At 41.2% G+C, this 72,089-nt stretch overlaps 2 protein-coding genes across 2 annotated transcripts; one reads left to right on the forward strand and one right to left on the reverse strand.

Moving 5' to 3' along the window:
- Positions 1-1,739: 1,739 nt before the first annotated feature.
- On the forward strand, positions 1,740-28,042 carry LOC130081770 (L-rhamnose-binding lectin CSL2-like). The gene is made up of 12 exons (XM_056246476.1): positions 1,740-1,810; positions 1,984-2,019; positions 2,237-2,281; positions 2,393-2,522; positions 2,680-2,789; positions 2,994-3,038; positions 3,134-3,269; positions 13,225-13,340; positions 27,154-27,198; positions 27,345-27,483; positions 27,674-27,789; positions 27,936-28,042. Exons 1-12 carry the CDS (start codon positions 1,759-1,761, stop codon positions 28,040-28,042), a joined length of 1,077 nt encoding a protein of 358 aa, XP_056102451.1. The 5' UTR covers positions 1,740-1,758.
- An 18,129-nt stretch (positions 28,043-46,171) lies between these two features.
- Positions 46,172-52,868, reverse strand: ywhabb (tyrosine 3-monooxygenase/tryptophan 5-monooxygenase activation protein, beta polypeptide b). The gene is made up of 6 exons (XM_056246736.1): positions 52,740-52,868; positions 50,204-50,503; positions 48,862-48,985; positions 47,298-47,461; positions 46,919-47,014; positions 46,172-46,832 (listed from the first exon to the last, which is right to left on the reverse strand). The coding sequence occupies exons 2-6, from the start codon at positions 50,495-50,497 to the stop codon at positions 46,782-46,784; spliced, it is 729 nt and encodes a 242-aa protein (XP_056102711.1). The 5' UTR covers positions 50,498-50,503; positions 52,740-52,868; the 3' UTR covers positions 46,172-46,781.
- Positions 52,869-72,089: the final 19,221 nt, after the last annotated feature.

Here is a 72,089-nt window from a genome sequence, read left to right on the forward strand (position 1 = left end):
CCAGAGCCTTCTCCGCTGGTCCCGTCCAGTCCTCCCGAGCCTTCTCCGCTGGTCCCGTCCAGTCCTCCCGAGCCTTCTCTGCTGGTCCCGTCCAGTCCTCCCGAGCCTTCTCCGCTGGTCCCGTCCAGTCCTCCCGTGCCTTCTCCGCTGGTCCCGTCCAGTTCCCCCAAGCCTGTCTCTGAACCCGTCACTCCCCCCAAGAAAATTTTGGGGGGGGGATATAAGCCACCCTGGCCACCTGAAGTGGCCTCTCCACCCTGGCCACCTGATGTGGCCTCTCCACCCTGGCCACCTGAAGTGGCCTCTCCACCCCGGCCACCTGAAGTGGCCTCTCCACCCTGGCCACCTGAAGTGGCCTCTCCACCCTGGCCACCTGAAGTGGCCTCTCCACCCTGGCCACCTGAAGTGGCCTCTCCACCCTGGCCACCCGAGGGAAAGTCTCCACCCTGGCCACCCGAGGGAAAGTCTCCACCCTGGCCTCCTGCACGTCCTGCTCCGCCCTGGCCTCCTGCACGTCCTGCTCCGCCCTGGCCTCCTGCACGTCCTGCTCCGCCCTGGCCTCCTGCACGTCCTGCTCCGCCCTGGCCTCCTGCACGTCCTGCTCCGCCCTGGCCTCCTGCATGTCCTGCTCCGCCCTGGAGGCTTCCTGCTCCGGGTAGGCCACTCCCTCGTCAGCCTCCAGGGCGCCCACCCCCCCACCCTTATTGATGTTACTCGGCGCGAGGACGCGCCTTGCAGGAGGGGGAGCTAATGTTACATGTATGTCCTGTGTTTCCCCCTGTTTAGTATTTTTGGTTCAGTCCAGTGTCCCAGTTTTCCCGCTCCTCGTTTGTGTTCAGTTCATTCACCTGTTTCTAGTTAATTTGCCCCAGCTGTGTCTTGTTCCCATGATCCATTCTCTGTGTATGTAAACCCTGTGTTCTCCCTCACTCCTTGTCGGTTCTCGTTTATGTAACGTTTGTGTAACGTTTGTGTATGGTGTGTTGCTGTTTCCCGTGATCCTTGTTTTGTTTGAGTAAATTATATTTGAATTGGACCTGTTGACTGCTGCCTCTTCCTCTGCCTGCACCACACCCGTAACACAATGCCTCAAATATACCAATAGGTGTCCACCTTTGTATGAAAATGTCCAGTTTCAGTTGGAGTTGGGCAGTCATATGTTCAATTTTGTAAATAGATATGTTTTTTCTCTATTGACTCATTTTTGGTGGGTGTGGCTTCATCCAATTAATTGTAATGTTTTTTTCGTGCACATAATAGGATATATCTCTGGTTTTGACTACAAAAATCATGGGGTATTCCTTCAAGCAAAAAATGCAAGGGAGTAAAAGGCAGGTCTACATGCTAATTTTTCATAATCTCATCCTTAACTCCTTGCCAAAATGTAACTAATTTTGGACATTCCCAAAATATGTGTGTGGTCTCCTACCTTCCCACACTCCCTCCAACATTTCTCTGATTCTGGATTATCCACAAATTTTGATATCACCTGTGGTGTTCTAAAAAAAATGATTTTTGTTTTGCAGTCAAACTCTTTCCATGACTGTTGATATCCTTATGACATCCTGTGCAAATGTTTTCCCAAGTCTCATATGAAGTTTCTATAACTATAGGAAGTGTTTGCACAAGATCATGCTTACACGGATGTATTTACTTTCAAATTTGTTTAGAGGGAACATTAGAAGAGCAATCAGAAAATCTTATCTTACAAATCAGACAACAGGCCATATAAATATGAATCAACTTATCAGAGGCTACATGTACACCAATAGCAGAACCATGTTCTTTCTCAGTGTCCTTCTGCTTACTTGTAAGTTTCTAAGTTGAATCAGATGCACAGTAAATTCTGAGCTGCACTCTTAGACATTTCAACAGCTCTGTTCTGGGTTAAATTTAGGAAGGAGAATAGTGTGAATGGCTTCAAGATTAGCATTGCACAGGTATTAATCAGTTAATCATTTATCTTATGTTGTTGTCTTACAGTGGTGCTTCAAGACTCCAGATTGCTGATTTCTGCAGGTATTTCATGAACCACATCAACAATCATCAGTTAAGCAAAGATTATGTCTTAATTGTTTAGTTCAGTTTTAAATGTCATGTTTTTGTTTGTGTGTGGGGGTTGTGGTGTCAATATGTCACCATACTGTATTTTTTATTATTATTATTTAGTATTTTGCCAATTACCTTGTTACAAATGACAAATAATACCTTCAAGGGGGGCTCTTTAATTTTTCAGAGACAGTAGTTACATGTGATGGGTCTGTCCAGCGTCTAAGTTGTGGTAAAATGTTGTAGTTACAATCAACTAAGTTATTTATTATATATATATATATATACTATTTTTGTAATCGTTTTAACAGTAATCCATTAATGATGCTTTTCTTATATTCAGACTCTGGTGTGATCAGTGTACAATCAGCAACATATGGCCGCACAAGCAGCCAAATTTGCAGCGTTGGACGACCACAAGTCGAAACATTTAATACTCAGTGTTCAATAGATGTTCCTGCGGTCTCTAAACAGTAAAGATCTTTTTCGTTGTCTTTTTGCTTGTGACTCCAGAAGAATAGAATAGTCTCTTGCTTACTTTGTGGTTAGTTAGTTGATTTGTTAGTGATATTGACTTATTGACTTTAAAATTTTGTTAGTGATATTGAATTATTTATTATCCTTTAAAAGATGTGATGGACTGAGAGAGTGTGAGTTAAACACTCAAGGACTTGCACCACGAGATCCATGTTATGGCAGCTACAAATACTACACTACCAACTACATTTGCATCCAAGCAGGTCTGATTTCTCTCTCTCTCTCTCTCTCTCTCTCTCTCTCTCTCTCTCTCTCTCTCTCTCTCTCTCTCTCTCTCTCTCTCTCTCTCTCTCTCTCTCTCTCTCTCTCTCTCTCTCTCTCTCTCTCTCTCTCTCTCTTTTTTCTCTCTCTCCATTTACATCTCGGTGCAAGCCTATAACCATCTTCTGTACTCTAACTTCTTCCAGAAATAAGTGTGACTTGTCATGGTGGATACGGTTATTTGAAATGTGGTGAGGTATTTTTCTACAACTCTTATTTTGTTTCAAGAAATTAGATCACATGGATTAATTTAAGAAATGCTATTATTATTTTTATCTCCATGTAGATAATGGTAAGATTCAGATAAATACTGCAAACTATGGACGTACAGATAAAATCACCTGCTCGGAAGGACGTCCATCCACTGAGCTCCAAAACACCAAGTGCTATTCTCCCAATACACTGGCTCCTGTGTCGAAAAGGTATGGATCAAATTGCTTTAATTTAATTAGGTAATTTTTAGGTAGGCCTACATTTATATTCTTGGTCTTCTTCAAATACCATCACAGCTATCAAGGGACATTCTCAGAACATTCTGGCAAGGTTCTCACAAAGTTATGAACAAACGTTCTTCCAGAAATGTTAATAGAAAGTTAATTGCTCCATTGTTTTCTGAAGCATTTAAAAAATAAAAAAAAATCTCAAACCATGTCCAATCTCAGCTATTCTTGGGATATCTAGTAATTCTGAGAAGTTTGATATACGTGAAAGACAAGCTATATTATTTGGTATAATAATTGCCAAGAGGCTGATTTCACAAATGTGGAAAACTGATTCTGTGCCTAAGTTTAAAACATTCAAAAGTAATATTCCCATAATGTTTTCTCTAACGTTTGCATAACATTTTAGAGAAAACATTTAAAAACATTGAGAGAACATTCAGAAATAATGTTTTTAAAGGTGCTCTATGTAACTTTTCTTCTAAAATGAATCCTTTTTTTATTGCCTGTGTGTGAAGGGGTTGTAATCACACATTACAATGATCCACTTGTCGGGTTTTGCTATTACCTCTGAAGGCCAGTATTCCTATTTCTATGTGAAGTCTCCGGGTCGGATTTTCTGCGAAATCCATCGGATGTGAGTCACGTGCATGCGCGCTCCCGAGCCTCTCTCCTTTTTATATACAGTCTATGCGACGGCACTGCAGCTAACGACATGGAGTCTGATAACACCAAAAAACGACCTGCCTCCAGCACAACACAGACTCCAACACAAACTCCACATAAATATAAAAAACAAAACAAAACAAAAATGTATCTGCTGAAGCTCGTCAGGCCAAACGTGAATCGGATCGACTTAGGACGAAAACACGGATCAACATCGGCAGAGCATTTGAATTATGGAGAGACCTCCGCTATTTTTCTTGTGATAAATTACAAGTTTTCAGATATGCTGAAATAATGGTAAACTGTAATGAAATAGCAAGGTAAACTACAACATATATGAGACATGAAATGAATACAAAAGACTGTTCCAGGATAACAAAAAGTAGGTGGTTTAGGATGTAACTTTTATTTTATGTACTAGATCTACTGTCTAACGTCACTCATCCCACTACTATCAGATTGTTTATAATACACATGTTGTGGCAAAAATTCATCTCAAACAAACATCACTGCGTAAGAGACACTCAGAGTCAAATTATATAAAATAGAAGTATTTATTCTTGCAAGAATAGGAGCAGTCTAATACACAGTTGTTACCCTGTGCAGAAGAGTGACACACCCCCAGACAGACTGAACTAGCTTTTATCTTAGTTTCAAGGCCTTCTTCCCCCCAGAGCCTTCCTCCCAGTAGTTTTCCATAGACGTCACTAGTTGGCCCCAATAAGCCCCCCTGCACCAAGTGGCCTTCTGACATCTAGGTCAGAGGTCCTTGTTCGTCTGTTCTCTGGAGTGTCTCCCTCTTCTGCCTCCCCAGGTACATAAACAGAATCTTCTCTCACTACAAGTGAGAGACACACATGTGACATTCTTTGAATCATCTATATTTTACTAAAGATCAATGAATATCATTAAAATTGCCACTACAACTCCTCACTTTTTATCATTCTGATTACCCATAATCACAATAATAAACAATAAAACAAATTTTAAGTCATATCATCACACTTATACTCTTTATCTCTGATTTTTGCATAAATGATCACTCCCCTTGAACCTGTGAAGAAAAGTTTAGAATGAAGAAGCATAAGGCTGTTTTTGTGGGGGAAAGGCCCCGTAATATTTTAGCTAGCAAGTAAACATTTTTACGACGCCGGGCTAAGCGAGAAATCACTGTTCCTGCGCTCCTGTAAACAGACCCTCAGTCACGCCAGTAAGGAAAAAGGTAGTTATAACATAGTAAGGAAACAAACAGATAAAAGTATAATAAAAATCACTGAGTTTCAAACCCTATCTTTGTACGCCATCTCGTAACACGGATGACCGCTGCTTGTAACCTTCTTTAAATCTTTTGCCCTTAATCTTTCTCAGAAAATAAAGAAATAGAAGAAAAACAAACAGAACATACATTTAACACATCTCTCACTGTAGCTCCCGCTACCTGTATCGTCACATAATTTTGTTCATCCTTGGGATAGACTGTCATTTCCATCAATTGAACAGACAGCATGTTTCACCTGTCACTGTAATCATATTCACCCATGAATAACAAAATTATTAGAATAACAATCCTAACTCCTATCATTAAGCCTTTTCCATTAATCTACGCCCATCTCCATATTTCACCTCGGTTTTCCTAACCATATTTTGTTCACTTCTAATTCAATTTAGTAAGCTCTATTTAATGCCATATTTAACAAAATCTAACCAGAGAAGTCTTATAATTTTATCCATTCTTCCAACCAATGCAGTTGTTCAATATTAACTCTAATATTTCCATTACGAACACAATCAATATATTTTCTACATTTACAATCAAATCAATACCTAGTTTGATTCAATCAAACCAAATCATCACAAAACCAGATTCTTCTGTTAAACTTAAACCATCAGTTGTGTTGATCATCTCGTTCGCCCCACGGACGTTCTGTGTTCTTTTACCTTTAACTTTTAATTCAAACATGCTGTGGTTCTACTTAATAAGCTTCAACGATTATCCCTATAATTTACATTAATTAATAGATCTTCTCTTCCCAAAAACATTTTCCTTAAATATTTCCTAATGAATAAGTAACCAATCAAATCTTTTGATCTACTGTATATCAATACTAAGCCCTATTTTGATTTAATCAAATAAAATCCTCAAAATAATCACAAAACCACATTCTTAAACCATTAGTTGGTTCACATCCTCCTCCAGGCGTGTTGATCATCTCGTTCGCCCCATGGACTATGGGATGGTTGTGGCCTGTCGGTGTAGGTGAGAGGCTTGGACCCAGGTGTCACACTCTCCAACCATTTTCTGATCCTTATAAGGTTTTCCCTTATATCACGACCGCACCCCCACTGGAGTGAACTGTCACCTGTGAATGGAGACCTTAAGTATTTTGTTAGTGACCGCTTGTCTAGCAGCTCGTCCCCTTTGGTGTGACCTGTGGAATCAACAACCTGAAACATTATCTCCGGATAATTTCTTGCTCACTTAATAGCACTCGGGGTCCTTTTACCCTGAAAAACACAATATTTATACATTTGGAACAGAATTAGTTCTGTTTGATCCAATCCATCCTGACATTCTGTAAAAGGAAAATTTTAAGTTATGCGCTGCGCAGGTGTAGCACCTTTCTGCCACACTAATAACCCAGGCCAGGACAGTTAGCCAAATTCATCCATAACCATCATTTTATTGGGCACATTTTGCCCTGTCTCCCAATCCTGCATGCTCTCTGTAAAGAGAAACAAATTTCGAGGTTATTGTCAGATAGTAAAGTACGCAGTTTCTTTTGTCTACTGTTCTCCCGTGTCCTTCGATGCCCTGACGTTTCCTGTTGAAACAATCTTTGTTATTGGTGTGTGCACACTCACAGACATCAATTTTGTTAGGCAGAAAAAATGGCTTCTTTCAGGGCTTTTATCAAATTACCCCTAGTGTTCTCCCAACATTTATCCCTTAATAAACCATATTTGGCAATTGTTATACCATCTCCCTCTTGATGCACGACACAACTCGAGCATCAATTTAACATAACATTTAACATAGTGTTTTTTATAAAGTTTGCCATCAACACTAACCCAAACGTCCTTCAGACAAATTCCCTCCAGACATCTTTCTCTGCCTCTGAAACAAAAATATTACATTCTTCACTTAAAGCCACAATCTCATCTTCTTATCGAAGTATTTGAAAGGCAACGGCCCTCAGTCTCACAGCGTATTCTGCTTTTCAGGCCTGTTGTTTGGTCTCCCAAGTCAGTCATCTACAAACATTTCCAAAGTCATCAATTGTTTTTATCAGGTCAGGTCGTGCTGTGCAGACTTGGTCAATGTCAGTCAATCATTTCTCCCCCTTTGTTCACAATAATCATAAATGTGAGAGGCTCTCTTGATAATTTCATGTTGACTTAGCCAATATGTCACTTTGTTGTTTCCCTCAAATCTACAACGTTTTCCTTTATCTCAGCCCATGCCAGATGGTGATCTACAACTACACAATTCCAATTTACTGATCTTCAAATCTACATTATGTATGACAAAATTATTACTACCAGACAGAGCTTGATGGCCAATCAACTTAAAGCTTGTCCCATGTTCTGTATTGTCTTTTCATCAGAATTATCAGCTTCTTTAAAGTTGTCATTTGCCTTAACCCATCTGTAATGATAAACTCATTCCAGAGGTTAATGACGCAATATACACACCATTCAGGCGGAATATTAGTGCCCCAAACTAATACATACAAGACATAAAGTGCTGTCACCATCACACACACTCGTACTAGACACACATATGTTAACTGTTCATTTTCAATATTCATTTTTCTTTATATTATTGCTAAAAGATTTAAATTTTAAATAAGATTTTAAACTTCCCATTTTCCGGTAGCTTCTACCTAATTTTACATGGTCTCCCAAACAGTTTCAAAGCACGTCTTGTTCATTATTCATTAGAATTTAACAAGGTCAGCTGGGTTGTTTTGTTTCATTATCATTATTTTGCTTCAGCTTGCTCTAGCAGGCCAATAATAGAAAGACAGACACAGTTACCATCCCTTCCTCCGCTCAAGCAGTCTCTCTCACTATAAACAAATAATTTTTTCACCAGCCTCCTAAGGCTGTAACTTAGTCAAAATTTGTATTCATTACAATAACCTTTGACCATTCACCTTTGTCATCCAGACTTTCCTTAAATCAAAAGCTGTCTTCATCTTTAGCCACCACCATGTCTAACGACCTTCAAGAGTTAAAACTATGTTATAACATATTAGTTCAAAATCAACACTATGATTTTCCTTGCCCATAAGGCAAACCAGTACATAAAAAGTTTTGATACTGTCTCCACAACAACTAATGGGAATCACTTCATGGCCTCAGCTGGCTCTTGAAAGCCCACTCCTGTTAGCCCTTTATCTATAATCTCCATCAGGGTGTTTTCCCCTGGCATATTTGCAGACGCTTGTCACAATAAAAAACCAAGCCATACAATGAATGCGGTTTCTGGTGATTGGTATTAGAGGAACACTCACGTTTCGGGGTCAGACTGTCTGTAACTCCTCACAGCTCATCCGCCCTAACGATAAAGGATGCTGCTGGCCTCACAGTCATCCGCTCCACTCTCATACCTTTCTCACATAAACACCTCCATCTTGAGATGCCAGTGACTTTACGTGATCCACTCTGGCTTAGGTTGCCCCCTGTCTGGCCAATAGAAGGTCTTACCCGTCATTGAGTAGCCACTCGTGCCCACTGGTGACCGCTCTTTCCCATCACAGGCTGTTTGCTTCAACAGAACTCAGCTGTTTTCTAGAGCTTAGGAAAGGCACGTTCAAGAGTCACCAGAGCCATTCGGATTGCCTAATAGTGTTCACATAGGGAGACAGGTCAATAACAACAGTATTTAATCACTTAAATCCATTAACCATCTTAAAAGCAGCAACCTAGCTACTTGGATTATACTCAGTGAATTCAGATCACAACCGTACATTCAGTGTACATTTCCGTCGGCCCCTCCCCCGTTTCATGGTGGGGACTAAGATCAGACAAAGAAGTTACTGGTCCTAAATTAACCTAATCAAAATGTCATCTCTATCTGTATTATTATTTTAAATACTTCTTTAAAGTCATTCAGTTTTATTTTTAAAACATCTCTGTGTCTATGATCCTTCAACTGAAACACTGTGCTTTACACATTATCACAGATACCAGCTTTTAGCTGACTCATTGAATGAGAGAGACTCTGAGACTCTATTGGATGGTACACTGCTCTCTCATATACTTCTAACATCAAACATTTATCTATCATCTTTTAACTCTATCCCAGCTTGAGGCATCTTTGCCAGAAATTACATACGGTTTCAAATAAACATATTATTTATATTTGTCTTTTGCCCACCTCAGGGAATTTAGACATTACAAATTTCCTCTCAGATTGAGTCTCTGTCGCACTGGCAGTTTCAGGCACAGCACACATCAGATTTTAGATAAGCGAGCTGTTTCATTACAGCCAATAACAAACTTATCTTTTGAAAGCAAAACATCAGCTCTGTTCTTTTCATGGTCACCACTAGCAGGCCTTTTTTTGTTTAATCAAATGCCTTTCAACACATTTTACATTTAGCAACTGTTAATTCAGTAGCCTACTGCATCTGCTTATTTGTTCTTACATAATGGTAATTATTCTAGTTCTCAATAACATTTCACATTTCTCAATCTCAATTTTAGTTGTCAAGTTCTCAATTACCATAACTTAATATCTGACTTCAAAATTTTCTCTTCTAGGAGTTTATCAGTCTCCAATCAGGATTCACACTAACTTTGACAAGGCTACTCTGCATCTTTTGCAGTTATTATAAATCATCTTTGAGATCTGTCTCTCTATATTACCTTAACATATTTTGCAACTCACATTTGTTGGAGTCACAAAAGGATTCACTTTAAGACTTCAATCTTTTGACCTTTTTTTTATCTCTTATTTCTCAGACCAAAAATTGTCACTGTCGTCATTTAAACACTGATCTATTCTCAACCCTACATTATTATCAGAAATGTGTCACGTGTTAAATGGTCCTACTGACCACAGTCAAGACAATCTCTGTCATCTGGTTGGTTCGTGTGTCAGCCTCAACTACAGCATCAGACACCTTGCAGTTTGATCACTGTGAGCTTCCAAAGGGCTTCAACTTAACACGCCCTTGAAGCAGTGTGTGTCCCATTCAGGAATGTAAACAGACCCACTGATAAGCAGTTCTCTGTATTCCTTTGACCATCCACCAATGGCGGATTCAATCACAATAGCCAAATCATACTCTTCATCATTATTATTGGCAGAACATAATTTCATGAGCAGCACAGAAAATGCTCAAAATATTCGAATTTGTTTTCTGTCTTTACCTTACTAATTTGGTATTATCATCAACAACACTAATTACAAGTACTGTTGCTGTTATCCCAGCTTATCTTTTACAAAACATCATCTGCAAATCTCTTCAAAGTGAGATCTTCAGAGCAGAGCTGTTTACAGCATTTGCTCTCTTCTGTCTCACTATTTATTTACTTATTTATTTTCCCGGACTGTTCCGTTACTCTTCATAAAGTGTAACCATTTGTACATCATTATTTTCATTACAACTGGTTTTAAGCCTTTTTTCCTTCCATCACATTATTGTCTCAGTCTTATCTCTACTGTTTCTTCAAAACAGATTATATTACTCAGTCCGTAAATTACACAGACAACCATTATAGCTACTTGCTTCAATACCCTTATTTTCTTAACATTAATAAAATAAAGCAGATATATCATCATTTCAATCATTATTTTATCAAAATCTAGAATTGTTCCCCATTCTGCTTAAAACATTCTTCATATCATGTTAATCCCTGTCAATCATACAATGCCTTATTTTATTCTAAAACTTTTCATATCATTTAAACAGTTAATTTGACTTCCATAAATTCTATCAGACCATTTCTATTTTCATCACATATAGTTTTCTACTATATTTCTCCTTTCTTTTCCCTACATGCCAGTTCCTTCATTATCCTCTCCTTTCTTTTCTCAAACATGCCAGTTCCTTCATTATCTAACCAGTACATGATTGTTTGAACAATCCCCACACACACATATCTCACACACCAACCTTTTTGTTTTTTTTTACTTCCCTCTTCCACCAAGTCTCACTTACAGTTCCCTCTATTTCACACAGACAGCCTTATTGCTTCTTGCTACTTCAATCCTTGTCATATAAATTTAAGTTCTATAGACATCTAATGTCATGCATCCATTTACTGGATGAAGAAGTAAAAAACATTTTTCTCCTGGCAGTTCGACATTTTTATCTTCAAGCCAATAATCCATTATCTGTTCACATTTTTTACACACATGTTGAACGCAGCCACAACAACCTTTTGTCCCGCTGCCCTGTTCCACTGATTCTCGCACACTCTTAGTCTATTTGTGCTCATGGTAGCTCATGATCATGGTATTTTCTCAGTTTTTTTTTTCCTAAAACATACATTTCCCCCCATACTTTCCTAGTTCTACAGAAAACCGGTGTATCAAATTTCGCAAGCTTGCTTTTGAGACATCCCCATACTGGCTGTTTTCTGTTCTCTGTGGATTTCTCTTCAACGCGCGTTTTCTTTAATCTGTTAGGCGTCCCTAAACAAATCCGATTCTTTTCTTTTAACCCAAATCGGTCGGGTTGCACTATTAGTGCCCTCCTAATTAAGGTTTACCAAAAAATTCTGGTTCCCCCTAATTAGCCTCAGTACCTAAAAACAATTTGCTCCGTCGTGGAACAACTAATTTTCAGGGTACCTATCTGTTTGAAATCTCTTGATCTGTTACAGTTCTCACTTAATCCCAGATTATTTATCTGCTTGAAATTTCTTGTTCTGTTACAGACCTCAATTAATCTCAGATTTTTCCCTCGTATCTGTTTGAAATTTCTTGATCTATATAGATCTCAATTAATCTCAGATTACGTACCACAGAAACAGCCTTCAGCCAATATGGTTCAATTTCACTCTTCTCCCCAATTAAACTGAATTTAATTAACTTACCCAAAAGAAAATAAATTGAAACTGTCTCTTACCAGAGATGCTTCTGTTGCCACCTGCGGGTTCTTTAGATTCCAGTGGTCGATTCTCCCGGCCCTGATATCGGTCGGCCCCTCTCTCTCAAGTTTACGAGGTAGAGCTGGAACTTACTTAGTCCAGGTGGCCAAACACCGTCCGATCTCAGGTCCAGGAGGCACGTCCAAGGAATGTCACTTCTGACACCAAAACTGTTGTGGCAAAAATTCATCTCAAACAAACATCACTGCGTAAGAGACACTCAGAGTCAAATTATATAAAATAGAAGTATTTATTCTTGCAAGAATAGGAGCAGTCTAATACACAGTTGTTACCCTGTGCAGAAGAGTGACACACCCCCAGACAGACTGAACTAGCTTTTATCTTAGTTTCAAGGCCTTCTTCCCCCCAGAGCCTTCCTCCCAGTAGTTTTCCATAGACGTCACTAGTTGGCCCCAATAAGCCCCCCTGCACCAAGTGGCCTTCTGACATCTAGGTCAGAGGTCCTTGTTCGTCTGTTCTCTGGAGTGTCTCCCTCTTCTGCCTCCCCAGGTACATAAACAGAATCTTCTCTCACTACAAGTGAGAGACACACATGTGACATTCTTTGAATCATCTATATTTTACTAAAGATCAATGAATATCATTAAAATTGCCACTACACACATTTCCAGACACGTTCAGTACAGTAATGTTACTTCCTACGATCTTACTGTTACACTGAAATTGTTCAGTCTAGTTCACTAACCGTTTTCGTTATCATATTATACATTCACCTATGTTGACATTGCTGATTGTGAAAGATACATGAATAGTTAGTGAAATGCCTTATGCTAGATAACACCACAAATGTAACGTTATCATGGTACGAGCATGAATCATTAGTTCAACGTCAAGCTGATAAAAGTAGAAGTAGCCTATTATTGTAACGTTGCAGTGGGAGTTTACATGAGTTTCCAGCATGTGTGATGCTTTCTCCGGTGTGTTGAAAGTCTCAGTGTGGCCGTGTACCATGAGTGCTCGCTCTTATGTTCGAGCACGCGCAAGAGCACGAGCGCTCTTGTAAAAATTGGTTGCAATCTGAAACATCACCGATAGAGGCCGCTAAAAAATACATATAGCACCTTTAAATGTTCTTCAAACATATTTTGTTAGTTGGTATAAATATGCAATGACTAATGTAAGCCTCCTTCTTTGACATGTAAAGCTGCAATGGCCTGAAAAGTTGTGAGGTTTTTGCGACACATACGGTCTTTACTGATCCCTGCTATGGCATTTACAAGTACCTTGCAATCTCCTATTTTTGCCTCCCACCTGAAATTCGTGAGTATTTCTTATCCTGTTGCTCCTGTTTTATCCTGTTTTAACAGAATGTAATGTTTTTGGATACTTAATTGCATGTTAATTAAATAGAATTAAGTTTGGGTTGCAATTAAATAGCTTAATATATATATTAAATTCAATTAACTGAACTTTATAATGCTTTTTGGCCCACTTAAGTAGGATTTAAGCACAGATTTATATGTAATTTAATAATTTTTTCTGTTGTCTTTGAAATACGGTTAATGTTTAAAGTAAAGCTGTTCATTTTAGATTATTACAAAGTGCATTTTCTTCCTTTTGTGTTGTGTACTATAAAAAACATAGGCTAGTCATGCAAGTGTTCTCTCTTGTACTCGTGTACTTAAGTGGCCTTTAGTTTAATTAATATTACATTATCTGCAAGTAGTTAAAAAAAATACATTTTAAGATTTGAAGTACACAAGTGCACAATCAGTACTACTAAGCACACTTCTTTTTCACTATAAAGCACATAAATCACAGTCTCCATTTGATATGCTTTTAAAAGGCATGATCACAGTAGACACAGCACACACAATAACTCAAAAAGACTGTTCTCTTACGAGAGTATCTCTCGTACTGCGTAATATCTTACGCTATGGGGAAAACCTCTTTTCCTCGAGATATTGAAGCCAAAAATTATCCTTAATTTTGAATCAATGTAAAACGCGTTGCGACAGCATGCAGACATAGGCAAGGCGGCTCGCGTGCCTATTGGCTGACCTGTGGCAACAGCAGCAGCCTATCGAGAGCGGCCCTGCGTGACGTGATACCCAATGGGGGTGCTTCGCACCCATTTACGTCACGTCCCGCCAGAATAGGCGTGGCCTTGGCCTATAAATATAGCTCGACAGGCTGATACAAACTGATTTTCATATCTTCAGCGAAGCACTACTGCAACGCTGGATCCAGAGTGAGAAGCCGCGCCGTCTGAGAAAAAGCCTTCTGCGGGACGAGCCTTTGAGCCTGAAGCCGCTGGCCTTCACCTCGCCGCCTTCAGCCGCCGTTCCTGCTACGCTTTCCGGCGTACTATATATATCCTTTACTCTGCTCTGTGTGTGTGTATGTGTGTGTGTTTGCCCCGCGACTCACACGTCTATACATCTAAAAGAGCTGCGTCTTTTTAAAGATGCCATCCTCCTGTGGCTCGTGCGAGCCCCACTCAGCGAGGGGGACCGCCATGTGAAAATATGCATTTCCTGCCTGGGAGAGGATCAGGCAGTTCTCGCCGACGGCGGCTGCCCTCACTGCGAGCTATTGCCTATGGTGACTCTGAGGACTCGCCTGGCATTCTTCTCCGAGACTGCACTTCCACCCGCTACAGTGCGGCGCCGTAAAAGCGCCGTACTCAGCAGGTCCCCGAGCCTTCTCCAGCCCATAAAAGCTCGCCGGTTCGCCCGCCAGCTTCACCAGCTTCACTCGAGTCGCTCACTGACGGATAACGGCCGCCGCACGCCGCCGCTTCCGCCATTAATGACGACGAGATAGCTGCATCTGTAGAGAAGGCCAGCTGCTCTATCCTGGCGTCGGACAGTGAGGATTGGGCGAGCTCTGTGGACCCCCCCCCCCCCCCCCCCTTCTGTCCGCGAGTCGTCAGGGAAACGGGCCAGCATCAAGACCGCGCGGCTAGCTTTCTTTACGTTATAAGTGTTCCCGTGTTCGATCCCTGCTCTCGCAGCAGATAAAAATTTAGTCTCGCCGAGGCCAGACTTCCACCGAAACTTTTTCGCTCGTTCAGTTTCAGAAAATGCGACTGCTCCAGTGTATTTAGCAGTAAACAAGCCGGTACCACGGCCCGCTTGCCTGCTCACAAATGCCGTTTCCACGGCGACCCAGAAAAATCATATAAGCATTGTATTTTCTGGTATTCCGGCCACAGCCGATGGTGTTATGAGTGTAATAAAATGCCCACAGCCCAGTGTTCATTTCTACACACAAACACAGCCCGCCACGGTACAGGGCTCGCACAAATGAAATCGACGCATGTCAATTGTGCATTAAATGCAGTGAATGTGCCCACAACCCAGTGCCCACAAACACTACACACTGCATGTACCACGGTTTCTGTAAAACGAAACCAACACAAGTCTTCCTAGCCTCCTAGGAAAACGACGGTGTTTCAGTCTCGCCGCGGCCAGACTTCCACCGAAACTTTTTGCTCGTTCAGTTCCAGAAAATGCGACTGTTCCAGTGTATTTTGCAGTAAGCAAGCCGGTACCACGGCCCGCTTGCCTGCACACAAATGCCGTTTCCACGGTGACCCAGATAAATCACATAAGCAGTGTATTTTCTGGTATTCCGGCCACAGCCGATGGTGTTATGAGTGTAATAAAAATGCCCACAAGCCAGTGCTCATTTCTACACACAAACACAGCCCGCAAAAATGCAGGGCTCGCACAAACAAAATCGCCTCATGTCGATTGTGCGCTAAATGTAGTGAATGTGCCCACGTCTCAGTGCCCACAAACACTACACACCACATGTCCCACGGTTTTTGTAAAAACGAAACCAACACACATTCAGTCGGCACAAGCCGACGGTGTTCTCAGTGCAGTGAGTGTGCCCGCTCACATTCCCTCACAGACACGCTCAACCCCACGGGGTTTGTCCCGCTCGCTCTCTCTTCACAATCTGTCATAGAGAAACCGAGCGCGACCAGGCTGCCCGCCGTGATCGGCACGCCCCCCGCCTCGCACACTGTAAACACAGTGTTTATGTCTCAGCACACCGAAGCTCTGCGGCCGCCGGCCAGAGCCCGGTTTTCATTCTACCTCTAGCTATTCACGCAGATGCGTGGGCAAAGCTTCCCGGGGTATCAGAATGGGTGTTGAACACTATAAAAAGAGGCTATTCGCTACAGTTCGCTCGACGTCCCCGCCGTTACACGGCGCGAGTCGAAACCACAGTAGACAACGAAGTATCTCATCTACTTCGAGCCAAAATAGCGAAACTACTGAGCAAAGGGGCCATAGAGCCTTTATCTCAGGCTCAGAGCGAAGGGTGGCTATACAGCAGATATTTTCTGGTACCGAAAAAAGCCGGGGGCCTCAGACCCATTCTAGATCTACGACAGCTGAACAGAGTGCTTGTGAAGCGCCAGTTCAGAATGCTGACAACCAGGAAAATCCTCGCGCAAGTTCGCCAGGAAGACTGGTTTATGTCAATAGATCTGAAGGACGCCTATTTCCAATACAAATAGTGTCACGTCCAGGGTTCTAAATTAACACCCGCCAAATGCGGGTTAAAATTCATTTTGGCGGGTGTTAATAAAAACTTACTAGCCAGTTTGGCCGGTGATGCATAAGGCTCTGTTCTCGGTCATTTATCCCCTGGCCGTACTTCCTACATTTCCCATGAACACTGTGCCGTAATGCTACGTGATGACGTTTCATACGCCCATTGGCTGCGCGCAGTTTGCAGTGAAACCAGCGCGAGAAATGATCATGGAAACGAACGGAGCGTCCGTCCACCAGAAAACACAAGGAAGATGAAGAACGAATGGAGCCAGAGCAGGGAGCATAGACTGAAAGAGGAGGGAGCTAGTAAAGTAAAGTAAAAAGTTAAGATTAAACTAAATGCGGAGGTGGTTGGGACATACTTCTGGGTTTAAATTTAAATGTCGTTTAACGAGAGATACGTTATTTTTTTAAGTTTAAGGTTTTTGTCATTATTTCTGAACAAGCTTATACATTAGGCAATATACACAACAAGCTTACTATATATCTTAAGGTTTTCTTTTAGTTGAAAACATTAAACAATATGTGTCAACAAAAAATATAAACAGCAAAAGCATTTAAGCTCAAGCAGCGCGAACGGGGAAAAAACGCTAAAAAAAGCAGACTGCGCAGTTATCGTACAGAACGTACATACTCGAGTAAGCATGATTATCGTGTTTATATTGTTTCACGTTCATGTTGAGAAAAACAATAATATCCACATGCTCGAGTGAGAAAACGCGCTGCGCTGACACAGACGTTGCAGAGACACGTGTGTGTGTGCAAAGTGAAGTAACAGCACTTTGCGTTTTCTGTTCCCTTTCGTAGTCACTCCGAGTTACGTCGGATGACGGAGAATGGGGGTTTCGCCAGAAAGCCTATCATCTTTGAGTATTAAAAAACGAGCCTATGGCAATGAAATGCCATGGGTCTGCGGAATTTGCATAATGTATCTCCGCCTCACCGCGTGAGTATTTAAGGAGAGACACCTGCAACAGCAGATCATGTTTTCGCTTCGGAGCCAAGAGCATCTCTTCACTCCACAAGCCAAATCCTGAGTTTTCTCAGTGACTACATCTCTTCGAGACGAGCGAACTCTCCGGTGTTGGTGTGACGGCGGTATCCAGCGAGTTTCACATTGCCTGCGAGCTGAGCAGTGGTCTGCCAGTCTGTGTTTCTCCCTGGTCGCTTCAACATCTGCGGAGTTTTTCCTCTCACTAAAGAGCTGCACGCGGCACGTCTTTTTAAAGACGCATCTTTCTAAAGACGATCTGCCCGTGTTTTTCTGAGTGTGGTATTCTGATAGATTCAGCTGATGGGCGCGAGCGCTGTTTTGAGTGTTTGGGCTTTGATCGCGCTCAGACAGCGCTCGTGGGTGTGTCACGTTCTCTCACTGGGAACGTGACCATCGCAATGTAACGGTCGAGACTCGATGAGCTCAATGAGTGAGAGTCCCCTCATCCACACCCCGATCTATTTTTCTCCACGTGAGATAATACTTCGGCTGGTGGCCAGGGTGACCTAAGACGGCAGGTTTGGAACTAAACCGACGAAAAATTCCTCGGTCCACACCCCGTCTTTCACATTGCAACCTGCGTGGTCCCAGGTGAGTTCGCCGGCCCGCCCGCGGGCCCGCGGTCTCATTCGGTCCCCCGGCTGATGAAATCATGTATCACCGCATCACAAGGTGAGCTGGAGTCCTCTAGAGATGATGGCTCGTCTGTGCTGCCGTCCTCGGATGTGCTAGCATAACGAGTTTGATCCAGACTGCACAGCTATGCTTCCCGGGTGATTGGTTTTTGGGGGTGGCGAACCCAAATCCTTTCTACCCGGACGTGCATGAAGAGATCATGAGATCGTGGAAGTCTCCTTGACTTTTCGCGACTGCTCAGTGGCCTCTTCCGCCTTCTCTGCCCTCGTAGAGGCCGCGGCCTAGGGTGCACTGGGGTTCCCCCTGTGGAGTGTTCTGTGGCAACACTTATGTGTCCCCACAGCGCCTCCACCTGGCGTGGCGACTCTTAAGCACCCCTCCAATGCCTGTAGGTTCTTGTCTACTCCGGTGGCGGGGACCTATAGAGCTGCGGGGCAGGCTGCCACCTCACTGCGTGTTATTGCCATCCTCCTGGGTGTTCAATGACATGCACGAGGGTAGGGCTGATTCAGGGCTCATCCTTGAGCTGCCTGCCGTCACCGACCTTGCTCTCCGAGCGACGTAGGTGACCGCACGCTCCCTGAGTCAGGTGATGTCCACATAGGTGGTCAGACACCTCTGGCTAACCTGGTTGATGTGCGCGAGGCTGTGTGATTTCGTTTCCTCAACTCCCCCATATCCCAGGCTGGCCTCTTCGGCGGCGCGGTCGAGGACTCTGCCCAACAGTTCTCGGCCGCCCAGAAGTGGACTGTGGCTATTTTGTCTGACCCCGCGGCTTTGCTGCCTCCAGCTGCCGGCTCAGACGCCTCAGTCCGCTTGCTGCCGAATGCGCCCTCCTGCGACTTCCGCCCCCTCCCGCCCGGCCCCCAGCAGCACCGGGCCGCGCCGTGGAGGTGGTCGCAGGAAGGCGCCCCTGCCCGTACCGGTCCCGCAGCCCCGCCAAGGCCAGGCTTGCGGCGCTCCCGTTACGGGCAGCTCAGATGTGGGTTGCAGTTCTTCAGGGAGTGGTTGCAGGGCCACTCCTTCCCCCGGTGGAGGGCTGGGGGAGAATCTTTTCTAAACCAAAGAGCTGCATCCCATCTCTGAGCCCTCAGAGGGCCGGACGACAGTGCGCGACGCTCCCTGGCCTTGCCGCTCTCGCCCTCCTCTGTCTCTGAGGGCGCGGATGACAGTGTGTGCCGTCTCCGGACCACACCACTCTCGTCCCCCTCTGTCGCCAGACCCCTGGCAGAGCAGACCCCCGTGGAAAGCTGGTCCTTCCCTGGTCTCCTCTGTCAGGACGCGGAGCATGACCGTGCCCCCGCACCGGGCCGCTATGCCACCCACGCCTGGGCCGGTCACTCTGCTTCGCTGCCCCTCCGGGGGGACGTCTGTCGTTCGGATGTTTCCGCTGGTTCAGTTCTTGGGAGCTTGGTTAGAGCTTCCCTACCTGTCCCGCTGGGTCGCCCGAACTATCAGGCTCGGCTATGCGATCCAATTCGCACGGTCTCCTCCCCGCTTCAGGGGAGTCCGTTTACTTTGGTCGGTGGCAATGCCCCGATCATGAGAGCGGAGGTTGCCACCCTGCTGGCGAAGGGTGCACAATCGAGACTGTCCCTCCAGCCGAAATGAGGTCAGGGTTTTACAGCCCGTACTTCATTGTCCCCAAAAAGACCGGTGGGTTACGGCCAATCCTGGATCTGCGCGTCTTGAGCCACTCCCTTCACAGGCTGCCGTTCAGGATGCTCACGACCAAACGCATTTTCGAATGCGTGCGGCCACAGGATTGGTTTGCAGCGATAGACCTGAAGGACGCCTACTTCCATGTCTCCATTTTACCTCGACACAGACCGTTTCTTCGGTTTGCTTTCGAGGGGCAGGCATACCAGTACGCAGTTCTCCCATTCGGGTTGGCTCTGTCTCCTCGCGTCTTTACGAAGGTCGTCGAGGCAGCCCTTGTTCCCCTGCGCGAACACGGGGTTCGCATCCTGAATTACCTCGACGACTGGCTAATATTAGCTCACTCTCGAGTCCAGGTTTGCGAACACAGAGACCTAGTGCTCCGGCACCTAGCCCGTCTGGGCCTTCGGGTCAACTGGGAGAAGAGCAAACTTTGCCCCGGATTACTCGGATAACTTTACTCGGATTGCTTCATATGAGACCGCTTCAGCTGTGGCTTCGCGATCGGGTCCCGAGGTGGGCATGGCATCGCGGTACGCTCAGAGTTCCAATAACTCCGACCTGCCGTCAGTCCTTCACCCCGTGGTGGAACCTCAGCTTTCTACGGGCCGGAGTTCCCCTAGAACGAGTTTCCAGGCATGTTGTTGTCTCCACAGATGCCTCTGCCACGGGCTGGGGCGCCATGTGCAATGGACATGCAGCCGCGGGCTCCTGGACAGGACCCCAGCACCTCATGCATGTCAATTGCCTCGAGTTGCTGGCAGTACGCCTTGCCCTGCACCGCTTCCACGCGCTGCTCCAGGGTCAACACGTACTTGTCCGTCCGGACAATACCGCGACAGTAGCGTACATCAACCATCAGGGTGGTCTACGCTCTCGCCGTATGTCGCAACTCGCACGCCACCTCCTCTTATGGAGTCAGAAGCACCTGAGGTCCCTTCGTGCTATTTACATTCCAGGAGAGCGGAACCTTGCAGCCGACGAGCTGTCACGGCTCCGGCCAACCTCTGGCGAATGGCGACTCCATCCCCAGTCGGTCCAGCTGATATGGGACCAGTTCGGGGACGCACAGATATATCTGTTTGCCTCCCACGACTCATCCCATTGCGCCCTGTATTACTCCCTGACCGAGGGCACGGTCGGCACGGATGCACTGGCGCACAGCTGGCCGCAGGGCCTACGCAAATATGCGTTTCCCCCAGTGAGCCTTCTCGCACGGACTCTGTGCAAGATCAAGGAGGACGAGGAGCAGGTCATATTGGTCGCCCCATACTGGCCCACCAAGACCTGGTTCTCCGAACTGATACTCCTCGCGACAGCACCTCCTTGGCCAATTCCTCTGAGGAAGGACCTCCTTTCTCAGAGACGGGGCACCCTATGGCACCATCGTCCCGATCTTTGGGGACTCCACGTGTGGTTCCTGGACGGGACGAGGCAGGTTTGAGTACCCTGCCATCTGCGGTGGCGGCTACCATCACTTCCGCTAGAGCGTTGTCCACGAGACACGTCTACGCGTTGAAGTGGAACCTCTTCGTCAACTGGTGCTCTTCTCGAAAGAGAGAAGACCCCAGGAGATGCTCGATTGGTGTCGTGCTTTCCTTACTGCAAGACGGGCTGGAGTGAAGGCTGTCTCCCTCCACCCTGAAGGTGTATGTGGCCGCTATCGCCGCTTATCACGATGCAGTTGAAGGTAAGTCTCTGGGAAAGCACGACCTGATCATCAGGTTCCTGAGAGGAGCGAGGAGACTGAATCCTCCTCGCCCTCCTCTTGTACCCTCTTGGGACCTCTCAGTGGTCTTATATGCCCTGCAGAGGGCTCCCTTCGAGCCTCTGCAATCAGTGGAGATTAAGTTCCTGTCAATGAAGACAGCGCTCCTGGTTGCACTGGCCTCCATCAAGAGGTTGGGGGATCTGCACGCACTCTCCGTTGACGAAGCGTGCCTGGAATTCGGGCCGGCCTGCTCTCACGTGATCCTGAGACCCCGGCCTGGATATGTGCCCAAGGTTCCCACCACTCCCTTCCGGGACCAGGTGGTGAACCTGCAAGCGCTGCCCCTGGAGGAGGCAGACCCAGCCTTGGCAATACTCTGTCCAGTACGCGCCCTCCGTGCTTACGTAGACAGGACGCAGTGTTTCAGGACCTCAGACCAGCTCTTTGTCTGTTATGGTGGGAAGCTGAAGGGAAAGGCTCTCTCCAAGCAAAGGTTATCCCACTGGATAGTGGACGCCATTGCTTTGGCATACCAGCAGCAAGGTCGACCGTGCCCCCTTGGTGTGACCGCCCACTCCACCCGGAGTGTGGCGTCCTCTTGGGCTTTAGCGCGTGGCGCCTCGCTGACAGACATCTGCAGAGCTGCAGGCTGGGCGACACCTAACACATTCGCCAGATTTTACAATCTCCGAGTGGAGCCAGTCTCCTCCCGTGTACTGTCTTTTTCAAGCTAACACGGGAACCGTTAGGTGTCTTCGCTTGCTCGCCACTCCACTCCACGGACTGGATACGTGCGATAATTCCTCAGGTAGCCTTCCTCTCTGAAGCCCTGAGTTCCTCCAGCACTGTTGACGCTGCCGCCAGTGTCTATTGCCTGTGCGTCGGCTAGGTGCCTCCGTGTGCATGGTTCCTCCTCCGAGCAACCCCCACATGTGTATTTCCACTGTAAGCCTCTTTGAGCATGTGTCTTTCCCTCGGCAAGCCACCTTGCCACTCCTGGAGTTAAAAGTAGATGCCACCCTACGGGCTGGTCATTCCAGTGTTCCTCCATATGTAGCCCCCTCGGGCCATATGTGTATTCTTAAGTCCTCCCTACGGGTAGGCATGCTGCGGCATATCTCCCCTGAGATATGCTTTCCAGTGTACCTTGGTATTCCTGTGTTAAGTAGGACTCCTTCGTCCGTGCCTATATCACGACAGGGAGGTCAGACTTCGCAGGGCACTGGAAGACAGCTGTGAAGGTGGCGTGATTACACGGGGACCCCCATTCTCCGTCATCCGACGTAACTCGGAGTGACTACGAAAGGGAACGTCTCGGTTACGGATGTAACCCTCGTTCCCTGAGTAGGGAACGGAGACGTTACGTCTCCATGCCACTTCCGCTGTACCGCTGGGTCGACGCCTGAGTTCAGTCTCGGCTCCTCAGCGAATACATGATCTGCTGTTGCAGGTGTCTCTCCTTAAATACTCACGCGGTGAGGCGGAGATACATTATGCAAATTCCGCAGACCCATGGCATTTCATTGCCATAGGCTCGTTTTTTAATATTTGAAGATGATAGGCTTTCTGGCGAAACCCCCATTCTCCGTCATCCGATGTAACGTCTCCGTTCCCTACTCAGGGAACGAGGGTTACATCCGTAACCGAGACGTTCTTAAACCTGTATCCCTCAACGAAATTTAAAGGAAGCATATGTCTCAAAATCATTTTGCTACCAGAAGATATCATCTCGGATCATGATTCCCTTGGGGTACAGCTGCTGTCCTGCAGTCGTTAATGCAGTGATGGACAGCTGCTTCCTCAGTCGACTGGTGTTTCTTTGTATTTCATGTGATTTCTATTCTCATAGGCCTATATATTGTGGTGGTGATATTATGATAACTCAGTTTAATTAATAATTGATTAAAAGTAATTCCATTTTGTAATAGGCTATAATTTTCATCTAAGTAATTCCAAACTTCGTGAGGCAGACAATGACATTATGTGATCAAATACAATCCACTTGTTAAACACGCTCCACTCAGTGCATTTAATTATAACTGGGAAAAAAAAGAAAAAAAAATTCGAATAGTATTTTATTTTTTTGAATTACAGATCGAAAATTTGAATATTCGTGCACATCCCAAATAGATAGATAGATAGATAGATAGATAGATAGATAGATAGATAGATAGATAGATAGATAGATAGATACCAAACTTGAAATGAAATGTTTGCACTTTCTGTGTTGTATTGTACTTTATATGTGTTTTTCATGCCAACAATGTTAATAAAATGATCAAATGCATTCAGTGGCACTCATAATTTCTCTTATTTTCACCGGAAAAAAATTTGGCTAGTGGAAATTCTGATTGGCTGGTAACTTTAGAAAGTTACCAGCCACATTGGCTGGTGATCAAAAAAGTTAATTTAGAACCCTGGTCACGTCACAGGCGATTCTTGAGATTCGCCTTTGAGGGCCAGGCATATCAATACACAGTCCTACCGTTCGGCCTGTCCCTAGCACCCCGTACATTTACGAAGTGCATGGACGCGGCTCTCGCACCCCTGAGACTTCATTGGCTGATTCTAGCTCGATCACAATCAGAGCTCATAGAACACAGAACCACATTACTCGAGCATCTCGAGAATCTGGGTCTCACAGTCAATTGGGCGAAGAGTTTGCTGTTTCCCAGCCAGAAAATTTCTTTTCTGGGAACAGTGCTGGACTCGCTATCTATGATAGCACGTCTGTCGCCGGAGCGCGGATTGGACATTCAGCGTGCTGCGAGATCCTTCCGCCGCGGCACTATAGTCCCACTCAAAAGATTTCAGAAAATGCTGGGCCTCATGGCCTCAGCATCTTCTGTACTTCAGCTGGGCCTGCTTCGCATGCGCCCACTGCAGTTATGGCTGAAAGCGCGTGTTCCACCCCGGGCGTGGACCTCTGGTCTGTTTTACCTCAGGGTCGACATGAAATGCATTGCGGCTCTGGAACCTTGGAAAATGGACTGGTCCCAGTCAGGCGTGAGTCTCGAGACTCCCTCGAGTGTGATGGTGGTGTCCACGGACACCTCCACCTCGGGATGGGGAGCGCTGCTCGAGGGCAGACCATTCTTTGGCCAGTGGTCAGAACGGGAGAAGCTTCTACACATAAACTGTCTGGAAATGTTGGCAGTCGACAACGCGCTACGGCGCTTTTGTCCCCAGAAAAAAGGCTACCACGTCTTGGTCCGATCGGACAACATGTCAGTGGTGGCATACATAAATCGCCAGGGCGGCGTCAGGTCCCGAAACCTTTACAGGCTGACGGAACGCCTCCTGGTCTGGGCTCAGCACAACCTGCTTTCACTGAAAGCAGCGCATGTGCCTGGTCACCTGAATCTGGGACCAGACAGACTGTCCAGGGACAATGTCCCAGCAGGGGAATGGTCGCTGCACCCGCAGACGATCCAACTGCTGTGGGAGACATTCGGCAGAGCGCAGGTGGACCTGTTCGCGTCCCAAGAAAACGCTCACTCTCCGAACCTTTTCTCCAAGAGTAGGGATGCGCTGGCCCACGTATGGCCCCGCTGCCCCCTCTATGCTTTTCCCCCCGTTTCGCTCCTGCCTCAAGTGTTGGAACGAATCAGGGAAAACGGATGCCCAGTGCTGCTCGTGGCTCCGCTCTGGACGAACCAGATCTGGTGTGGCTGATCAGATCTGATGCGGCTGACCAGCTGACCAGCACTGCCCCGTGGCCTATACCGGTGAGGAGAGACCTCCTCTCTCAGGCAAAGGGCTCGATTTGGCATCCTCGCCCGGATTTATGGTCCCAACATGCGTGGGCCATCAACGGGTACCCGCTAACCACCCGGAGGGAGTGTTAAACACGATCTCGCAGGCCAGAGCCCCGTCTACTAGACGGCTCTATTCCACGAAATGGTCGGTGTTCTCTGCCTGGTGTCAAGCTCAAGGCTTTTCACCCGTTGACTGCGGGGTTACGGAAGTACTCTCCTTCCTTCAGGAGCTGCGGTCGGGAAAAACAACCTGGAGGCTGAATCCTCCCAGACCCCCTTCAGTCCCTGTGTGGGACCTTTCTACGGTTTTGGAAGCCATGAAAGGTGCCCCATTCGAGCCAATCCATTTGTCAGACATGAGACATCTGTCTTTCAAAACGGTGTTTCTTATGGCTCTCGCTTCAGTGAAGCGCATAGGGGACTTACAAGCACTTTCAGTAAGCGCGTCATGTATGGAGTTTGGGCCTAATGACTCAGTCATACTCAAACCAAGGCACGGGTACGTGCCCAAATCCCTCAACACACCGTTCAGGGCCCAGGTTATTTCCCTGTGCGCCCTCCCGGTTCATGATGAAGAGGAGGATGCGAGTCTCCTCTGCCCTGTCTGGGCACTGAGAGCTTACGTGTCCCGCTCGTCTGTCTTCAGACAGACCGAGCAGCTCTTTGTTTTGTTTGGCGGACGCTCCAGGGGACTGGCCGCATCAAAACCGAGCCTATCCAGATGGATAGTCGATGCCATAGTGCTGGCTTACACTTCTAAAGGCCTGCAGTGTCCTTTGGGTGTCAGAGCACACTCCACCAGAGGCGTGGCCTCGTCGTGGGCGTGGTCGAGCGGGATTTCCTTACAAGATATCTGTATGGCGGGAGGCTGGGCCTCGCCGTCTACATTTATAAGGTTCTATAACCTAGAGGTTCCCGCCTTACAGGCCAAGCTGCTGTCGGTCTAGAATTCAGTACTATCTGCCCCGCTGCGCAGAATGCTGAGTTTTGCTTGTGTATCGTTCACTGATCGATAAAACAGCTCCATGGGTGTTGAATAACCCGTACTGTCACCCAGTTCAGGCTGAACACGTTCACCTTGTCTGTGTGAAACATTGCTAACATCACTAGCTCCTGTAGGATGCTATTTCATGGGGAATGATACTTGCAGCCTCTCTTCTCCGACTCTCTGCGAGTCTATGGTGATTATGCACTATATGAGCCCCGGGCAACTGCCCTTGAGACTTTGGTGTTGGATCCCAGTACGCACGGCGTGTTGCATTGTGTTCCCCATAGCGTAAGATATTACGCAGTACGAGACATACTCTCGTAGCAGAACGTACTCGGTTACTAACGTAACCTCGGTTCTCTCTAGAGAGGGAACGAGTACTGCGTATCTTGCCGTGCATACAACAGCTCTGGTTCGCTTCAGCGATGAAAACCAGTTTGTATCAGCCTGTCGAGCTATATTTATAGGCCAAGGCCACGCCTATTCTGGCGGGACGTGACGTAAATGGGCGCGAAGCACCCCCATTGGGCCTCTCTCGATAGGCTGCTGCTGTTGCCACAGGTCAGCCAATAGGCACGCGAGCCGCCTTGCCTATGTCTGCATGCTGTCGCAACGCGTTTTACATTGATTCAAAATTAAGGATAATTTTTGGCTTCAATATCTCGAGGAAAAGAGGTTTTTCCCATAGCGTAAGATATTACGCAGTACTCGTTCCCTCTCTAGAGAGAACCGAGGTTACGTTAGTAACCGAGTACGTTTTACTTTACTTTAACTTTTTTTTATTGCTTTACAACATCTCTCCTTTTTCTGTAGGTTCAAGTTTGGTCTGTGAACAGGAAACTAATGACCTGAAGTGTGGTGTGTATTCTGTTGTTACTTGACTGTTGCTTATTTTTAATGTTTCAGCCGATAATCCAGAGTTTATTTCTAAATGGTAAAAGTTATAGTATATAATGACTTTTTTTCATCCAAGAGATTGTAAAAAGTTGAACTGTTGTTTTCAGAGGATGGAACTGCCATACACATTCACAGCGCTAACTATGGGCGAACTGATAGCATGACGTGTTCTACTGGACGACCTGCTTCTCAGCTTGCCAAAACTGACTGCTACGCCTTAAATTCACAGACAATAGTCGCTAATGGGTCAGTTTACATGAACAATATACAAATTTACACAGGTAATTCAGTCTTTGCCCTGATAAAAAACAAACAATCTCATGTTGATCAGGCTGGGAAACCAGCTAAGACTATAGGCTAGTTTAAGTGTTTCCTCCCAGCAGGGTAATAAAAAGAAGTTTTTGTTTTATCAAATCTTGGTATTTTTATGGTGTAGATGTGAAGGGAAAAACAGATGCTCCATATTAGCCTCCAACAGCGTCTTCTCGGATCCATGTGTCGGCACATTCAAATACCTATACATCTCATACTCCTGTGCATCTAACTGTAAGTGTTACTGTACAGAGCAATGAATTTGCATACTTGAGCTAGTTTTCTAATCTGTTGATTAGCTTTGATTTGGTTTTAGGCCTACTCATGTACTCACTCAGGCTAGATTGATGTTGATTTTTTTCCCCCTGTCTTGCAGAATACGTTAGCGGTTCTTATGGATTTGGGCTCTTCAGTTCTCTATCAACATCTTTTCCACTTTTGCTGTGCTGAAGGGAGGGGGAAGTTATTTTATAAAGATTACGAAGGCACATGAATTAAAAAAATAATAATAATGTGCACGCATAAATCATTTATAATATATATTCTACAACAATCCATAACAATATAAGAATTACCCATTTTGATTTAATGGTAAATTTTAAGCACAGTGTTTGTAAACACCAGCTTTACATAATTTACCAAGTATTGAAAATAAAAAGAGTACATTGTTTATGTTCCTCTGGCTTGATTAGTTTAGGACACGTATTATTCAACAATTTTATTGATCTGACTGTACTGATGCTGTTGTATGAGAACTGAACCTAGCTGGATGATGACAATATAAAATAAATTTTGCTCAATGAACCAATTTAACCCTCAATTTATCTTTGGGGTCTATATGACCCCAATCGACTTTTCCGTAGTAAATAAACATGGTTCCCTTCATCTCAGTTGCATAAAATTGTGTCACTTTTTCTACATGATCTATCTATACACACTAAAAAACTGGGCTTGATTCGGTTGTTCTAAAGGTATGTAAAAAAAAAAAGTCACACTCATGACCTTTGGGGTCCCACATTGAAATGGTTAGGAAAATCGAAAACAATTTGTTTTTTATTGTTCATTTGTCAGAATGAAATCCAGAATAAATCAAAACAAATTTCCATACCGCAATGAAGTCCTGGTACTAGAGCACAAATGCAATGTGGAACGAACATGATCACCTGCACACACACGTGCACGCGCACACAAACACACACACAGGTGTGACTCCAATAGAAAGCATTTTTATAGAAATTGGAAAATAAAATCAATAATTCCAGCATAAATCTGAAAATTCTCACACATAAATGAAGGCCTGGTACTAGATCACTAATACAATGTGGAATGAACATTATCACACACACACATGTGCACCCACACAGACACAGACATAAATACACACACAGATAGAGAGAGGTGTGACTGCAATAGAGAGCTTTTTTATAGAAATTGGGAAAGAAATTCTGCATAAAACTAAAACATGTCACACACAAATGAAGATATGCAATGAGAGCACAAAGGCAATATGGAAAGAACATGACTACACACAGATCACATACACACAGAGCGACACACACAAACAAACAGGTGTGACTAAGAGAGCATCTTTATTGAAATTGGCAAATAAAATTAATAATTCCAGCATGAATATAAAAATTTTCACACATTAATGAAGGCCTGGCACTAGAGCAAAAAAACAATGTGGAATGAGCATGATTACACACACACACACACACATGCACGTGCGCGCACACAAATACACACAGTCAAACAGGTGTGTTTACTCTTCACTCTTCCATCCTTCCTGAAGACATCCACCATCATCCCAGTTCCAAAAAAGCCCTCCCCCAGCAGTCTGAATAGACACTCACCCCTGTAGTTATGAAGTGCTTTGAAAGGCTGGTATTAAAGCACATCAAAACCAGTCTACCATCGACCCTAGATCCACACGCGTTTGCCTATAGAGCGAATAGGTCGACGGATGATGCCATCACCATAGCCCTTCATACAGCCCTAAACCATCTAGAGCACAGTGGGACATATGTGAGGATGCTCTTTGTAGATTACAGTTCTGCATTTAATACAATCATCCTAGACATCCTCATCAGGAAGCTGTCTGACCTTGGACTCTCCGACCACCTCCCTCTTTCCATCAATGGGTAGTGGAGAGGGTTCAAAACTTTAAATTCCTGGGAACCCTCATCTCGGACTGACTCACATGGACGGACAATATCACAGCAGTGGTAAAGAACTTTCCTCAGACTCCTTAAAAAAACGATCTGTCTGAGAAGGTGTTGGTGCTTTTCTACCGTTCGTCCATAGAAAGCATAACTGTGTGGTGCGCTGGATGCTCTGCAGCAGACAAGGAAAGAATACAGAGAGTGATCAACACAGCACAGAAGATCTTCAATTGTCCTCTTCCCTCACTACAGGAAATTGCCAATTCAAGACTGCTGTCTAAAGCCACCAAAATTGCACTTGACTGTTCTCACCCTGGTCACCCGCTGTTCGAACTGTTGCCCTCAGGGAGACGTTACAGATGTCAAAAAACAAGGACTAGTAGATTTAGGAATAGCTACTTTCCTAAAGCAATAACAGTCCTAAATGAAGGCAAACTTTTAAAAAAAAATTAATGATGCAGTTTGCAAAGTTACTCAGCACTTTATTACATTAGATCAGGGCTATTCAATTAATTTGGAAATGGGGCCAGTTCATGAAACTGAGGCAAAATAAGGGGCCGGAGAATATGAGTAATTATGGTAACAAATAAAGAAATTACAACAACATACTGAAGGAATCAATATATTCTATTTTGTAAATGCAGAACAACATATGCACATTGTGATGCACTAAGACACATAGGCACAAGGCATTGTTACATTCAAATGGCAATACAATGTTGAAAAATCAGAGACTCAGACAATTAGAGAAATGCAATTAACCAACAGAAAACATCCACTTAATTGCACATAACTGTACCAACACAACTTTACAGCTCGTTATCCTCAATGAGGATACAATGAGGAGATACATTTCAGTGTTAAAAGTAAAGAGGGAAATAATTCTCAGAAACATCAAACTGTCCCCCTTCTCCACCGGCTAAAAACAGAAATTGCTAACACAATGCTAAATCATAAAGCAGATGTATGTACAAAAACATTACGATGTCCAACAATCGATTTAAATAGTACATTGGGTTTAATTTGTCGTTTAATGAGGTCCAATTCCCCCGAAACACAGCATACAAATATAGATGAGAAGTAAACGGAAAAAATATATATATAATTTGTATTATTAAAATTTATATTTTTTTTACAATAGCTCTATACATGTTTTGGGTCGTATAGACTCCAAATGAGTGTAAACAGGAAACTAAGAGCATATGAGGGTTAATAATTGACGATCGTTACAATGGAATTAAATTAACAGTCAGGATTTAGACCTTACCATAGTACTTAGACTGCTCTCATTAGAGATACAAATGATTTGCTCTTATCATCCGATCGTGGTTGTATCTCTCTATTAGTGTTACTCGATCTTAGTGCTGCATTTGATACCAACGACCACAATATTCTTTTAAATAGACTTGAAAATTATGTTGGCATTAGTGGAATTGCATTAGCATGGTTTAAATCATACTTATCTTATCTGTTATCAGTTTGTAGCAGTAGACGGAGATGTCTTATCGATCAAAAGTTCAGTATGGCGTACCATAAGGCTCAGTACTAGGACCATTGCTGTTCACTCTGTACATCCCTTAGGAGATATCATTAGATAGGCATTAGTTTTCACTGTTATGCTGATGATACTCAGCTCTATATTTCTTTGCTCCCCGACGAAACGAACCAATTCACAAAATTAACGGAATGCATAGCTGATATAAAAATTTGGATGACTAGTAATTTCCTACTACTTAACTCTGGAAAAACAGAGATTCAAATTTTTGGCCAAAAAACTTCCTCACTTAATAACCTAGAATACTGTCTTACACTTGATGGCTGCTCTGTCAAGTCTTCATCGTCAGTTAGTGTGCTCTTTGATACCAATCTTTCATTTGAAAGTCACGTTTCTAGCATCTGTAAAACCACATTCTTCCATCTTTAAAATATATCTAAATTATGACATATGCTTTCAATGAAAAATGTGAAACAGTTTGTTCATGCGTTCATGACATCAAGGCTAGATTATTGTAATGCTATTATGGGTGGTTGCCATGCACGCTTAATAAACAAAGTACAGCTGGTCCAAAACACAGCAGCTCGAGTTCTTACCAGAACCAGGAAGTATGACCATATTAGCCTGGTACTGTCAACACTGCATTGGCTCCCTATTAAACATTGTATAAATGTTAAAATATTGCTGACTACCTACAAAGCACTAAATGGTTTAGTTGAAGCAGACACCGATCCAAGCCTACTGTTCGCGCTCACCTGATCACAACTTATAGCTCGTTCACATCTCACCAGCGCACTTGGATCGGCGTTCGTAGATCAACTGGTAGAGACTGTTTTTCAAAGATGGCTTCTGCCTGTATACGCGAAGTTGACTGTATGTATAAAATATCTTCTTATTAAACTGTCTGGACACTGACAAAGTTCTCAATGCTTCGGTTTGAAGGTAGGGACCCTCATTATGCTACCGTGTTAGTGTGGGGCTATTTTGAGCCTTGTTAGTGGTATTAACAAGCGATTTTTATTTGTCATTACTCTATGCCCTATATACTAGCGTTATACTAGCGTTATAGGCTAAACTGTTTTTAGAGATAAAACTATTTACATTCGATAATCATGAAAACAAATCTCAGATAACGGTTGACTAGGTAACAATGTGTAATTAGACCAAAGGTTCATTTTGCGCCGGAGTTCTCCTTTAAGGACCACAGACAGATCCCACGGCAGAATCAATGGCTTTGAAACCCTGTTCAAACGCCGTGCATCTCTCATAAACCTGCATACAAGCGGGTGTTGACCTATAGTGTTTCTGTCAACCCCAACATGACACGCAGAAATTGCGGCAAGATAAACCTTAACAGTTGAAAAGGCTCTGCCCTTATCCAAAAGTTCCTGCAGAAAACATAACACATCCGCAACAGAACAGAGAAAAGGAACAATGTGTCTGTGTGCGCACCATCGTTCAAACACAGTCCATTTCGGATCATATGCAGAGCGCGTTGAAGCTGCTCGTGCATTCTGAATTGTTTCAATCACGAAGGCAAACCCGTCACACTCAAGTTTAACCTCTCACGGGCCAGGCCCAAAGAGCCACTTTGTCTGGGGCTGGGTGAAAGATCTCCCCGCGCGCTTGTGAGAGAAGAGAGGCCAAGGCTGGTCGCAAAGGAGTTGAATTATCTCCGTCAACCACAACTTCCCTGGCCAGTTCGGGGCAATCATTATGACTGAGTGACCGTACTCTCTTACCCTTCTTAAAGTTGGAAAGATCAGTCTCAGTGGAGGAAACGCTTACAGTAGTGCGTTTGGCCACGGGTGCGCTAAAGCATCCACACCCATAGGCCGTGGACCGTATCTCGCCAGAGAGAAGAATAGAGGACACTGAGTGTTTTCGTGCGAGGCGAAGAGATCTACGGCAGCTCGGCCGAACCTCTCCCACAACTGGCTCACTACCTGAGGGTGGAGAGTCCATTCTCCATACAGAGGATTTCCTCTGGACAGGAGATCCGCCCCGGGACATGGGTTGCCCGTAGTGAATGAAAATGCTTCACGCCCCACACGATTATTTTCTGTGCCAGATTGTGAAGCAGATGGGAACGTGTGCCTCCCTGGCGATTTATGTATGCCACCGCCGTTGTGTTGTCTGACCTGATCAAAATGTGGTGGTTCCTTAAAGGGGTCATATAATGCCATTTTTGTACAAGCTAGTATGATTCTTTAGGGTCTAAATTCAAAGTTTGTAATATACTTTAATTAAAAATTCTCATTAGTATGGTAAGAAAACACTTATTTTACTTGGTCAAAAACAGCTCTGTTTTCAGCAAGCCGTTTCAGTGCATATGACTTTAAATGATAATGAGCTTTGCTCACCCCGCCTCTCTGTTCTGTGCGTACACCGTTTGTAACACAATAACCATAACGCGGTGTTCAGTATAAACGTGGGATTATGAATTATATTGAGAACATCATACATAGAAAACATGCCATAATGTACCCTAAGTGTACACCTTAGACGCATTCATTGTGAAGCGTGCAGCTAGCGATTTGCAAAGATTAATATAAATATAATATAAAGTTTAATAAAACGTTACACTCACTTCAGTTGTTCTAGAGGTTCAGCAGGAACACGAATAGCTGGTACCGATCCTTTTTTCATGAGCAGCTTCTTAGCAAAATCAGCTCATACTGACCCTCGTTTATAAAGCAGTCTGGTGAGAAATGATTCGCGCAAACATGAGAGCATTGACGTTGCTCATGGGGAATATTCCCTTCGAAAACAAACTCAGCCACTGCGTCTTCAGCGGTTCGGATTTAGGAACATTAAAATGACTGCTGTGTTCGTTATTACACCCAAGAACAGAACACCACAATCGCTTAGACGCCATTCTGCTCATAGACAGTGCTCCAGCATATCAACAATGACCGCGCCGGTTCGCGCAGACTATGATTGACAGCTCGCTCACGAGCGAGGGCGGGTCTGTGTTGAAACGATGCTGTCAATCAACAATCGTGGGAGGGGCTTCCGAGCGTGTGACGTCACAAAATCGAACGGCTCAATTTGAGGCAGGGGAAAACATATAAGGAGATTAAAACAAAAACACTGGATGGATTTTTATAATTTTATGATGGTTGTGTACAGGCACTGCCAACACACATTTCAGTACAATCAACTTGTAAAAGTGCATGTACCATTATATGACCCCTTTAAGAACCGCACAAAATGGTTCAGTGCCAGAAACACTGTTAACAGTTCCAGGAAGTTTATGTGTGCGTTTTGTAGCGAGACAGGCCATTTCCCCTTTGCTATCCTGCCCTCGCACACTGCACCCCAACCTGTGAGCGACGCATCCGTTGTAACCACCTTTCTCAGAGAAACTGCTCCCAGGAGTCCCTGACACGAGAAAAGAGCGATCTCTCCACTGACGGAGAGCACGCATGTGTAGCGGGTATTAAGAAGTGACTGCCTGGATGCACAGGGAACGTGTTTATTATTTTCACAGCACACATATCTTTCAGAAAACAGCCCTCTGCCCTCTGTTTTAACCCTGTGGGTGGAGGGAGGGAAACTTCTCTGTGAGGCACTGGGGGAACTGGTGCAAACTTCACAACTGAACTGGTCATTGGGTAACTTTTTTCTGTGAACAATTCCCGTGTCCAACGCCTTCTCTTGGCGGGAGGGGGAGAAAATGACCGCTCTCTTTGAGGGAGGATAACAACAGATACTCCGTGAGAGCTGTTGCTCATCCCTTTTTTCTGAACATGATGTAATATTAGGTTGCTCGCCGTTTCTTCCCTCTCTAAAGGGTTTGCTGGTCGGTGTCTGGCTGCAGCCGCTGCGAAGGAAGGTTTCCCCCTCGGCTTAGACTGTGGCTCAGCCTGGTGAGGCTGAGAAGGTCTAGGGCTTCTGAAGTCTGACCGACCTCTCTGCTGGGGGGGCTTCAAACCTGGACCGTGGTGGTTGAGAAACCCTAACGGTGGATCTGCGAGGGAGGTAAGTTTGGAAAGCCTCACCCTCCTGTTTCTTTAAATCACACCTTTGTCGCATAGCAGTGACCGATGCCCCGAAAAGAGCTTTTGGCTCAACTGGAGCATCCAAGAAGTCTGCTTTTTCTCTGTCTGACAGCCCTGACAGTCCCAGCCAGAGAGCTCGCTCGCCGACCACTGCTAGGCCCATGCTGCGGCCACAGCTCTAGACCGCACCTCTGGAAGTTCTCAGGTTGAGATCTGCAATTACACAAATCTCTTCCCAGAGGGCTGGGTTTGGTGTCCCAGCATCCATATGCCTCCCCATCTCTTCCATAAGCTCTGCTTGATAAGCAGAGAGGAGAGAGGTGGCATTAAGAGCCCTCACTGCCAGTGCAGAAGAAAGATAAATCTTCTGAAAAACTGAGGCTGTTAGACGCTCAGTGCGTCCTGGCAGTGAAGCTGAAGCCGAGGAAAAGGCTGTCCTGCGGTGGAGATTATGTGCCACTGACAGCTCGACAGGAGGGGAATTTGAGATCCCTAACTCATCCATTTTATCAACATCCAGCCTAGAAAATCCCTTTACAGGAACCCTGTGTGAAAAGGGCTTATCCCAGAAACGTTTCATTTCTGAAACGCATGCTGGAATGAGCTGTTTAGCTGGTGGGGCATGTGACGGCAGTCTCCTGTCGTTATAGAGATCTCTCTCCGTCCTGGCCCGTCTGCTGCAACGGCCAGTCTATGGAGAGTTTTACTGCCGCCCTCCGGCACATTTCCAGTAGGTCGAGCTCCGCCTGAGCAGGGAGGGATTCGGTGAGAGGATCGCATCGTCGTCATCCTCCTCACCATCGTCCTCCAACAGACGAGCGATGGCCTCGTCGTCATTATCGTCGTCCTCTCTTACATCCGTAAAGGATCCAAATAGGGGAGGTAGTTGGGGGGAGACTTCGTCCATAAATTCACCCCAGCTGCATGATGCAGGGGGCTGTTTAGTCTCCTCTGCGGGCGGCGGAGAAAAGCAGGGATCTCCCTTGTTAGTGGCCGCGAATCGCACTCTTCTCTCTAGCACCCTCGACGGGAAGAGAGAACAGTGAGGACAGCCCTCGGGGTTAGCAAGGGCTGCCTGAGCGTGTCTAACCCCCAGACATGCGATGCACAAAGGATGAGGATCCTTGCCTGATATCATTGAACCGCACGCACACGGACGTGAAGTTTCTGCTTTCGGTCCGCCGCTAGCAGAACTTGTAGTTGCCATAATAATAATAACCGTATCCAAGCTCACCACAACGTGCAACTCAGAAAAAAAGGAATATCTAAGAGAATTCGCCGTAACACGTTAATTCTCGTAGTATACCAGAATCAAATAAAAAAATCACCGTAACAGTGGTAAAAGACCCGCTAACAAAAATATCTGCGTTCGGTGACGTACCTTGACGGCTCGTCTTAGAACAGTTAAACAACTATTTTGAAGACAGGTCCTACTGAAGGATAGCTTCCAATTTTGATCTTCACGGGGAAGAGATCGAAGAATGAAGTAGGGACCACTGGCAACGGTATGAGGGAGGTGGGACTCCAGCATCACTGTCGTGATTGATTGGTCTGTCAACTGACAGACGTGGTGTAATTGGTACTTCCAGATCTGTCACGCTCAGAGGCATTCCCATAGTGAGATACCGAGCGAATGTTTGAAAGAGAACACCCGATGTACTTGTTACATCATAAAAAGTATGGCTTCTACGCTAATGTCTTTCCATTTATTCCGAGGTCTACTGAAGTCAGCCGGATCCGGGCCGTATCCAGATTAGACGGTGAATCTGCGTCTGGACACGACCACAAGACCAGATAATCGTTGTCGGGATAATTCCGGTTCACGTGGCTACGCTGAAGCGATAAAATTCTGTATTATAAATTTTAAGGCCAGCCAAGTACACTGTAAAAAAAATTTCCGTAAAATAACGGTAAAAAGTCTGGCAGCAAAGTTGCCAACCACTTACCGTCAAATTACAGTAAAAAAACTTAAATTATTTTACAGAAAAATGTTGTTTTTTGAAAACAGATATTTACCGTAAACATTTTCTGTATTTTTACATTCAAACTGCTGTAGAAAGAAGAAAAAAATCTCATAAAAAAAATGTCTGTTGAATGTTAAACTAATGTATAAATCTGTATAAAAACGTACAAATATTGCAGAAATACCTTAAAATTACATAATTAAAACAAAGACTTCTGTTTTAATACAGTATTATTTGGTATATTTTTAGGATAATCCAATCCATCTACAAGAACTCCTTGTCAAAGTAAAGACTTTTCTATGTAAAACACACAGAAAATGTTGTATAATTACCTTCAGATACCCTAATTTAAAGCCTAATACCAGTATATTGATCGATTTAAACTTTTATTTTATGTCATTATTCAATCTATTTACAGTAAATTCCTGTTAAATATTGGTTTTATCCTGTACAAAAAAACCAAGATCTTGTGATATTAAGTTTCAGAAACATATTTTTAACCGTTATTGCTTTATTAAAACATTATTTGACAGTAATTACAGACACATCTCCAATAAATTTACAAGCTTTTACCATTAATGTATGCAGGTTTACTTTATATAAACATTATTTGACAGTAATAACAAGCAACTCTCCAATATTTCTACATATTTGTACCATTTAAATACAGTGTGCTACTTTATATAAAGATTATTTGACCGTAATAACAAGCAACTCCAATATTTCTACATGTTTACCATTTAAATAAGGGGGTTTACCTTATATAAACATTATTTGACAATAATTACAGGCAACTCTCCAATATTTCTACATATTTGTACCTTTAATGTATGGGGCTTTACCTTCTATATACTTTTAACATCAATGTATGAGGTATACTTTATATAAACATTGCTTTATACTAATTAAAATCAACTTTCCAATATATCAACATGACATTTCAAAAAAAATGAATGTATGGGTTCACTTTCTATACACATTAATAGACAGTAATTACAAGCATTTCTCCAATATATGTAAAAATACACATGTTTATTTTATGTAAACAATATTTGATAGCAATTACAAGCAACTGTCCAATATATGTACATACTTTTTCCATTACGGCATGGGGTTTACTTTAAAATGCACATAAAATACGGTCAAGCCCTTCAGTCAAAAAGTTCTTTGTTTGTTACTGGAAAGAACTTAGCTTCTGAACTAAGAACAAAGTTAATATATAATCAGTTTTAATATACAGATGTGAATGTGCATGCTAAAAAACTTTATTTGGCAGATTGATATTCACCCACGTCCTTTCAAAATTCCAACGATGCCTATGATCCTCTGTAGTGGCTCTCACCAGGCATTGTCCTGAAAAATAGATAAGATGTATCATGCTTGTAAAAATCGCCAGAGCAGAGCCATTAGGTTGCCCCTTAACAATAATTGCAGTTTGGAGCTTGAATGAAAATTTAACTGTATGCGTTGCGACGTTCGTCTGTTATAGGACAACTTAGTTTGAATAATCGAGCAGACACTGATTAGCTACTTGCTCTACGTTTATTTAAAATTAACAGCAAGACGACTAGAAGTGAATGTGCTTTCCATTAAATGAATCACACACAGGAAACAAATCCTTAAGGAAAAAAAAAAAAAAACGTGTGATTTATTTAAAATAAAGCACGTTCATTGCACAGTAAACAAAACCTTAACAAAAAAAAAAACTTTGCAATGAAGTCGTTCATCCTCGGATGCGGCGCCGTGCGCACTGTTACAAAAAACCCTGTGCACACAGCCAAGCGAAATGGGGTCTTGCGCACCCAACGCGTCATTTTTGCAAGGTGCGCGCAGACCATAGACAGTAAAAGAAATGGACGCGTCGAGTATAAACAAGGCTTTACTACGTGTAAAGGTGAATTCCGTCTGATCGGTAAAGGTGCACAGACCTCTCCCGAATCATCTCCAGCAGTAGCAGCCTCCGAAGCACCACTAACTCTCCACCTGTTTCCCTCGTAAGCTGATAATAGTATTTAAACATTCTCTATGATAAAATTTTTTTGTAAAAAATATTTTAATAACGGTTTTGGCGGTTATAGAGTTCTAATGACGGTGTTCAACTATAACCGTCGGTCTCACGGTTATATAATAACCTTCACCCCCCTACTGTTACGTGTTTGCAAGAGGCAACAGTAACTTGTAAGATGTAACGTTAAAGGGATAGTTCACCCAAAAATGAAAATTCTGTCAGTAATTACTCACCCTCATGTTGTTCAACCCCATAAGACCTTCGTTCATCTTCGGAATACGAATTAAGATATTTTTGATGAAATCTGAGAGCTGTCTCACTCCTCCATAGGCTTCTTCAGGGATTGAACTTACCGGCCTCGAAAAGTTGTTAAAGACATCGTTAAAATAGTCCAAGTGACTACAGTGGCTCAATCTTAAGTTTATCAAGCGACGAGAATACTTTTTGTGCGCAAAACAACAACAAAAATAACGACTTTATTTCAACTATTTATTTCCTTCTCTGTGGGCCTCGAGTCAGTTCACTAGTGTAATAGCGTAAGCTTCTGTTGTTGTACGTCACACACATCACCCACATGACCAGCGTCGGCCAATAGTGAGCCTACGTGTGACGTAGCTCTACGGAATCACACTACGTTAACTGATTAGAGGCCCACAGAGAAGGAAATGAATAGTTGAAATAAAGTCGTTATTTTTGTTTGTTTTTGTGCACAAAAAGTATTCTCGTCGCTTGATAAACTTAAGATTGAGCCACTGTAGTCACTTGGACTATTTTAACGATGTCTTTAATAACTTTTCGAGGCCGGCAAGTTCAATCCCTGAAGAAGCCTATGGACTAGTATGGACTAGTATAGTCAAAAATATCTTGATTCGTGTTCCGAAGATGAACGAAGGTCTTACGGGGTTGGAACAACATGAGGGTGAGTAATTACTGACAGAATTTTCATTTTTGGGTGAACTAACCCTTTAAGTTAACAGCTAACGTTATTAAATTCATGTTAGTCAACCAAAGGTATTTAACGTTAATGTTCTGATGGCTGATGCATGTTTCACATTCAGGGCTAACGTTAATAACGGTTTAACTTTATTAGGACCAGCATAATGTCACATTTGCTAAAGCTAGACAGACTTTTATAAGGTTAATACATAATGTAACACGGCGAGTTTTAACCTTAGCCCTGCTGACTCGACATAATGTTAACTTGCATATTAAAATTGTAAAATGTATAAAAGCTGCCGCACTTAACAAGCACATTTGACATTGTGAGGAAACATATATATATATATATTATGTATATGAAATTTATTTAAATTGTAAAAATGTTATCTTTGAGTAATGTCATCTTTGAGACTGTTAGTTATTACATGATTAAAAATGTAAACATACACATAAAGCATGGCAATCCCGTCAGAAATGTGTAACGTTAACGTTATCATAGAAAGGGAAGCACACACAAAAAAAATGCCAGTTGGTACACCAAAATCAAATAACCCTAACCCCATCAAATAATTTTACCTGCATCTGAGGGTCTTTCCCTTAGCTGCTAATGGTTTCCAGTGATTAAAGAAAGGACTGATGAAGGTGACACGAATCTCCCCTTTCAGTGTGCCACTTCAGCAGAAGAAAGACAAAAGGACAGAAAGTTACTCAGACTTTCCATCAGTAACAGTATGAAAATCACACTTAATACTATCCCAGTGTAGGTTTTCGAACAGTACGTGGGTAAAATTGACTTACTGTAACGTTAGTTGGTGAATGGGTCTTTCTGTTGGGTGTTCTACCCCGATAAACATCTTATTCCAATGCTTGATCTAAAAAATAAAAAATAAAGTAAACAAATATCTTTTCAATATGTTATCAGTGTTTGAAGAGGTTATGTAAACATACTTCTAACGAAGAAATGACGGTTTTATCACTTTACTCATTCCCACGCTTTTTTTACCTCATGTTAATTTACCAACAACAAAACACAGCAATGTTAGATGGTACTAACACATTGAAATACGTGCTAATATCGCTAGCAGCTAACTTACGTTAATAGTGAAGCAGTAAACGTTAGACTGTTAAGGACTGAAAAATGTTTTCTTACCTGATATCGCCAACAGACCACGTACTCCTCTGTCTGTTCATATTCCAGCTTTTGTTCTTCATTGACATAGCAACTAAAATTCGCTCAAAATTTTAGAATTCAACAGGCAGATATAAAATAATCCAGGTCTGACCGAGTAATCAACGCAAACAGCAGCTGCTCACACCAACCGAGAGTAACGGACGTATTTTCAAACTTAAAATAGGCGCGCAGAGCCGCGCACATTCTCATTGGACAGTTTCCTGGAAGACAGACAGATTAACCAATCATGCTCAAAGTAAAACGGAGAAACAACCAATAACAATAGCAATAGTTTGCGCGAGTTGCAGTCTGTATTATTATTTAATTAATTGGTCAAATGACATGACAGTGTATGAATATGTAATAATGCAACTGTTAGGCAAGCAGACAAAATTGGCAAGCATACAAAATTGTAAATTCACCCAAATTTACATAAAGCAAAAGGTTTCTGCTGCACTGCCCTGTTGAGGGTGAAACTATTATTGTTAATGATAATACTTATATTTTAACATATACATTGAAGAACTGTTATGAAAATAAGAAAAATCATTAAATGCTAATGAATTATCATAATAATATGTTAAAAGGCAGATATTTATGTATGTTGTTGAAAACATTACATTGTTTCAACGTACAGATCTTGTAAAAAATTAAACGTTGATTTAGAAAGTGTTTTTGTTAACCTTTTTCAACCATTTAGCATTAAACGTTGTTTCAACGACTGGCATTATTTCAATCATATTTCAACGTTGAAGGTCGGTCATGTGCCGACTGGGTATATTAATCTACCTTTAGTGAAAGCTGAATGCCGATATCGTGGAAATGCTCCATACTTTATCCAGGGCCAGGCTCTCTACTCCTGCTTCGCGCTAAGTTATGACGTATCCCCCTCCCAAAGTCAAACAACATCATTGGTCGAGATTGCCTCTGGCATATGATTCGTCCAATGATTGTACAACATTAAATTATTTGAATCTGCGCGCACTTTCTTGATATCTAAAGCACAGAGACTAGAAAAACAATTAGGATGTTTGTTTACGTTGTGTAATGTTTCAACCATTTTAATGTCTTCAATTCCTTTACCCCCAGTTTATCAAAGCTCAAGTTTATGCTACAAGAGCCTTGGTTGAACTCGAGCCCCAGAATAAATTCCTTGTCTTTCACACATTGCTCACCTATTGTAAATTAAAAATATATAGCACCCCATTGTAAAGCTTTATTCATAGTGTGGCGGTTTGTTCCCGAGAAAATTGTGGAGTGGCCTAATGATTTCACTGCAGTGATGGCCTTGAATTTTGTTGAATATAGATTGACTTTGTGTCTTAATGCTTCAACGTTTTTAAAGTGGATTTACAGCCTTTACTTTTAAATTGAATCACATATTTTCTTCTCAAATAAGCAAATGAGATACGTGTCAATATAGTATATGGTCAGAAAATCACTGTCAGGGCAGCATTTCAAACAGACAAAAAGGACAATGTCACCCTTAAAAGCCAAGCCAAAAGAGGACATATCAGCACACAAGATTCAAGTGTCCCTTCACACCAACAGGCAGACAGGCATTAGGAGGTTAGTGTCCAGCATTCTTGAGCCTGGTTGTCTTGCGGAAAAACTGTCCCAAAGCATGATGATCCGAGACTTGAGGGTGCAGCAGCTACAGTGCACGGGGTGGGGTCTGAAAATGTTGCCACTCAATTTTTTCTCTGCCACTTATGAAATTGTTACAGAACACTTCAGAATTGTAAACACTGAGTCAGTGGTACCTGACAGTAGAAACACTGGATATAGGATGCATAAACAATCACTGACTATTCTTGATTTAATTTTATATTAAACTTAAGCTCAATTATTTCATGTACAATAACTGTATATTTAGTTACACTGTGCAACAATATCTCCTGCTGTATTCATCCATCTTTCAAGGCAATATTTTTAGATCTGTTTCTGTAGTATAACACACAGTAATTATTATGTTCAATTTTTATTTACAGCATATCTGCATGAAAGGTATAGCCTACATAGCTGTTTTTTTATTTTTATTATAGATTTTTTATCTATCACTCTTGTATCTGCACTTGTTGAATCTTAAGCTGATGTGGCCAACAAAGTTTATCTTTGCTTCTGAAAAATATCTGCATTGGTGGCAGGGGACTTGGAAGTTTTACATTTACCCTGTATTTGATAGGTGTGAGGTGCTAACCTAATTAACCCTAACCCTATACATTAAGGGTAAAGTAATGTAGATTGGATAGTTGCTTTTATTTACTATAAAACAATGTTTATATAAAGTGAACTCCTTGAATTAAAAGTATGTAGATATATTGGATAGTTGCGTTTAATTACTATAAAAGTATGTTTATTCAAAGTAAACCTATACATTAATGTGAAAAGTATGTGTTTTACATCTAAAAATCTGTACTTTGACAGGGAGTTCTTGTGGATGTAATTGATAATGTTATGAATTTACCAAAGAATACTGTGTAAAAACAGAAGACTTCATTTAATTGTATAATTGTAAGGTATTTCTGCAATAATTTCCAGTTTATTTGCAGATTTATTCATTTGTTTAATGTTCTACAGACATTTTATTAATGAGATTTTCTTTTAATTCTACAGCAGTGGAACTGTAAAAATACAGAAAATGTTTACAGTAAATATCTGTATTTTAAAAAACAGAATTATTCCGTAGAATAACTTAAGGTTTTTTACTGTAATTTGACGGTAAGTGTTTGGCAACTTTGCTGCCAGACTTTTTACCGTTTTTTTACGATTGTTTTTTTTACATGTATTTACCTTAAATTTAAGGTTTCACAGTAAAAAAAACACATAGTTGTCTTAATTTTAAATAAGTGATTTGTTTGTCTTTTTACATAGAATTTAATGTAATTTAACATTCAAGCCAATTAAACAAAAGAATAATCCTGTAAAAAAATTATAATTTCTCCTTATATGAATTTACAGATTATTACTTTTATTTTATGGTTAATGTTTTTAATAAAAGTTTTTTTCTGTATTTTAATGATATTTACACGTAATGTTAAAAAAACAGAAAATATCTGTAAAATAATACAGTATATTTCTGTGAAAAAACTTTTTTTTTTTACAGTGGCAGTTTGTTGAGGGTTGGTTTTTTAAGGAAGCACTACATGCCTGCGCACATATATTTAAACACACATACCTATAGAATGAACTTTTAATAACACATGTGCACACCATCAGCGTTCACACAGGTTCGCGTTTTTAAAGTTTTAAAGAACTTAAGAATTTTGTGTTAAAACGGTGTTGTGTTAGCAGCCCCTAAGTCACTAATGATCGCTGCGACGGCAGTGAATCAATTAAAACTAACTTTAGCTGGAAAATAACTTTATTCTAGAGCTGTCATAAAGCCAAAACAATCTCTGTTACTTTAATTTCCTATTATCACTGTAAAGCAGCTTTGGAACAATCTACATTGTTAAAAGCGCTATATGAAGATGACTTGACTTGACAACGCATCCCTGAAGTGCCAGCCTCATCAGCCCTGTGAAGGCCTCATGGACACTCAACAAACTCATCTCCATACCGGTGTGACTCCGACCTCCAACCAGATGGAACTGGATAAATATAGTGAATGTTCTGATCCAATCTGACTTCTGACCTGTAATGTTGCCTGAATCATAATCTTACAGTGTTCGTTCTTTGGCAGAGGAGAACTGGCCCCCGACTGAGTCTGGTTTCTCCCAAGGTTTTTTTCTCCATTCTGTCACCTGATGGAGTTTTGGTTCCTTGCCACTGTTGCCTTGGCTTTTGGCTTGCTTAGTTGGGGACATTTAATATTCAACAATATTATTGATCTGCCTTACTTCAGGAGGACGATGATGCAATTTTCTTCTAGAAACAAACTTGTATTCATTTTATGTTATCACTGTGCAGCTGCTTTGATACAATCTGTATTGTAAAAAGCGCTATATAAACAAAGGTGACTTGATACTACTATTTGTTACTACTATGTAATTGGAACAATATAAAACTGGTTAAAAATCAGCCAACATATCCTTTAACATATGTAGTGGAAATCATTCACCTCACAAACATTTCTTTGATTGTCTAAGAAAAACTAAATGCTAGCTGTAAGGTACAACCTTGTGAACCGTTTTATACAAAATTGGTTAAACTGTAATTCCCTTTTTGTTTACCTACTCTACCATTGGGAGGCAGTACTATCTTTTTGTCAAATTTGCTCACCAAGGCTGGATTTATTTGATATGGTAAAATACAGTAATATTGTGAAATATAACAATTTAACACAACCGTTTTCTATTTTAGATTTAATTTATTCCTGTGATGGTAAAGCTGAGTTTTAAGCATCCTTACAATAAATAAATCATTCTAATGTAAAAAAAAAACAATGTTTAAAACATTTAAAATAGAAATCTTTGGTAACAAATGTCTTTAACTGTCACTTTTGACCAATTTAATGCATCAATGTTGAATAGAAGTATTAATTTCTCTCAAAATAAAATAAAAAATCGTACTCATCCCAAACTTTTGAACGATAGTACGTATTTTCACCTGGTGGTAAAAAGATATGGGACTTTTCAAAACATGCCATTCCAGCCACATATGTTAAAACTTGTTTAAATGTTTAACTTCTGCTGATTTTTATTGACTTTCAGGTATTTTAAGAGTATCACGTGGAAGCAGAAAATATTTAACATTTAGGGCTTTGTTTGCAAGAGAACTTAAAAGCTGACTTTATTCATTCAAGTTACTACTATTTAAATAGTTTAAATAGTGTCCTCTCATCAATGTTATAAATGACATTGCCTGTGCTTATGAATATGACATTTATAATACAGCTTAATCAGAACAGATTCAAACAAGAAAACAGAAGTCAGAATTAGTATTTGGTGAAAATAAACTGCCAGTTTAATAACCATACAATAAAACCTGTAAATACCAATGAATTATACTAAAAAAATATGATCGTAAAAAAAAAAGAAAACAAAAGAAAGAAAAGAGGACGATAAATGCACAACCAGCTAATGTGGAACAAAGGGAATTATCAGGAAGGACGATTAGAGTTCACAACCCCTGATCCCCAATACACTCACTCTTATTTTCCAACACATACATACAAACGCACACGCTCACACAGCCACTCAGTTACTCTCTGTTAGCGGCAGCCACTTACAGACACTCAGAGACACATAATGGACAGGATTAGATAATCAGTACACATTAAATTCACAAACAAAATGACTGGACCTGCTTTAATGTCAGCATGTCACCCTGTGACCCACCCCCCTCCAAGCCACTGGTGTCTGTAAGGGGCTTCGCTGAGCGTCTTCCTGCGGGTGCTGATCATCAATAAGAAGGTATAGGGGAGGGGGCTGGGAACTGAATGGAGAGGGGTGGGTGGTTTTGGGTGGAATGAGGTGAAGGGTTGGTGGAAGCCATTTGTGTATTTAAAATGGATGTGTGGGTGTTTGGAGATCAGTGCGGCTCCCCTAGTTCTCATTATCCCCTGCTTCGTCAGCCTGGTTTTCTGACGTCCAAAGCTGCAGGTATAAAAATCAATATAATATATGAGTTAATAAAGCAATGAAAGACATAACTGGTGCAGAATGTGTGACGGAGGACTCACAGTGAGGTTGTCCCTTAGAAGCTGCATGATCAATGTGCTGTCTTTGTAGGAGTCCTCATTTAAAGTGTCAAGCTCAGCAATAGCTTCATCAAAAGCCTGTAATAGAAGCTCAAATGTCTCATTTCTCATGTAGTATAAGAAATAAAATGCACATTTATGTGAAGAAGTGTATAGACTAGAGGCTGTTCATACAGGATGTGTTGTTACATCTATCTCATATATTAAAAATAAATATAAATATGTAAACATGCATGGCCGTTTTTGGCGACTGTCCCTTGTCTCAATGTTTGGCAAGTTGAAAACAATCCAGCTTTTGTTAAACACAAGAACTTGTCCTGTGTGAACAGCCCCTTATGCTGCTAGTCATTTAGATACTAACTGTCTTGGCGAGGTGACAGGCATTCTCAGGAGAGTTGAGGATCTCATAGTAAAAAACTGAAAAGTTGAGGGCAAGACCCAACCGTATGGGGTGCGTGGGCTGCATGTCCTTCTTGCTTATCTCAAAAGCATCCTGGTAAGCCTTCTGAGAGCTCTCAACCGTGGCTGAGAACAACAAAAAGATACTTTTGTGTTGATCACATTCATAAAAGCCAAATATACTTTATAATTCATTTAATATAATTGGCATACAGTCAGACAGATATTAGACATTTCCAGATATAAAGTAATACAATATAGCGCGCTAATGAACATGCACTGTATTGTTATCGTGGGCACTATAACGGATCACTATCGTGGACATTAAGAATTATTCCGATTTTTACTTTTACACTGATGGGAAGCTAGCAGAACGAGTCGAGGTGCACTGAATGAAAATGCACATTCACTCTCTCTGACAGTAATGGCACTTATGGAACAGCAGAAATGCAGCTTTTACCCCAGTAACCCCCATAAAACAAAGCAGCTGTGCTACATTCTGTTTCTGAACGGTATTTAAATGATTTAAACAGCCATTTATATTTTTGTATTCACAATGGTGTTCATCACAGCACCAAATTCTTAAAGATTTAATATCAAATAATTTATTTTTAAATTTAAACATTTTTACATTTCAGCTTTAGCATCATAACATGAATACGTAATACTGTCACATGACTAATAGATAGATAATAGTGGGGGTTTTTTGTGTGCAGAAAACCAGTTAAGTTCACATTTAGCTGAAAAAACAAAACCGAAAATAGTTTCTTGAATTAAATTTGGGTAACTGAACTCTTCCTGATGATGTTCAGAGGGTTGCTAACGGTTTACTTGTCTTTTTTGTTAAATCAATTCAACATTTGAAATGAGGCTCATGCTGTGTCAGCTATTGTGCAACAAAATTGACACAATGTAAAAACAAAAATGCACTGCATGATCAAACATTTAGGTGAGATCATTATGTTTTTGAAATGTAAAAAAAAAAAAAAAAAAAAAGACAATATGTCCCCCACAAGTCACCTAAGGGGGGATTCCCCCCAACTGAAAAAAATAAAGCTGTTTATGACATTATTCTATTGTATTTATATGTGCCCATTTGTGTACTATGTGTTTATTTGTTCTAATTTTATGACTGACGGTTTACTTTTTTGGTTGTAAATTTAGTTAAAAGCTTCAAATAAAGCCCTGTGCTCTGTGTAAGCCATTGCAACAAAATTACCCAAATTATAAAAATAAATATCTGTATGTCAGTATATATGGTGGTTTTCCCCGTCATCTCAAAAATTGCCGGGTAAAATTCCAGTATTGTGACAGCACTAATGCCCACGATAAAAATAACATGCATGTTTATTATCGTGATATATCGTATTACCGTATGACGCCACATGTCTAAAAGATAGACAGATGGATCATTATAGACTGAGAGAGAGACAGACAGATGGATAGATAGATGGATAGAACAGTCAAATCAACCAATGACCATTTTTATTTAAGAAAAAGTGAAACCAATTTTAAAATGGACTTACCGGTCTTAGTTTCTCCAGATGCAACCTCAGATAAGTACCTATAGTAATCACCTTTCATTTTCAGATAAAACACCTTGCTCTCTGCTTGAGAAGCATTGGGAATTAAGAACTTCTCCAAAAGACCCTGTCAAGACAAGTTGGGAGCATCAGGATGACTCATATTGTGGAAAATGTTCCTTTCTTTCAGAAGGAAGGTTAAACATAATGAATGCCATTTGAATCTTATTGTTAACACATTAAAATAAAATTAACTGTTCTTTGACAACTGAACAATACATATTTTTTATTTAAGAAAATGTGTTTAAGAATGAACATATTCAGAATCATTTGATAAGGGCTGCAACTAATAATTATTTTGATAATCGATTAATCTGTCCATTTTTGGGGGGATTAATCGGATGAAAAAATCAAAAAAATTATTATACATTAAAAAGTATTAAATTAAAAAGTAATTTTAATCCATTATTTTAAACTTTATTCCACATCCTGCCAATGCCGTCTTCCAAATTAAGTGTAATATAGCCTAAAGCCTATGAAAACAAATATAGTGAATGCATCTATGCAGGCTATACTATTCATTACAAGAAAAAAACGTGTTAGAAATACAAACATTACATTCTAAACCTAAAATCAACTGAAATCAACTAAAATCAAATCGACTGCTTACTATTTTAAAGCAAAAATTAAAACGACTAAATTAAAAATTATAATAAACAAAACCAAAAGCACATGAAGAATTTTAAACCTACACTTATTTCTGACAAAAAATATTTTATAAAAATGTGTATTTTAGTCAGAATTATTGCACTCTATTCTACTGTGCTCCGTCTGTTAGACGCGCATGCACCCACCAGCACTCGTTCATTGAACACTGAAGTTTAACAAGACCCTTGTTAAGGATATAACCATAAAATGTAAGTTATGCGCTGAGGAAAACGTGTCAAAGGCATTAAACAGCACACGCAACTGTTAAAGCACGACAGCGCAAGGCGGTAAACACTTGTTTTTGTTTGAAGGGCTTATAAATATAAAGCACTCATGTTTTGGAAAACTTGGATCATGTACCTTTCCCACAGCAGCTAACTCTGTGTCCTCTGCTATTTTCCATATGCGTTTTGTCCATAGAAGGATCATTCAGTTTTCACTACTGTAAAGCGACGTGACTGGTTGATGGTTTCCGAGCACAGCGCCAGACGCGAGTCACGCGACTAATCGATGATCAAATTCATTGTCGATTATTTTCATTATCGGTAATAATCGATTTTATCGATTTGTTGTTGCAGCCCTACATCTGATGTCATCATAAAAGGTTTAGAAAGTCAAGAGAAAGAAATGAAGATACCAGCACATCATTGCAGATGTCCTGCAGTTCAGTCTCAATCTTTTCACGGTACTCGCGTGCCATTTGCTGCTTCTTCTCATTGCCCTCGGTTTTCTGCTCAATGCTCGAGATGACACGCCAGGAGGAGCGGCGGGCGCCTACCACGTTCTTGTACGCCACGGAGAGCAGGTTGCGCTCTTCATTTGAAAGCTCCACGCCACCCTCAGTAACAGCCTTCATAGCTGCTGCCATGTCATCATAGCGCTCGGCCTGCTCGGCGAGCTTGGCTTTCTGCACCAGGTCACTCTTGTCCATTTTACACTGAGAATCAGATACGAATTGGTATGAGGACAGTATTTCACATAAACCACTAAATTAAATGGAATTTAAGGTTTTGAAAGCACAAGAAAGAAACATGTAACACACTCAAGGCCCCAATAAATTTCAAGCGAAAATCAAAGAACGTATTGGTTTGACAATTTAATAAAAATCAAGCCAAAAGGAAGTTCGTTTGGAGTTTGCAACAGCTTGTCATTTTGTGCAGATACAATAATATAATATTATGTTGTATAAATAGCCGATTAAAGGGTTAGTTCACCCAAAAAGGAAAATTCTGTCAGTAATTACTCACCCTCATGTTGTTCAAACCCCATAAGACTTTCGTTCATCTTCGGAACACAAATTAAGATATTTTTGATGAAATCTGAGAGCTGTCTCACTCCTTCATAGGCTTCTAAGCAATTCTATTCTGCCGGTCCAGAAAAGTTAGTAAAAACATTGTTAAAATACTTCAAGTGACTACAGTGGCTCAACCTTAAGTTTATCAAGCGTCGAGAATACTTTTTGTGCGCAAAAAAACAAAACAAAAATAACGACTTTATTCAACTATTCATTTTCTTCTGTGTGGGCCACTGACGTGAGTTCAAGAGAGCGCCACGACGCATGCGCGAGAACTGAGATGACGCACATGGGTCTCGATGTAGCGTTTAAAATGGTTCTAAAGTGTGCATTTCCGGGAGGTCCGAATCGTGAGAAACCAACGAAAAACCGTAAAAGTGCCTTGCAATGTTGCAAAATGAATGGCTTACCTTTCACACTTTTCCCATCAAATGATCGAGAGCGTCATCTTCTCAGTTCTCGCGCATGCCTTGTGGCGCTCTCGTGAACTCACGTCAGAAGCCCACACGGAAGAAAATGAATAGTTGAATAAAGTCGTTATTTATAGTCGTTAAAGTTCGTTTTTTTGCACACAAAAAGTATTCTCGTCGCTTGATGAACTTAAGGTTGAGCCACTGTAGTCACTTGGACTATTTTAACAACGTTTTTACTAACTTTCCTGGAAAATGAAATGAAATTTCATGATGAAAAGAAAACAGAATGCAATTTCCTAAAAGCCTATGAAGGAGTGAAACTTTTTTAGCTCGTTTATTTTTTATAATGAAAGTGTGCCATAGGAGTGTAAAAAATCTTTTTAAAAGATAAGGAATCTTACACTGGTTCACTATAGGCTCCTGTACTATTTATGTTGAAGTGCTTGGGACATGGCTTTTAGTGAGCCTTATTTTTGTAATCGGGTTCTCAAAAAAATTATTTATCAGCAAATATATTGGTTATTGATTTTTTAATATAAAGAATTATCAGTATCTGCCAAAATTGTCATATTGGTGCATCCCTAGTTTATTTTGTTATTGCAAGAAAAGCATGCAGCACATAAAGCGTGCAGCACCTAAAGACCGCTACCAGCACCATGGGCAGTGTAGGGATGTTCGCCAACAAATTGATGACGAAAATGAATGAGCTTGTGAATCGGAAACGAATCGTGAAATCTGTGTCAATACCCTACACAGGTTTGTGATCTCACAGAGAAGAAAGTGATAGTAAACTGACAAAAAATGTAATGCGATACCAGCAGAAAACAATAAGACATCATGTTTAAAGTGCCCCTATTATGCTTTTTCGAGTATTATTATTTCATGCAGTGTATAATATAACGGTTTATGAATGTAAAATGTCTGCAAAGTTCATCAGTACGACAAATGAAGTTACTCACTTGTCGTATTTACATATACAAAGTCTGCTTAAGGGCAAAATAACATGACAACAGAGACAAAATAGTAGATAAATGCGTATTTTAATAGGACTGTGCCGCAGCTTTCATAATTTGTCATTTTCTTGGTCGTGAAGTTCAGCCACTCGATTCAATTGAACTCTGTCATGCTCTGCTGACGTGAACTATCAGGCTAACCACACATCCTCATTAAAAATAACGATTTTTTTTAGAGAATGTGTAATGATTCTCAATCTTCAAAACAATACTGCTAACATTAACGTTATATACTATTATCAAACACAAAATGCAAGCAGTACGCTCGTATATTTCATTGTAATGATTCACAACGTCTGGCAGACAGTGAGGCCTGAAGCACTTAGCAATCTGCTAAATCCCTTCGCTGACAGCAACAAAAAAGCAATAGGCCAGTTACGCAATCAAGGGAATGAAAACACGTCATGTAAGACATACGGGGAGGGATATAACGAAAAAGGAAAGTACACTCACGTTCTGAACGGCGTTTACTCTTACTTTAATCGCTAAAAAGACACAATTCGGTCCCGTGCTCCGCCTTGCTCTTCGGTTGTTCTGGGCAGTACCTCTTCCGCTTACATTGACACTTCCGCTTCCTGCGTGCAAGCCAGTTGGAGAGGGGTTTCAGCCAATGCCACTTGAAGGCAAGCCTAATAATAGCCAACAAAGAAGCGCAAAAGTGGTACGCAGTCGGTCCTGTCGTCTAATGTTCAACATTTTACGCTAATACTTTTTATTTATTTATTTATTTATTTTTATTACATATATGTAGATTTTACAATTATACATTTTATATCCAAGAGAAGTGCGAATGTCGTGATGGGACCCATTTACGGCATTACCATCAGCAAATGTGTTATAATAATAGTCGTAATAATATTGAGTAATGAGTTGTACATTGCCTAAAGAAAATATATCGAAAATTTCTTTTTTTTTTGGACTTTCAGGTTTTACCAATTATAATAATTTTGGATTGAATTAAGCAATAAGATGCTGATATAATGCGTTTTTAAGAATAAAGACTAAATGTACAATTTAATTACAAATATTGTATTATATATTGTTGTTTAAAAATTATATGTTTTCTCTATGGCTTCCAGGTTTCAATAAATAAATTAGGCTTGAATTGTAATGTGAAGAGAGAATGCCAGCTCCTGCAAGGACTTCAGATGAAGCAAGCTCTGAATCAACATGCACCAGTGATACATTTTTCTATATATCCTAATCATTTGTTAACAAACATGTATTCATTACTTCAATGAGTTCATTGTTTCTGCCTTTAATACATTGTTTAAAATTAATACATTAGCCTATTAGCTAACTTTGTGATTTGTACATTTCTGATAACAATAACTCTAAATTGTAATGTAGACATGCATTTTCTGTAAAGCTCCTTTGAAACTATATGTATTGTGAAAAGCGCTATACAAATAAATGTGAATTGAATTGAATTAATGATTTATTTGATGATGATTGACTGTTGTGTAGGCCTATGCCTATTGCCTAATAATGATATAACGCTTTTTAATGAATGAAGGTAAACAAAATATGAATATTTTAAGAAATCTAATCTTAAACGTGGTTCCCTTTCGAGGTTGGTCTCTCGACAGCGTCAATAGCTGATGCAGTGGGGAAACTCCCTTAGCCAATAGCCAATGGCACTCAAATGTGAGAAGGCCCGGCAGCTAAATAAGCCATGGGGATTTAAATTATCAGTAACAAAAACACAAGTCATTTGCTTTTCAAGGAGGCATAAAATCTTACCTCTTTCTTTAAAACTTTATGGGCGACCTCTGGAGCAGGTAAAAGCTGTTAGGTTTCTTGGGGTTTGGTTTGATGTTAAACTGACAAAAGTTCATGGATAAAATTAACGACAAAAGTAAAAAGGTCATCAACATACTTCGTTGTTTATCAGGACGGGAATGGGGAGCAAGTAGATCATCTTTGCTAAATATATACTGGGCACTCACACATGAGATCTGTTTTTGATTATGGAAGTATAGTTTACATGTCAGCAGTAGTGGATCATTTAAAACATCTCCGGTATCATCGATGCAGGTGGAAATGGGAGAAATGCCTTTAAGAATAAGAAGATTGAAATTAATCATGGCATCCTGGGTTAATCTCCAGGGACATAATGAGTTACATCCTGTCAAAAGTGTATTAACAGAATGTTGGGAACATAATGAAACAAATTATACTAGTTTTGGATAGGTATATAGGTAATGCAAAGGCAAGAAATATAGGATAACACCAATTCAGTACAGTGATACAGTTTCAATTTCTTCCATTCCTCCTTGGTTATTCCCTTCACCAAATGTTGACCTAAATATACAGCAGAAATTGAAAGATAATTTGGCACAACTTCCAACATGGTTTATAGTCCAGAATTATTTTAAGGAACATTATCCAGAATCAGTGTTTTTATTTACAGATGGATCCAAAGATCCTGAAACAGGATGTGCAGGTGCAGCAGTTTATATTCCAATGATAGATTGTTTTATTAAGAAAAGAGTAACCAATCATTTGTCAGTATATGCAACAGAAATGTTGGCAATATTACTGGCCCTGCAGTGGATAGAGGAGAAGAAAATAAAAAATACTGTCATTGCATCAGATAGCTACTCATCACTTGAAAGTATACGATCTGGCAGGTCATTAGTTAGGATGGATATTATCAATGAGATATTCTGTAAGATGTATAAGATGAAAGTTTTAGGTATTTCTCCACATTTTTTTTTTTTTTTTTTTTTTGTATAGCGCTTTGAACAATGAATTGTTTCAAAGCAGCTTTACAGAGATAAACATATAATTTAAGGTAACAGATTGTTTTGGCGTTATAGCGGTTCTTGAATAATGTTACTTCCAGCTAAAGTTAACTTTGATTGATTCACCTCCGTCGAAATGATCAGACTTTAAACGCGAACCTGTGATTAACGCTGACGGCGTTCACATGCTCATTCAGAATTCTATAGTTATGTGCTTTTTAAAATATGTGCGCAGGTTTGTAATTCATACAACCCAGCCTAAACAAACTACTTTTCTTGCCTATAAATTTTGATACAGAATTTTGTTTTATTTTATCACTTCGGGGTACGCGAGCCGGAATTCACAACGCTTTATCTGTAGAGTGGGAAAGGGATCCTCCATAGGGAGAGGATAGTAAGACATTTCATTTGGGTTCCTGCTCATGTTGGTGTGGAAGGAAATGAGAAGGTGGATATTCTGGCGAAACAAACTCTAAGAATAAAGCAAGTAGATTTTCAAGTTCCCTTAAGTAAAGCAGAAGCTAAAGTACTCATAAGAACATATGCAAAATCAGTATGGCAGGTATATTGGGATGATAATGAAATTGGTAGACATTTATATAATATACAAAAACAAGTTGGTGCTGGGAGAAGGGAGAGCAGGAATCGAAGAGAAGGAAGTATCATAACACGGATGAGAATAGGTCATACTGGATTTAACAGTCCACTAAAATTGTAAAACACCCAACTGGGGAATGTATATACTGTAGCCAACAAGAAACAGTTGAGCATGTATTAATCCATTGTAGGAAATATAATAATGAGAGATGTCACCTTAAAACATCGTAAAACATCATGATCATACTTTATCAGGTCTATTAAGGGAAACAGATAGTAAGGTGTATGATGAGATTATTAAATTTGCGAAAGAAAGTAATTTTTATAATAGAATATAGTGGTTTTGTTTTGTTTTTTGTTAATTTGTTATGTTTTATTTTTCTGTTTGTTTATTTGTTTTGCTTGGTTTTTATGTTGGTTTATATTTCGTATAAAAGCAAATAACTAGATCCATATTCCATTCCAGTTGGTGGCGGTAATGCACCAATAAGATAGGTTGCCAACCGCCAATAAACACCAAAGAAGAAGAAGAAGAAGAAGCTAAATAAGCCCGCACCGAGTGCTATTGTCTTTGAATCTTTCTCCTTCACTTAAGTCTGTTGTTTTCACCTTGGATATTCGCACTGAGCGGATAACGCAGAAAGAAGTACCCCTACTGCGATACGGGCGAAGAAGATGTCGCTAAGAGGATGCCGTGCATGAGGCGGGCTATTTTGGAATGCATGCCATGATACACTGTCACCCTGGTTCGACAGGACCATGTACGATCAGGGGATCAGACGGAAGGTGATCACAGAGCAGATCATGTGTCACAGAGCAGCTGGGGAGCCCTCTGCTTTTAGAGTTTGGTCGATTGCCCAAAAGCATTGCTCATTTGGTCCTGCAGGAATTTTTGCCATTTGTGAGAGACCGTCATATTCTCATTTGAACGGACAACATACATGGAGGTGGTATTCATGAATCCACAGGGAGGAGTGGAACGGAAAAAAAAGTTGAACTTATTTTAACTTGAGCGCCGCATTTTTAGAATGCTGTGTAATGCTCGAGATGCTGCAAGAGACACGAGAGCAACGGTCATACACGTCCTTCTAGCTTGTGTTTACATTAAAAAAAATGGAAAAGTAGCACAGTAGAAATGGGAAACCGTGTTCTGTGTGAAGCCTGTCTAAGCCTGCTAGATGTTTGGCAGAGAGTACTGAACACAATAGAGGAAGCAAGAGCTCCGTAAACAAGACGGCTATACGCTCTCATATAGAGCGGCTATACGTGTTCTCAGCTTGGTGCGCAGCCAAGAACGAGAGCCCTGACACCTGCTCCATACTGGTGATCCTGGCTTTTTTGCAGGACCAGCTGGATGTGGGATGCTCGCCCTCTACATTGAAAGTATCTGTGACTGCTATAGCTGCCTTTCTCACCACTATTGAGATATGCTCAGTTGGCAAGCATGCTCTAATAACGAGTTTTCTGCTGGGTGCAAGGCAATTGTATCCTCCCTGCCCTTGTTTGATGCCAGTCTGGGACCTGTCTTTAGTACTCAGAGCGCTGTCATGTTCTGCCTTCGGACAACTTCATGCGGCGAGTTGAAAGTGCTCTCGTTTAAGACAGCGCTGCTATTTGCGATTGCATGTGGGAAGCAAGTTGGAGATATGCAAGCACTCAGTGTTAATCAGGGGCGGCTGGCTAATAGAGGGCGCCATGAGCCAGACCACAGTTTATGAGCCACATGCAATAAATAAATAAGTAAATAAATACATAAATCATGTATACAAATTGTCAATATTTGTGTGTTTGAGATATCAAATGCACCCATATGTGAAAAATATGATAGAAATTCAAAATATCTGCTTTTTCTACCTGTCTGCAAGTCTTATCAGCTCTGGGGCGCTGGAGAAATCGCCCCTGGGAGGCGGATCTGTGGAGCAGCTTAGCCAATTGCTGATTTAAGAAATGAATGTTTGGCATAAAGTGTAGCCAATCAGCGAGCTCAAATCTTGCCCGATATGGGCGATTATTTTAGCGCCCCAAGCGCGCGGCCGCGGTCCACTACTAAAGTCAGGACTAGTCTTAGGGAGCCATTTTTACTGTATGACAATGGCGAACGAAGTTACTCCCACAAGACCCAACCCTAACTCGGTATAATCTCTCCTCTAAGATCCGTTTGAGAGGAGAACTTTGGCAAATAAACTCCTTGTGAAAGAGCTGGGACCAGATCAACCTAACATCTCTATCAGACAGCAGGCTAGCGATAAAGGGAAGCAGTACGTGCGAGGCTTCTCTCGTAGCCTGGTACACTAGAAAGGCCTGGCTGGCTGGATGTGGTCATGCTAATGCCTTATTTTGCTTTCCGTGCTTACTTTTTAAAACAACGGGGACAGATCCAGCATGGACAGTTACCGGAGTGAGGGATATGAATCACCTGTCTGTGAAAGTAACGAAACACGAGAACACCAAGGTACACATGGATATTTCCGTTAAGCTAGCTATACTTCGAATAGTTAACATTGCTACGCAGCTTGAATGAATGAATGAATGAATGAGGTATTTATTTATATAGCGCTTTCATATGTACAACTGTACACCAAAAGCGCTTTACAATCATATCAGTGATTCTCTCCTCAACCAGCACCAGTGTGCAGCATCCACTTGGATGATGCGACGGCAGCCACAGTACAACGGCGCCAGTGCGCTCACCACACACCAGCTATAGGTGGAGAGGAGAGAGAGTGATAGAGCCAGTTCAGTGGATGGGGATTATTAGGAGGCCATGATTGGCAGGGGCCAATGGGTGGAATGTGGCCAGGACACCGGGGTTACCGGCACATCTTATACAAAATAATTATCCATTATATTTGTTTTAGTATTTTAAAAGCAAATAGACCTTTAAATGTGGATAATAAAGCAGGTAAAAGTAGTTATCAAACACAGTTTCTAGGCCTAGTTGTTATTAAAGCAACACTAAGTAAGATTTTTTACCTTAAAAAATGTTTCCAAAATCTTTTCAGTGGTTCATCAAGTCGTAACAGGGTGAAAGGCACTTATGCCTCCGCTTTGCGGTCCTATATCTGCTATAACCACGCTATGTAAGATTGCCAGATCGGGTTGAGTTTCTGTAGTTCTAATGAGACATAAGAAAACTTCAAATTTGACTTGCTTTACATCAAGCGTTACAATAGTCATTATTTAGTTTTTCTTCGTTTCTGATGTCGCAATACTGTCAGGGTTCTGCCCTGGCAGCTTTCTCTGTGTTGTCTTTGTTTCATGTCTCTATGTTTGTGTTGTGCTTGAACATATGGTTTTGTTTGTGTTGGCCATGTGCTCCTCTGTTTCTGCCTCCTTGTTTCCCTGTACCACGCCCTCTTGTCTAGTTGAGTCCTCATTTGTCTGAGTGTTGTCACCTGTTCTTTGTCCAAGTGTTGACACCTGTTCATCATGTTCTCTGCTCCCTTGTTTCAGTTCTCGTTTACCTGAGTGTTTTCACCTGTTCCTTGTCTGAGTGTTCTCACCTGTTACCCAATAATGTTTAATAGTTTGGAGCGGCTCAATCGCTTCAGTAAGGCTGCATTTACACTGCAGGTCTTGATGCCCAAATCTATGGAAGCTTGTTTCTGCCACAGAATGAAAAATAAAAAAGGTAATTGCGACTTTTTATCTCACAATTCTGACTTTTTTTCTCACAATTGCGAGTTTACATCTCGCAATTCTGACTTTATTTCTCACAATTGCGAGATATAAAGTCAGAATTGCGTGATATAAAATCGCAATTGCGTGTTATAAAGTCAGAATTGCGAGATATAAAGTCAGAATTTATTGATATAAAGTCGCAATTGCAGGTTATAAAGTCAGAATTGCGTGATATAAAGTCGAAATTGCGTGTTGTAAAATCAGAATTGTGAGGTATAAACTATTTTGAGGGGGAAACAGTTAGTCTTTTTTCCCCCTTAGAATTGGCCTGATAACTCACAATTCTGAGAAAAGATGTCAGAATTTCAAGATATAAACTCGCAATTGTGAGAAAAAAAGTCAGAATTGTGAGATAAAAAGTCGCAATTCTGTCTTTTTTTCTCGCAATTGCGACTTTATTTCTCATAATTGCGACATTATATCTCGCAATTGCGACTTTATTTCTCATAATTGCAACTTTATATCTCGCAATTGCGACTATTTCTCAGAATTGCGACTTTATATCTCGCAATTGCGACTTTATTTCTCAGAATTGCGACTTTATATCTCGCAATTGCGACTTTATTTCTCACAATTGCGACTTTATTTCTCACAATTCTGACTTCATATCTCGCAATTGTGAGATAAAAAGTTTTTTTTTTTTTTTTATTCAGTGGCGGAAACAAGCTTCCATACAAATCCGATTTTCTGACTATATCAGATTTTTTTGACGACCCGCTTACATCTTTTAAAAGTGACCCGTATCCGATTTTTGCGTTTACACTATACACTGCTGAAACTACCAAATGTAGACGTTCTGACCCGGAAAAGGAAGTAAAACAGCACGAAATGCAATGGATGCAGATGCGAATAAAATTATCCAGTGTTTTGCTTTCCACAATATTTTGAAAAGTCATTAAGCTTTTTATCTTACTTTGGCACTGTAGCCATGAGCGCTTAAAACCGTGCCTCCCCATATCTCCTGAAATGTCTTCAAACACGGATTTATTTCTGTAACAACCCTGCATTTTGCCTGCACTATCTCTTCGCCCCAAACACTCAAAAGACAAGAAACCTCCGCATTGCTCCACTGTGTGTATCCTTCGTCCTCCATCGCGCCTATAATAAGTCATGTGATCTCAGTTGGTGGTGTCCACCTGAGTTGACGTCACTTTTTTAACGACGTACGACTCGCATTTACTGGGGAATATCCGATTTGTCTGCTTACATGGCACACACAAATGCACGTATCCGATTCATATCCGATTTAATACCACATATGAGTGAGGCCTGAATCCGATCTGAGAAAATCGGAATCCATGCGTTTTTTTCCTGCTTACACGTTCATGGGTCATATCCGATCATGTGTGTGTGTGTGCATTTTGTAAATTTTAAAAAGCAATTTTAACCAGAAAGATCTAAAATGTATTCCCAAAATCGTGCAGCCCTATAGTTTCTCTGGAAATCAGCATGTTCACAGCTGGTGTTTTTTTTATTTTATTTTTTTATTTATACAGGAACCAGATGCCCCACTGATGAGTCCTGCTGACTTCAACATTCACATGAGTCTCTGTACATGAACATGGTAAAGTGAAAAATCAAAACACCTGGGAAATGACAGGTGTGTACTATGTTTCAATGGCACAAAGGTGTGTGACTGTTCAAGTCTCTGTCTTAAGATCTGTCTCTGTTCAATAATGTGCTTTTTTTGTCAGTTGTTGTGTATCTTTAGATTATGTTTTGTTGTAGTTAAAACCAAACAATCAAAAAGGCATTTTTTTAAAGTCTCTCCTCATTCTTTGTGCAAGGCTCCTCATAATGATAGCACTTTATAGGGCCATAAGGGGAGGGTCTTTGTCTTTCTCAGGTGTCAAACACATCAATATTAATGGGTGGTTCACGCCTACTCGCAAAAAGCTTTCTTACACAAAACATGTCTTTTAAATCATTATAATGTTTTATCTGAATGAGTAGGCAGGATGATTTTCACATAGTTTTGGAGCAAATATTCTAGGCTACGTGATACAATTTTCAAAAGTCTTGTGAAGAAATAATCAGTATGGGTTTCATGACCTTATTTCAGGTCACTGCTAGGGCGGCAGTGGCTCAGTGGTTCATGTAGGTTGTCTACAAACCGGAAGGTTGGTGGTTCAATCCCCGGTTCCACCTGGCCAAGTGTCGAGGTGTCCATGAGCAAGACACCTAACTCCAGCTGCTCCCGACGAGCTGGATGGCGCCTTGTATGGCTGACACCGCCGTCGGTGTATGAATGAGTGAATGTGAGGCAAAAATGTAAAGCGCTTTGGTGGCCATTGGGTCTGTGAAAGCGCTATATAAATGCAGTCCATTTACCATTTTATTTCAGTGACAATTTTTTATCGTTTTTTCACAAACCACGCGTAAACATTATCTTAAAACTACAAACTTTTAAATACATGCTGCTGACATATTATTGTAGCAGAGTGTGTGCTGAATACAGTGTAATCAGACTTTAACCATTAAAATGACACAAGTATCAGACAGGGCCGTATTAAGACAGTGTGGTGCCCCTGGGCACTATTCCACAAAAGGCCCCCTATATTCAAATATCTCAATTTAAAATGTACATCAATTAATTGACAGCGTCAATTCACGTTTGCCCCAAAAATTATGATAAATCTATCAGGTTTCTTACCTTTACAGGCATGAAAACGGGTCAGGGGTGAAAAAGGTGAGAAGGTTATTACCCCTCTAGGGGGGTCCGGGGGTATGCCCCCCCGTAAGAAAATTTTAAATATTCCATATTTTAAAGCATCAATCTGATGCATTTTGAGATGCATTTTTTTGCCAACCTGGGGAGAGTTGGAGAAACTTAACTTCAGCCATGAGTCAAAAATATTATGGCCTCCGTAGCGTTAGCTAATCATTTTCCACCAGAGCTTTAGCTAGCTGGCTAATGTTGCGTTCTCTCCTGCTGTGTTCAACTCAATTCATCAAGCTGTAGCTAACGTTAGCTAAGCCTATGTCAACAGAGCTCCTGGGTAACTTAGATATAGCCTACCAGAAAATATTAGGGATGTCCCGATACCATTTTTTCTGAACCGATCCGATACCAAAAATTCTGTTGACCGATACCGATACCAGCGCAGTTTTTTTTTTAATCAAGTAGAATTTCTATAACTATGTGTGTTGAACTGATAATCACTATTTTGTGTTAAACACAATCTACAGTATAAAGAAAAACAACAAATCAAAAAAATGATCATATAACCTATGACAAAAATTAAATTCTATTATAAACTAGATTAGTGGGTAACTCAGCAGTAATATTTAGTCTAGAAAAATCACAAGTGCACAATAATTGTATAAAATCTGAACATTTAGTGAAAAAAAAAAAAAACATTTTTTAGTGGGGAACAAATAAGAGACTATAAGTGTAGCACTAAATCTGGTAAAACGTTTTCATGTATTATGTTTAGCAGAACTGCTTTTTCCTTGATTTTTGCGCAAGCAAAGGTGTCAACTACATCCCCGAAGTCCATTTCTTTGTTCCAGTCTCCACAGTTCGCTCCGGCTTCGTCAGACTCAGCGGTGCTAGTGATCGCAATTCCTGTGATGTTCTCACAAAAAAAAACTTTCGATCCCTGGAACATTTTGAATTGTAGCTAAACGTCTAGCGTCCTTGTCTTTCTTTAACTTTCTTTTTGCAAAACCACTCAATTGACGTCAGTCCATTTTTAATTTAGATTCATTTTCTGTAGCCGTTAAAAAAATGACACATTTGCGCATACTTGTTGTGGACCAACTCAACTCTGACAGATTGGGGAGGGGGAGTGATAATGGTCATGTAATCTTTATTTATTTATAATTTATTATTATTATTATTGTTAAATTAGTGTTCATAAACTAGTTATGTATGGTCTTTCGAGAATTAATAATATAACAATTTACGAAAAATATTTTTAAAGCTTGTGTCATGTGGTGCCCCCCTAGTGGTTGTGAATGGTTGGTGCCCCTGGGCACTGGCCCAAGTGCCCTTATGGATAATCCGGCTCTGGTATCAGAAATAAGCACAAATGTCAGAGCATGTCAGAACACCTCCAGGGCCCAGAAAACACCTCAGACCCCAGAGGGTTAACTTTCCCCCTATGCTTGTCTTGCTTTCGTTGTCTTTTACTCTTTCTAATCTTCCCCCCAGACCCAAACAAATCCGCATGGGCATTAGGAAGGGGTTGTAGCCCTTTAGTTTGAGATCGGGTTACTAGTCAAGTCAAGTCAAGTCATCTTCATTTATATAGCGCCTTTAACAATGGAGATTGCCTCAAAGCAGCTCTACAGAGACAAACATACAATTTACGGTAACAGAGACTGTTTTGGCTTTATAGCGATTTTTGAATAATGTTATTTCCAGCTAAAGTTAGTTTTGATTGATTCACTTCCAGCAAAATTATCATTTGTTATTACATTAGGGGCCACTAAGACGACGGCGTTCTCTCTAAACAGACTTTAGACGTGAACCTGTGACCTGATGGCGTTCACATGCGTTCACATGCGCATTAAAAATTGATTCTATAGTTATATTCGTTTGAATATATGTGTGCAGGTTTGTAATTTCCCTACAAACCATGCCTAAACAAACTACTTGTCTTGCCTATACATTTGATAAAGAATTTTGTTTTATTTTATCACAAACTTTAACTTAATTATAAATCAACAAAATGTAATTAGAATAAACAAAACTAACATATAATCAATCATTCCCCCCCCCCATTTAATGGAATGGACCTCCACCGGAGCTCTGCGTCCCAGGCAGCACCAAACCTCCACTTTCCACATGCAGGTAACTTAAACTCAAAGAAATAAACATTAACACAATATACCACGGACAACTAGAAAGTGTGCACCCAACCTAGTCATGTGTGATACAAGTGTAAATAATAAATAAAGTAAATAATAAATAAAGTGAATGTAATGAACCAAATCTGTGTCTGTCGTTATTCTGAAATGCAATAAGGTGATCGGTAACAAAATATTGAAGGATGTAATGTACTAAAAGGTAACAAAAATAACATATAAACAAACAAAAGGAAAAGATGTATGTTTTTGCATGGGTTAGTTACCGCCTTGCTGTGTGGCCACATTGTCGGCCATCACACAGATGTTCAATAACGCTTTATCTGTAGAGTGGGAAAGGGATCCTCCATAGGGAGAGGATAGATGACACTTCAGCACTGCATTGTCATCGGGTCCAGGCGAATCTCCTTCGTCAGATCTGGATACGGCCTGGATCCAGCAGGCTGCGGGAAAACCTCAGGATAAACAAAGACACTAAAGTTAGCGTAGATGCCATTCTTCTTATGATGCAACGAGTACATCAGGATTTAAGGGAAGTGTTCCCAGTTCCGGCTGACCTAATCTATGCAGCCTAACATTGAATTATAGAAGTCTATAATGTATTATGTGTATGCTAGGTCAAAGAGATGTTTTTAGTCTAGCTTTGAACTGACAGAGTGTGTCTGCTTCCCGGACAATGTTAGGAAGACTGTTCCAAAGTTTTGGTGCTAAATAGGAAAAGGATCTGCCGCCAGCAGTCGATTTTGATATTCTAGGTATTATCAATTCACCGGAATTTTGAGATCGCAATAGACGTGAAGGACTATAATGCTTTAAAAGCTCGCTCAAGTACTGCGGAGCTAAACCATTTAGTGCTTTGTAAGTAATCAACAATATTTTAAAATTTCTACGATGTTTAATAGGGAGCCAATGCAGTGTTGACAGAACCGGGCTAATATGGTCTCATTTCCTGGTTCTGGTAAGAACTCGAGCTGCTGCGTTTTGAACAAGCTGTTTGTTTATTAAGCGTGCAGGGCAACCACCCAGTAGAGCGTTACAATCTAGTCTTGAGAGTATATGGCGTAATTTAGATATGTTTTTAAGATGGAAAAATGCAGTTTTACAGATACTAGACACGCAACTTTCAAATGAAAGATTGGTAACAAAGAGCACACCCAGGTTCCTAACTGACGACGAAGACTTAACAGAGCAGCCATCAAGTGTTAGACAGTATTCTAGGTTATTACGTGTGGAAGTTTTTTGTCCAATAATTAGAATATCTGTTTTTGTGAATTGGTAAGTTTCGTTAGGTTTTGAAGAAATATACAGCTGAGTATCATCGGCATAACAGTGAAAACTAATTCCATGTTCCCTAATGATATCTCCTAATGGTAGCATGTACAGAGTGAACAGCAACGGTCCTAGTACTGAGCCTTGTGGTACGCCATACTGAACTTGTGATCGATAAGACATATCTTCATTTATTGCTACAAACTGATAACGGTCAGATAAGTATGATTTAAACCATGCTAATGCAATTCCACTAATGCCAACATAATTTTCGAGTCTATTTAAAAGAATGTTGTGGTCAATAGTATCAAATGCAGCACTAAGATCAAGTAACACTAATAGAGAGATACAACCGCGATCGGATGATAAGAGCAAATCATTTGTGACTCTGATGAGAGCTGTCTCGGTACTATGGTACGGTCTGAATCCTGACTGAAAATCCTCGCAGATATCATTTCTTTCAAGAAAGGAACACAGTTGTGAGGATACTGCTTTTTCTAATATCTTTGACAGAAAAGGAAGATTCGAGATCGGCCTGTAATTAACTAATTTTGTATGATCAAGTTGCGTTTTTTTAACAAGCGGTTTTATCATAGCCAGCTTAAAGGTTTTTTACTCGCCTACTTGGTCTGCACATGTGTCAACGATAAGAGAGGTGTTTGAGCGCCTTGAGAAAGCTTCACTGACGTTAAACTTAGCGAAGTGTGAGTTTGGTCAAGCTACGGTTACGTACTTGGGCAAAGAAGTGGGTCAAGGTCAAGTTCGACCCATGGAGGCAAAAGTAACTGCAATTGCTGATTTTCCTGTTCCTGCTACGCGCAAAGAACTTCGTAGATTCTTAGGAATGGCCGGTTATTATCGGGGTTTCTGCAAGAATTTTTCAACTGTGGCCAATCCTTTAACGTCACTCCTTAGTCCATCATGCACTTTCCTCTGGAATGATGAATGTCAGAATGCTTTTGATAACATCAAGACTTTGTTGTGCAGTACGCCTGTTTTATCAGCTCCTGATTTTGAACGAACTTTCAAGCTCGAGATTGACGCAAGCTCTGTTGGTGCGGGGGCAGTGCTGGTGCAAGAAGACGTTTCTGGTATCGACCATCCAGTATGTTACTTTTCACGTAAGTTCAATAAACACTAGGGGTGGAACGGTACATGTATTCGTACCGAACCGAAACGGTACGGGCGTCACGGTTCGGTGCACGAATTTACACGGAGAATACACGGTATAAAAATAAATAAAACTCGCGTGGAAATTAATTAATGTAATGCGGAACTACTGTTAGATACGCAGGTTCTTTAGGGACACATAATCTGTACCATCGGCTTAGCTCTGAACGCGCGTTCACTTCAAACGTTGGCTTTATACGCGCGTCCTATTCGCTTTGGACTAGCGTCGAACTAGACGCGATAGACGCGAATTTAACGCTCTATTCGCGTTTGGTGTGACCACATAATGAACAGGCTGCGATGTCAAGATTGCAATGCTGGAGTGTGTGTGTGTTTGTGTGTGTGTGTGTGTGAGAGAGAGAGAGGCGCGGCCGCGATCGAACAGTGGAAACATAAAAAACATACTCCGTCATTTTGTTCATACAGATCATTAAACCTGCAAAGTGTTTACTTATATTTGTGTACACTCGCAATAAAACACAACATTGTGCTTTTGTCACACTGTAAACTCTTGTCAAACTGCAACCTACAACTGTCACCCAACCAAAATCTCTCTCTCTCTCTCTCTCTCTCTCTCTCTCTCTCTCTCTCTCTCTCTCTCTCTCTCTCTCTCTCTCTCTCTCTCTCTCTCTCTCTCTCTCTCTCTCACACACACACACACACACACACACACACACACACACACACACACACTGTTTTAAAGGCAAAACATATTTATCCAACTCCATTTCAAAACAGTCTGTGGGTCCCATCTTTGGACATTCATCGCATTGGTTTTCATTTCTCGTCCTCGGAGCACTAATCTTAAACATTCTACATTGATTAAAAAAGAAAATCGAATGCGTTATTAATGGTAGTATTATTTTATACAGAAATCAATTATTTATAATTCAGATGAGAATAATGTTACATTGTTAATTAATAATGTTAATTAAAATTAAGGAAAACAAATATATTGATCTGAAATATAGCAAATTAATTTTAAATTAATTCAGGTACAATTACCAAACATATCGCAAGGTCTTTTTGTCTTTTTATTAATTTAATTAATAAACGAATTATATAAAACTATTGTCAGTGCACTACAAATAACTGGTTCTATGCCTTTATTAATAAAACTTATTTAAAAAATACAATGCCTTCTGCATTTTTGTTTTGCTTTTCCCTCAATTGTACCGAAATTGTACCGAACCGTGATGTCTGAACCGAGGTATGAACCGAACCGTGACTTCTGTGTACCGTTCCACCCCTAATAAACACCAATTGAACTACTCTACAATCGAGAAAGAAACGTTGGCCTTATTACTGGCTTTACAGTATTTTGATGTTTATGTGAGCTCAACTAATCTGCCTGTGATTGTGTTCACGGATCACAATCCTTTAGTGTTTTTAGGTCGCATGTACAATCATAATCAGAGGCTGATGCGTTGGTCTTTGATGGTACAAGGCTACAATTTAGAGATCAAACACAAGAAAGGTGCGGAGAATATAATTGCGGACGCTTTGTCCAGAGTTTAAGCTGGGGTGCTCCGAGAATTAGAATGAAAGAAAAAAAAAACATGTTCTTTTGTTCATGTTTTGATGTTTGTTTGTTTTTTTAGGGGGGAAGTGTTACGTTCCACGTGTATTTGTGTGTGTGTTTCTGTTCTGTCTCCATTCATTACTTTCAGGTGGTGACCGAGCATTGGCTGTTTGCGGGCACGTGACGTCATTGTGGGGGCGTCATCATCTGTTCGACCAATCCATTGCTGTGCCATGAGTTTAAAAGGCCCATCCACAACTAGGAAGACAGATCCTCGCCAGATCTCACCCAACTTGCGCGTTCTGAGCACATTGTCGAAACCACTACCACAATTCACGCTTATTGTCTTTATTGTTGTTGATTTGAGTAAATGCTTTTGCCTGACCTGAGTTTTGGTAAGACACTGAGAGATGCCTAGCCGATCTGCTTACATCTGGAGCATTGAGTTCTCTGTTGCGAAATCATATGACGGGAGGTAGGAATCATTGTTGTGTTAGGTATGCGTGGAGTGTTCGCCATTCTTGTATTTCTGTTTTTATTTAGTGTAGTTTAATTAAGGCGGCGTATTCCGCTGAAGAACTCGGTTTTGTTTCTATTTTTCTTTTGTGGCAGTTAGTTTAACGGGTACACTTAAAATTAGATATCAGTTATGTTTTGCTTATTTCAATAATTTGGTGACACTCTTGTCTGTCTTTGTTTTCTCGTGTATTATTTTTCTTTCTGAACAATCTTGTTATTTAATTTAGGTGAACATGTTTAAAGCTTTCATTCCAAGAGAATAAACGTTTTCTCTTAACGTTTAATTGAAGTTTCTTGGTTGTTCTTCCTGCATCCACACACAGCAACAGTGTCTCACATAAATGTTATGTAATCATCCCCTTATACATCTTTAAACACGTAACAGTACATATACTAAGACAAAGACGAATTAATGATAGTAAGAAGAGTATATAGAACATCTAGAAGCATCTCTTTTAGTAGCTTAGTCGGTATAGGGTCTAACATACAAGTTGTCGATTTAGATGAATTAACGAGTTTAGAAAATTCTTCCTCTCCTATGGCAACAAATGAATCAAATTTTTCCTCAGGGAGACTACAATGCACTGCCTGATGCGATACTGTGGTAGACGGTTATAATTTTGTCCCTGATATTATCGATCCTGTAAGTGAAGAAGTTCATAAAGTCATTACTGCTGTGTTGCTTGGACACTTCTGGGGTTTAAGCTTTCTTTTTCGTTAGTTTAGCCACTGTTTCAAATAAATACCTAGGATTATGTTTATTTTCTTCTAATAGGGTTGAAAAATAAGCAGATCTAGCAGCTTTTAAGGCCTCTCTGTAAGCAATCGAGCTCTCTTTCCATGAAATCCGAAATACCTCTAGTTTAGTTTTCTTCCAGTTGCGCTCCATTTTTCTGGCTGCTCTCTTAAGGGCCTGGGTGTGCTCGTTGTACCACGGCGTTGGACTATTTTCTTTAATCTTCTTTAAGCGCAACGGAGCAACTGCGTCTAAAGTGCTGGAAAAGAGAGAGTTAAAAGTTTCTGTTGCAATATCGAGTTCTTCTAAGCTATCTAGGATGCTGAGATGATGAAACTGATTAGGAAGATTATTGATAAAGCAATCTTTAGTGGCAGAAGTTATAGGTCTAACGTATTTATAACACGGAGTCGGCTTTGCAGCCTTGGCTAAATGTAATTTACATGAGACTAGATAATGATCTGAGATGTCATCGCTCTGCTGCAGAATTTCAACGGCATCAACATCTACTCCATGTGATAATATTTGATCTAGAGTATGATTACGACAATGAGTAGGTCCCGACACGTGTTGTCGAACTCCAATTGAGTTTACAATGTCTTTAAATGCCAATCCCAATGCATCTTTTTCATTATCTACATGTATATTAAAATCACCAACAATTAGTACTTTATCTGCAGCCAATACTAATTCTGATAGAAAGTCCGCAAATTCTTTGATAAAATCTTTATGGTGCCCTGGTGGCCTGTATACAGTAGCCAGCATAATTCTCACATGTGATTTATCGTTTACACTATATATTTTTACATTAAGAACCAACACTTCAAAAGAAGTATATTTAAAACTAGATTTCTTATTGGTTTTGAAAATATTACTATAAATTACAGCAACACCTCTCCCTTTGCCTTTCAGACGAGGTTCATGTTTATAACTGTAATCTTGTGGGGTTGACTCATTTAAAGTAATATAATCGTTTGGTTTTAACCAGGTTTCTGTCAAACACAGCACATCTAGATTATAATCTGAAATCATATCATTAACTATGAGTGATTTTGGAGTAAGGGATCGAATATTCAGCAACCCATGTTTTTATCATTTGCTCATCTGTATTATATCTGTTTTTTATTTGTTGAACATCAAATAAATTTTTAACCTGACGTTTGTTGGATTTCCAAATTCGGGGAACAGACACAGTCTCTATATGATGATATCTAGGTGAAAGAGGCTCTATGTGATGGGATTTATCTGACCTTGGTGACGTGAGGCCGCTAGCAGACGGTCGGTTTAGCCAGTCTGTCTGCTTCCTGACCTGAGCCCCAGATTGTCATGTTTTAGCTCTAAGACTATGAGCCAAATTACTAGAGAGAAGAGCAGCACCAGCCCAGGAGGGATGAATACCATCTCTTTTTAACAGGTCAGGCTTGCCCCAAAAACTTTTCCAATTGTCTATGAATTCTACATTATTACGCGGACACCACTCAGACAACCAACCATTGAGCGAACACAATCTACTAACTATCTCATCACTCCTTCGAACAGGAATGGGGCCAGAGCAAATTACAGTGCCTGACATCGTACTTGCGAGTTCACACCCCTCTTTAATATTAATTTTGGTGATCTCCGACTGGCGGAGTCGAACATCATTAGTGCCGACATGAATAATGATCTTAGAGAATTTACGATTAGCATTAGCCAGCACTTTTAAATTTGCTTTGATGTCAGGCGCTCTGGCTCCCAGCAAACATGTGACTATGGTGGCTGGTGTCTCTATTTTCATCGAAAATCGAATCACCAATTACCAGGGCACAATCAACAGAATTCTCAGTGGGTGTTTCACTGAGTGGGGCAAATCGATTTGTTATGGTAATCGGAACGGAAGAGTGTTTTTTTTTATCCGTGACTAGAGCGATCGCTCACTGTCACCCATCTGCCCTGCTGCACGGGCTCTACTTCAGCCGGAACCGAATCATGTAAAGAGTTCACTATGCTAGGCGCATCCAAAACACTATCTAAAGATCTAGCATTCTTACCATCCTCAATTAAAGTTTGGATGCATGTCTCTAGGTCTGAAATCTTCTCCGTCAGCCTGACTGTCTCCTTGCATTTATCACATATAAATCCTATATTGCCATCGGAGAAGGCTACACTAAACATGACACGTGACAGAGGTGACAATAACAGGACAAGAAGACATTACTCACCGTGTTTGTTGACTGATTCTTACTTACCTGGACTTTATGAACGCAAAGGCGCGGGCGCGCGAGAGAAAATAAATAAATAAATGAGCGCACGGGTGGCGCGTTAGCAGGCTAACGTTATCGAGTTACTAGCGTGCTGTGTTAACAATAATGGAAGCTAGAGATGTAAGGTTAATCTGATATGTTGGGTAAGCTGTATTTAGTAGTATAAACAACTAGAAATTATAGTAAATGATGGCTCAAAACATAAAGAAATACGAGGCTCAGGCGGAGCTTACAACCTCGAAGCAAACAAACACACAACAGGCAGCGAGGCAGACAGGAGCAATCGATCAGCGATCAGCAGACAGGAGCAATCGAATCTGTCTCTCCTACTGCTACTACTGCACAAGTTTTGGGTGTTGCATTGACCAGATCAGTTAAAGAAGGAAAATCATCACCTAACACCACATCATATGCCAGATTGTCAATTACCCTCATCCTCAGCAAAAATGCCTGTCCATCCATAACCATGGATACATCAGCAGTTGGATAGATCTTTTCTTCCCCATG

The sequence above is a fragment of the Rhinichthys klamathensis genome, unplaced genomic scaffold (genome assembly GCF_029890125.1).
Source record: "Rhinichthys klamathensis goyatoka isolate OS25496 unplaced genomic scaffold, OSU_Roscu_1.1 h1tg000040l_1, whole genome shotgun sequence".
Taxonomy (NCBI): domain Eukaryota; kingdom Metazoa; phylum Chordata; class Actinopteri; order Cypriniformes; family Leuciscidae; genus Rhinichthys; species Rhinichthys klamathensis.

What these genes read in the sequence shown, in the direction of transcription:
- LOC130081770 (XM_056246476.1), top strand. Translation starts at nt 1,759, where the DNA reads ATGTACACCAATAGCAGAACCATGTTCTTTCTCAGTGTCCTTCTGCTT. An exon ending in GTTCCTGCGGTCTCTAAACA is followed by an intron (nt 2,523 to 2,679) that starts GTAAAGATCTTT and finishes ATCCTTTAAAAG; the next exon opens with ATGTGATGGACTGAGAGAGT. An exon ending in CAGACAATAGTCGCTAATGG is followed by an intron (nt 27,484 to 27,673) that starts GTCAGTTTACAT and finishes TTTATGGTGTAG; the next exon opens with ATGTGAAGGGAAAAACAGAT.
- ywhabb (XM_056246736.1), bottom strand. Translation starts at nt 50,497, where the DNA reads ATGGACAAGAGTGACCTGGTGCAGAAAGCCAAGCTCGCCGAGCAGGCC. An exon ending in ACATCTGCAATGATGTGCTG is followed by an intron (nt 48,986 to 50,203) that starts GTATCTTCATTT and finishes TTGTCTTGACAG; the next exon opens with GGTCTTTTGGAGAAGTTCTT. An exon ending in CCTGTCACCTCGCCAAGACA is followed by an intron (nt 47,015 to 47,297) that starts GTTAGTATCTAA and finishes CTTCTATTACAG; the next exon opens with GCTTTTGATGAAGCTATTGC.